The sequence below is a fragment of the Callospermophilus lateralis genome, chromosome 4 (genome assembly GCF_048772815.1).
Source record: "Callospermophilus lateralis isolate mCalLat2 chromosome 4, mCalLat2.hap1, whole genome shotgun sequence".
NCBI lineage: Eukaryota > Metazoa > Chordata > Mammalia > Rodentia > Sciuridae > Callospermophilus > Callospermophilus lateralis.
In genome coordinates this window covers 88715634-88787722 of record NC_135308.1, presented here as the reverse complement: position 1 = coordinate 88787722, position 72089 = coordinate 88715634, and the positions used below count along the sequence as shown (strand labels likewise).

The 72089-nt window shown below is 35.7% G+C and overlaps 2 protein-coding genes across 3 annotated transcripts in view; both read left to right on the top strand.

Annotated features, from left to right (window-relative positions):
* Positions 1–5471, top strand: part of Ldhb (lactate dehydrogenase B) — an 18952-nt gene extending 13481 nt beyond the window's left edge. For both annotated transcript variants that reach the window (XM_076854171.1, XM_076854172.1), the window contains 4 exons: positions 851–1024; positions 2464–2581; positions 3610–3733; positions 5121–5471. In XM_076854171.1, coding sequence (XP_076710286.1) covers positions 851–1024; positions 2464–2581; positions 3610–3733; positions 5121–5288 — 584 coding nt within the window. In that variant the 3' untranslated portion in view covers positions 5289–5471. The remainder of the gene's footprint in view (positions 1–850; positions 1025–2463; positions 2582–3609; positions 3734–5120) is intronic.
* Positions 5472–17344: 11873 nt separating this feature from the next.
* On the top strand, positions 17345–70025 carry Gys2 (glycogen synthase 2). Its single transcript, XM_076852723.1, has 16 exons — positions 17345–17465; positions 27362–27543; positions 31394–31585; positions 33986–34168; positions 39884–40028; positions 45634–45751; positions 46068–46188; positions 48547–48653; positions 49307–49366; positions 50072–50150; positions 50887–51000; positions 61346–61472; positions 64644–64739; positions 65705–65868; positions 66913–66993; positions 69804–70025. Exons 1-16 carry the CDS (start codon positions 17345–17347, stop codon positions 70023–70025), a joined length of 2112 nt encoding a protein of 703 aa, XP_076708838.1.
* Positions 70026–72089: the final 2064 nt, after the last annotated feature.

Sequence of the window (72089 nt, the reverse complement as noted above, 5' to 3'; positions counted from 1 at the left end):
GGCAGATATAAAACAGGAATGACAACTAGCCCTATTGAGTTGCTGTACCCTGTGCCTCAGGCAGGTGTCACTAACTGATTATATATCTTATAGCCTAGCCAGCATGTACAGTCGAGGGTCTGCAGAGTTGACTTGGAGCTTCTTGTGTGCATATTTTTCTGCTCTTTCCAGCTTTTCCTCTATCTAAGTGCTGTGATCCTATCTGAGCCAACAGAAGTTTTACCTCTGTGGAGTTGTAAGGCTGTGCCACACTGAAACAAAGGTTATGTCATGGATGTCCTTTCATTAAATAGTAGAAAAATTTAATATCACCTGCTGTCAGCAAGAGGCTGAGGCAGCAGGATCCCAAGTTCTAGGGACTTCAATTCAAGTTCATGGCAACTTCGTGAGATCCTTTCTCAAAACAAAATTTTTAAAAAAGTTTACTGAATAATATATGATAACATGCCTGGGTAATTTAGTAATAAATGGTTTTTGGTTTGTGATGGCAATTGTTATCATCATAGAATGTTAGAATTGGTGAAAATCTATATGAGGATCTGATTCAACCCTTTTCTTTCAACTTAATCCATCTGCAAGGTTCCTAAGTATTCTTATGTCAGCTAATGATATAAATAGAAAGTCATAATTCATTGTGTATTTCATATTTTACAGTCTCTCTCTAATAATGCTTCAAGGTTTGTTCTTGTTTCTCTCTCACCCATTATCTCTAATTATGAAAATTGAAAAGTATTACATCTTTCTGGCCACATCTCCTTAGAGAAATGAGGAAGTTGGGGAGGAAGAATCCGGGGATAGCAGTTGAAGTCAGTTTTGATTTACTTACCTGTATTTTTTCTAAAATACTCAGTGGACATTCTTACATATGTTACCTGGAAACTCAGTGGATTACCCAAGCACCGTGTGATTGGAAGTGGGTGTAATCTGGATTCTGCTAGATTTCGCTATCTTATGGCTGAGAAACTTGGCATTCATCCCAGCAGCTGCCACGGATGGATTCTGGGAGAACATGGCGACTCAAGTGGTAAAAAAAAAAAAAAAATAGAAAATGTTTACTGTATTCTTATGGTCTTAGTCTTGCCATTATTTACACTGATTTGTTAAGTATAAATCATAGTCTTCTGGCTCTTTCTCCAAAAGTCCCTTAGTGTGTACTTACTAAAAACAAGGGTTTTCTTTTTTCTGACCATAGTACTCTTACCAGAATTAATAAAATGTGTTATTAATTAATTATTATTATCTAATCTGCAGTTCATTGCGGATGTCTCTGTCTGTCACTAATATTACCTAAGGCCTTTTTCTCAGTTCAGGAGCCATCCTAACATTACATATTACATCTAGCTCTATCTCCTTACTCTCTTTAATCTGGAATACTTTCTCAACCTTTATTTTTTTTATAATCTTGACATTTTTGAAAAATTAGATGAGTTATTTTGTAGAATGTCCATCAATTAGGTTTGTCTTATGGTTTCCTCATGGTTAGGTTTAATTTTTGTACTTTTGGATAAACACCACAAAAGTGATATTGTCATACCCTGGAGCATCATAACAGGAAGCCCATGACTGTTGTCCACTGCTCTGTTCTCTCATTACTCTTTGATTTTTCCACAATTATTATTATTATTATTATTTCCATATTGATATTGATCTCTATTGTCTACATGAAATGAAAGAGGATTAAACTGATCTCACATGGACACCATTATGCAGATTTCACCAAAGACCCTGAAAACGCCAAACTGGCTCGATGTGGCAAACTTTGAATTAATGGGGTCTTACTTGACTGTGAGCAGCTTTGCCTTCATAGCTGTTAGCTACCCAAGACTTCACCCTGCCTCCACTCGTACTTCCTGAGTCTGGGTGTTCTCCAGAGGTTCCCGAGGAGCACATAACTTAAGTTTGCAGGTCCAGTTCACATCCCAGTCTTTGTAACACTTTCTGACATTCTTCTCCCCTAAATTAAGCATCCCTTACATATTTCATTGTATTTGTGTGTAATTATTCTGTTTGGGGGCCTTACCCTAGATGAATTGATTAATTAATTAATTTTTTACTTAGAAGAAATGGGTTCTATTAGAAAAAAGTAAGCAGTAGGCAAGTTTGAAAACTACTCAAATCAAAACTTCAGGATGGTCCCAAACTAGAATACATTGTGATTTGACAAACCTAGAGAGAGGCAAAGAATTTCCATATTCTTTGTAACTATGACATGGTGATTGTTTTGCACCAAACTTGTTGAAAATTAAAAGTTCAGAAATGTTGCTATTTGAAGGCAAGTGTCAGATCAAATGTCTTGGGGGGGACTGTTCTAGAGGCATTTGTCATTGGAGTGGTATCAGCCAGTATTCAGTGACTTGCATTAGAAGCAGAATCTGGATTAAGAGATTTTAAAGACAGAAATATTTAGAATGCCTGTCTTTTTTTTTTTTTTTTTTTTTTTTTTTTTTTTTTTTTTTTTAATAGTGGCTGTGTGGAGTGGAGTGAACGTGGCTGGTGTTTCTCTCCAGGAACTAAATCCAGAAATGGGAACAGACAACGATAGTGAAAACTGGAAGGAAGTGCATAAGATGGTGGTTGAAAGGCAAGTGGAAGGGAGCTTGGTTTAAGATAAGCTTGGTTTAAGATAATTTCTTTTCCTGTTTACCTAGGTAAAATTGCAAATAGTTTTCATGGCTGCTTAAACTGATTAAATGTAGTCAGTATGTAGTTATCACCTTAGACTGGTCAAGCTTGCTATTTCAGTCCCCCTAGGGAAAGCAAATATTTTCTCTCTAGAGAGAGATCTATTACAGAGGTAACCCTAGCCCAACATGGAATTAACAAGGGAGGAGGGCCTTCATGTTGCCTCCTGTCAACAAATAAGTTTAGTTTACTTAGGAAGGTAAACCTAGACACATGTCATCTCATAATTGCCTTTGAAAAGTATCAAAGGCAGATTGCTGAAAGTATTTAAACTGTCCTGTGCTGATCTTTTACATTCAACTAAAGATTACCTCCATCCTTTTTCTGTGGCCTTTGCCCATCATAAAATAAAGTGTATTTCAAAATAGTCAATAATATGGGTCCAGGTTTACATCACGACACTGACATTGTGTAATCTTGGGAGCCTTTCAGCCTTTAAGGTGAATCTCCTCTGTAGAGTTGTATAGTCATAGACTTACTGCTAAAATCAAGTAAAAGCATACTCACATGGGACACACTTATCATTGATAAGCATTCAACAGGGTATACATTATTCGCAGACAATTTTTACAGTAAGACTAACTGACATCTCATATAGAAAATTTTGTCAAATTTAATTTTACTGTTTTTTTGTGGAACTTGACATGTAGAAAAAATAATATCCAATTTGAAAAACTCTTTATAAATTATCAATACATTAATAGATTGCCTATCATACACTATTTGCACTTTGTGCATTTTGCTTGTATATGAATTAATTTAACACTATTTAGTTTATGAAATAGATAACATTACGTCCATTTTAAAGAAGAGGGAACAGGCAAGAAACATAAATTAATTTATACAAGATTACAGTTAGTAAGAAATAAAGCAGAAGTCAAACCCAGGGCTCTGGTTTTAGTGATCTTTATGATTTATTTTCCTTAGTGCCTATGAAGTTATCAAGCTAAAAGGATACACCAACTGGGCTATTGGGTTAAGTGTGGCTGACCTCATTGAATCCATGTTTAAAAATCTATCCAGAATTCACCCAGTATCAACCATGGTAAAGGTAAGTCATACAGTGAAAAATATATAAATGTGAGCATTATATTCTAAAACAAATTTAAAGGATAAGGTAAAATTAACAGTTCACAATTTTTTTCTGTATTTCAAAGTTTTGTATAAACTTTCCTTATTCCAACAGAAGTCTAGAACAAGAGCATAAAACTTGAGGAAGTTGTGACATCTGACAATTTTTTATAATTTTTCTTCTGTTATGTGGCAAATTAAACATTATGGATGAATCTTATTCAGCATACCCTTACAATATATGATTATTTGCATGTGTATGACAGTTTCATTTTAAGTTGGTGTGATGAACTGTTAGACCCACCTGTCATGTGTACTCGATACCTTAATAAATTTACCATCATTCAAAAGCTGTGGAGCAAAACCACAAAATAGTTCAGATTATATTGAAGCATTGTGTAAAAGACAGCTGACTCATTTTCCACAAGTCAATGTCAAGGGTGAAAAAAATCAGTGGGGAGTGCAGTAAGCAAAAACAAACACGCAGAAGGGAGACACAGAAATCTTTAGGGATAAAACATGGTATCAGATGTTTGTTTTAAAATAGTAACTTTAAAAAGCAAGTATGGCAAAAATTGAGTAATGGCAGTGTCTTCGGATATGTACTCCACTTTTATATATGTACAAAAAATTTTGAAATTAAAAGTTTAAAAGATTGTATTGAAGTAACCTTAATATAATTAAGTAATCTGACTAGTTTTAGAGTTAAATTACCTAATATGACTAGTAAAGTGCTTTTGGAAATGGTAACTTTTTGTCAGCAACTCTTGGGTGCAACAAGAATCTCGGCTGTTAGTGGCCTCCAGCCACTAAAGGGCCATCAGGTTGGCCACTCTCATTGTTCCTTCCACCTATTAAATATTACCACCTGTTTAATTCCTTCCTTAACTAAAAATCTTTAAGAAACCTGGGGTTTTGTGAAAGTAATCCATTAACAACTGAAATTGGGCTGGGGATATGGCTCAAGCGGTAGCACGCTTGCCTGGCATGCTCAGGGTGCTGGATTTGATCCTCAGCACCACATTAAAATAAAATAAAGATGTTGTGTCCACCGAAAACTAAAAAATAAATATTAAAAAATTCTCTCAATCTCTCTCTCTCTGAAGATTCATTTATAAAATTTTATTCAAGTGCATCTAAATAGAGAGCAATGTTCAATAAAACACATTCAGTAAAGCTCAGTCAAGGGCTTATTATTTTCTTATAGGTATCTAGTTTTATCATAGTTCATGTTTGCCTTCTTCATATAGAAACACTACTTCAAAACATGAGTCTAGAATGAGTTTGTGCTTATCCAGTTTTCCACAACTCTCTGTTCAAACACAGTTCCTTTGATCATTTCTAATCAAATGCATTTTTTCTTGCAGGGGATGTATGGCATTGAGAATGAAGTCTTCCTGAGCCTTCCATGTGTCCTCAATGCTCGGGGATTAACCAGTGTCATCAACCAGAAGCTGAAGGATGATGAGGTTGCTCAGCTCAAGAAAAGTGCAGATACCCTGTGGGACATCCAGAAGGACCTAAAAGACCTGTGACTACCGAGCTCCAGGCTATAGAAATTGGAAAACCTGAGCCTTTAGTCTGCATCCATGTACGTGGGTCAGTTTGCTGCTTCTTTAATATGAAATATGGGCTACAGGATCAAAGCCCAGGCTCGTTTTAGTGCTTGCAATAAGAGCTCTTGAACAAATAAAATTAACTGTTCTAGTGTGCTTCCATTTCTGGAATGATTTCTGAACGATTTTAGTCAGTCTTTCAAATTATTTTTCCCATGCCCCTAAATCCCAGTACTAGTTACATTGTATCTTCTGTTCTCCTCCCTCCAGACAGCACAAAAGCTCTGTTTCACAATATATTCCATAATTTCATGGTGGTTGTCCTAAGAGTATGGTTACTGCTTCAAGGTTACAACCAAAGTTGTAATGGATTTCAACAGGTATGAACTCTTCTCTGAAAGGAAAAGCCTCTAAAATAGAGCTCTGTAAACTTGGAGTTAACTGTATGTGAGAATTAGTTTTCTTTGATAGTGAAAGAAAATGGAAGTTTGGATTAAATCATCCAGATCCAAGCTACTGGAAGACAGAATAATATGGAGATTTAGAAGGAACATAAAGCAGATTTTCTTTAACAGAACTTCTAATTTACATGTAATCTCTAGTGTTTATTTTAGGAAGTGTTTTTTGTTTTTGTTTTTTTTTTTGAGCATGGGCTTTGGCTTCATGTAAACTTAGGTTTGAGTGCTGGCACTGTCATTCATTAACTGTGATCTTGGGCAGTTCGGCTGCTCTTCTTAAGCACTCTTAATCCTCAAATTCTTTACCTATGAAACCATGATGATAGTATTCCCTTTTGATGTGATTGCATTAATTAAAGAAAATTACATAAAAGTTTTAGCACAAAGTTTGGTCATAATGATAGCTAATACTTAAGTAGTTTTTACTATTCCAACCATTTTATAGATATTAAAGATAAAGGACATGAAGAAAAAATTAGCACATTTTCTATGGAAGAATAAACATTTTAATGTCCAGAGAACAGGGAGATCATATCTGTCATAGACTGAGCAGAAAGCAAAGCACTTTGGATGCAGAGCCGAGAGCTGAGTCCTTAGTATTCAAGGAGCTGCTCTACCAGCTACAGCCTGCTTCCAAACTGCCTTTACATGAAGATGAAATAAACTCCTGTCACTATTATTGGAAATATCTCCCTCAGCTAACCAGACCTAATTATAAATGACACATGCCAAGATTTTATTGGTAATAACCAATCCTAAGGCAAAGTAGCTGAAAGCAGGTAACTTCAACGAGATAGGCATAATGACAAATAGCAAAAGAAAGTGCCATAAAATCAAGAAAAGTCTGAGTACCCACATATTTAGTTGGAGCACATTATTTTCTTGGGAAAATATGGAAAATGGAACTGTTCACATTCCTTAGGAATAAAGTGGAGGTTCAGTAACACCCAACTAGTTAATACATGGGTTCAGGTATTTTGTAAGTTATTCAAAATGTGAAAACTACATATCGATTCAGATCATGATGTTAGAATTTAAAGTGATCTTTGCCCAACCTATTTCACAGAAGAGAAACATACCCCCAAGTACTTTGGTGAATCAATGGTTTAGTACAAACAAACAAAACAGGGTGGAATTTACTGGTGCACCTACCTGAAAAATCAAGGAATAGTACTGACATTAAGCAAGATTATTTTGAAGGACAAAGCAATGTCATCAAAATTATGAAGTTTTTCCTGACCTAACTCTTCTTTGTGTGTATATTTATTTAACTCTTGGGTTCTGCTGATGGTAAATTGTTTATAGCAGCTCCGGGGTCATATCCTCACTGGTTTAGAACTAATTTCTATTGCCTGCTTTGGAATTCCAGAAAATATCTTACTGCATCTTATTGGCTGTCATGGAATAAAAGGCATGTCTCTGAGCTCCTGTGTCTTGGAAGATATAGTGATCTCATTGATAAGTAACTTGTTTTTTTCTCAAGGCAAAGTGAACTGAGTGGTGGAAGGGATGGGTCCCAGAAGAATTTTAAGATATCCTCTTCAGACATAAGGAAAATAAAAAAAATTGGGGGTGACAAAACAACAAAACCAACAAATGTCTTCTATCTTGGCTGAACTGGAACCAAAATTCTCAAATCCTGACACCCAATTTGCATCTCCTTTCTTCCTTCCTTTCTTCCTGGGGACTGAACCAAGGCACATTCTACCACTAATCTGTAATCCGGGCTTTTAAAAATTTTTTTTGTAAGAGACTTTTTGCTGAGACTGACTTTGAGTTTGCAATCCTCTTGCCTCAGTCTCGCAAGTCACTAGGATTACAGGCTATGCCACCACACCAGGTCTTTCTATTAAGACACTTTACTATTACTGTATTACTGTTCCCCAACAGCTACCTGCTAAATTCTTTCTGTTATATCTGGATTCTGTCTTGGTGAAAATTTTCAGGTAGAATGAAGATCTTTTGGAGGAAAAAGACTTTTATTCTGGTGTTGGCTCAATCTGATTCTTATTATTCGAGATCCCACATAGAAATATTAGTCTGCATTAACAAACTGAGCCCAGTGGGAAGCAAGAATGCCTTACCTGGTTTTGGAACACTGGTTTCTGCGGGAACAAAGTTAAAGAAGTATCTATCACAGGAAGCCATAACACATGCCAAGTACAAATGTTTATTGAGTACCTGGTATAAGTAATTCTTCTAGCTGCTATGATAGTTTCTATCTTCAGGGAAACAAAACATAAACACGCACAATCAGAAAAATGAGAAATTATACCCAATTATGTGTGATACATGAAAGTACACGAATACATGCTACTGTCGCATGTAACTAATTCAAAGAAATTTAAAAATTTATAAAGAAAGAAAATTTCAATTCATATCGCAAGCAATGGGTGAGCTGCCTTTTTGTGTAAAGTCTTCTTAGAAATTGATATTGGAAATATGGAGAAAAAATTAAAGAGATGTGAATAGATAACGTCATTAAGAACCAAATTGATGCCCAGGGCTGAGGTGCATGCCTGTATTCCCAGTGGCTTGGGAGACTGAGGCAGGAGGATTGCAAGTTCAAAGCCAGCCTCAGCAAGGGCTAGACACTAAGCAACTCAGTGAGACCCTGCCTCTAAATAAAATACAAAATAGGCCTGGGGATATTGGCTCAGTGGTGGAGTGTCCTGAGTTAAATCCCTGGTACCCCCTGCCCCAAATAAAATAGAACCAAAAGAATTGCTGTTAAATATGTGAAAAAATAAATTCATTTACAAGTGTATATTAAAAGTATATGTAAGTAATTTACCAGTGTAAATTAAAGTTTCTCTCACCTAAAAGGAAAAATCCAAATATTGGTAACACATTCTATTATTCATGGGGAAATGGAACTCATAGATTGCTGGAAGGAGTATGGGTTGGCATAATCCTGTGGAGGGCAATTTAGCAATATCTACCGAAATGAAAAGTGTATGCTCTTTTACTCAGTTTCATTTTGGGGGATTAACCTGCATTCTAGCAAAAGAACAACATGATGTAGTTAGTATGTGCTGTTTTATAATGGCAAAAGATAAAAACTGAAATGTTCACATAAGGTTTTTCTATTCATTCAGTAGAATAGGGTTCCATTACATAAAAGAATGAGCATGCTCTCTGCATATCAATACAGAAAGATGTAGAAATAGTTTCAGGGAGAAAAAGTATTTTTTTTTAGTTGTAGATAGACACAATACCTTTATTTTGTTTATTAATTTTTATGTGGTGCCGAGGATCGAACCCAGTGCCTCAGACACGCTAGGTGAGTGCTCTGCCACTGAGCCACAACCCCAGCTCAGAAAAAGTATATTTTTATCTGATTGTGTATATATTAAGAAATTAAAAAGCTACAGCTGGGCATGATGGCACATTCCTGCAATCCCAGCTATTTGGGGAGACTGATGCAGGAGGATTGTACATTCAAGGTCAGCCTATGTGCCAGAAAGAACGAAATTTAAAAACACAAAAAATAAAAGGAAAGACAAAGCAAAAAGGCAAGCTAGATTGAGTATAAGGCTACAAAAATGTCTATGAATCTTTAAAGTTCAGGGGGTGGTGTTTGGGAAAAGGGAAAGTGCTAAGCCTTGGACAGATAAAAGAGAGAATTTAAAAGTGTTTTTTTGTGTAGTTTATGGTTTTTGAACTAGGTGAACATATTGTTTTAATGAAACAAGAAATGTTAGAAATTCCTTTCCAAGTCATTAAGTATGATATGAGGATAGTAGGTCAGATGGTGGAATGAGATAAACATCATGACCCTAGGTTCAGGTATGACTACATATACGGTACAACTCTGTGTTGTGTACAATCAGAGAAAGGAAAAGTTGTGCTCCATTTGTGTACAATGAATCAAAATGCATTCTGCTGTCATGTATAGCTAATTAGAACACATTTTTTAAAAGTCAATAATAATAGCAAGGACATTAAAATCTTCAGAAGTTCTGAGAAATTAATATTTTCTTCTTGTTTCTTTTTTTCAGCCTTCTACCTTAGAAAAACAACAACTTTTTTCTTTTATAATGTGCTTTTTACAAACATTCTTAAAGTTCTAGTGATGATTGATTCCTCCATTCTTGTCCAGATGATGAAATAAAGCTACTTATGACAATTCAGTCATGAGATTTTTAAGAGCTGTTTGTTAGAGTTTATAGCAATCAGAACTCACAAAAATTTTCAAGGTTAAGTGAGTAATTTTCTCTTTGGGAAATTTTGAAATTCCACTAAATGTTACACTTTATAAAGTGTTTTCATTATATAACACATAATAAACATTAATTAATAGCAAATAATTCTGTTCCCCTTTTCAAGCCCACAGAACAGGCTCTATCTGAATAGACACAAGGTAAACTGAATGTAGCATTGAGGTGGACATTTCCTTATTTCTAGATTACTAGCTTGAAACCCATAGAAGCTGATGATGGAAGAACGATCATTTCCTTTAAATGCCCTACATTTAAATATCCTGTGCCCATATCATTAAGGACAGGTTTACAATGTCAAAACCAATACATTTAACTTGCATCCCTAAAAGACAGATTTAATTAAATTTATTTTAATACAACCAAGAAATTTTATTACTAGGGATAGGAGAAGAACAGACACACAGTTGGTGAGATTATTCTGAATCTGTGTTCAGGTAAAAACAACTTTCCAGGAAATGTCGAAAGCTTAGAGGTTTCAAAGGGTTAAATAACACAGTACATTTTTCTCCCAAAGGGGAAAAATCAATCAAAAGGTGATGACATCTTGCTTCCCAAGTTCTCTCTTGTTTGCTCTGTTGACATGGAACTAGGCACCCACATTACAAAACACTGATGGTTGCCAGGCACGTCCTCTGAGCTGTGAGGAACTAGATGGCTAGCCTGGACATCATGCCTCACACCTGACACCAGGCAGCTGGCGCTTTCAATTCATGCTGAAGGCACAGTCATTTCTAATCAGTGACACAATTCAAAGGAAACAATGCATAAGATATTTTTAACGGTAGATAAAAATAACATAATATGTACTAGTCAAGGTCTTTGCAAAGGAGACTACCTGAGCTGCTTATTTAATATTTAAAAATGTAAATGTAATTTGTCTACCCCTAATACTAGTAAGCAGTCAGTAGGGAGGGAAGGTTGCACAATGCAGTCTTTGTAACAAATATTAGTTTGATTGCATATTTACAGAACATAGACTGATGTTAAAAGCCGATGTTAAACCTAAATATTATATTTAGTTAATATCCATATAGATAAGAAAATATATTTTTGTCTTTATGTTAATTTTGAATACTTTTTAAGCCCAATAATGCATTTGCATATTACCTTAAAAGTAAATGACTTTTAAATACTTTCTTAACTGCCTTGACTCATAAATATTAAGGCCATTTAAATTTCAAAAATAAAAATGTGTTAGGGCATCCAAAACTCATTTAAAGATAAAAACAGGATCTACTAAAAAACTGATTTCTTTTATTTGTTCCAATTAGTTATACATGACAGTAGAATGTATTGTCATATATCATACATAAATGGAGTATAATTTCTCATTCTTCTGGTTGTACATGATGTAGAATCACACCAGTTGTGTAGTCATACATGTACATAGGGTAATAATGTCTGATTCATTCTAGTATCCTTCCTATCCCCAAACTCCCTCTCCTATCTTCACTCACCTCCCTGCACTCCCCTCTGCCTAATTCAAAGTACCTCTATTTTTTCCTAGCCCCCTTCCCTCTTATTGTGAATTAGTATCCACATATCAGAGAAAATATTTGGCCTTTAATTTTTTGGAATTAGCTTATTTCTCTTAGCATTATATTCTCCAGCTCCATCCATTTACCTCAAATGCCATAATTTCATTCTTCTTTAAGGCTGAGTAATATTTCATTGTGTGTATATACCACATTTTTTGAATCCATTCATCTGTTGAAGGGCATCTAGGTCGGTTCCGTATTTTGGCTACTATTAATTGAGCTGCTATAAACATTGATGTGGCTGTGTCACTGTATATGCTAATTTTCAGTCTTTTGGGTATAAACCAAGGAGTGGGATAACTGGGTCAAATGGAGTCTTGTTAAAGCAGTCAGTTCCTAAGCCAACATGGTGAAGATTTGGGCGTACTGTTTCTTCTATTAGGTGCAGGGTCTCTGTTCTAGTGCCTAAGTCTTTGATCCACTTTGAGTTTTGTGCATGGTGAGAGATAGGAGTTTAATTTCATTTTGTTACATATGGATTTCCAGTTTTCCCAGCACCATTTGTTAAGAGGTATCTTTTCTCCAATGAATGTTTTTGATGATTTTTTTTTCTAGTATGAAATAACTATTTACATGGGTTTGTCTTTGTGTCGTCTATTCTGTACCATTGGTCTACATGTCTATTTGGTATCAATATCATGCTGGAGAAACTGATTTTTTAAAACATGATCATTGAAAATAGAATAAGACACATTATATCCTGTCTCATGTAGACTGATAGGAAACATATTTTGCAGCATATTTTGAAGTCAATTCAGGGTGTAAAGAGTTTTAAGTGACAATATTCAGTTTTAATCTTATTCTTGGATATGCTTCATCTCTGCTGTTGTTTTCTTTTTTAACCCTACATTCTCGCTATCCTATGAATCATTGATGTCAGTGTTGAGAATCATGGCTCAAATCCTGTACTCCCAGCACTAAAGATTGAATACCCAATAACTGACAAGGAAGCACAAAAGGTTTTATTTAAAGGAAGGAGTGGGGAGGAGATCCTCTGCAGAGGATGGAGTCCAAGTTGGTGCCCAGGGGAGTAGGAGTGTCCTGCCCCTTTTATAGATATTAGATTTCCTTTTGTTCTTGTGCCCTCTCTTCCCATCCAGCCTATTTGACCCAAAAGATGGAGTGATCCAAGGGCAGGAACAAAGCCACCCAGGGGTAGGTGCAAGAAGGGAGCTACCCCGGGGCTACTCATTAACAACTCCTTGCCGAGAGAAACAATTCCCTGGAGGCAGGTAACCTTGGCAACAGGTTAGAGGAGGGGAAAGTGCTCTGGAGGTATTAGCATTTTATTTCCTTTGAATTAGTCCCTATCTTCCTGACCCAGTCATTTACTACCTACACTGACTGTCCTTCTGTCCCCCATCATTGAAATATTGTCTCATAAATGTAGACAATATCATATAAAACTACCCATGAAACAGCAACAGCCTATACCTTCAGACTTTTATGGAGTGCTGTGCTATGCCTTGTGCTGGAAGCTACAGTTTGAAGATAGAAACAACAGAGTTTCAGCTTCTTTGGACTTGGTGTAGAGGAGAAACAAATGCAAACACTGAACTTCATTATAAAATGTGCTATGACAGGTGTACTTATAAATATGCCCATGGCAATCAAGGAGCATTAGGAGGATTACATAACAGAATCTATGGGGATGAAACTCAGAAAAGCCTTGTTCTAGGTGAAAGAGTCAGAGAATGAAAGAGCTGGCTAGGTATAGGATGATGGCAGACAGGCTATTCCTGGCAGCTGGAACAATATCAGCACTGGAAGAGAAGCAGGCCACAGCATGGTGCGGGGGCTTTGCTGTCACTGGGGAACACTGGATTTGTGGTTCTGAGTGTTAGATGATAAAGTTGGATGGAGCAAGTGGCAGGTGCCCACTTCCACAGAGATCAGTCACTTTACAACATTGTGATGATAAAAAGATGAACAGGGACATCTCAAAATCTAGTGAATACTGACAACATTAGAATACTTCAACATTATTATTTTACAAGCTTATTGGATTTCTGAAAAATATACTCATAGGAAACTCTGAAAGAAAAATATTCATTGACATACATATTTTATTATAAAACATAAATAATCTCTTCCTTAGTTCCTTAATCTGGGAATCAACTGCTCGACCCACAGTGGGTACGTCATTAATACACTAACGAAGCCATTCTGAATATGCAGGTCCAGGCTAATCAAATCTTGGAAGTCCTTTAAAGACTTTCAAAAAGATTCCAAAATGTCAAAGCAAATGTGTTCTTCTAAATGTATCTAGTGACCTCTGCTGGAATATTTATTTATCAAGGAAACCAAATACAAGTTGTCTTCTTTTCTTTTCTTTCTTTTTTTCCCCCTAATTTGCCCTCTTGCCTCTTCCCTTTGAAAGATAAGATTTTAGTGGGAGTGAAATTAGGGATCAGGGTCTTTTGAACATCTTTTTCCTACCTTAGAGAAGTCCTGTCTCCCTTTCTGCCTCAACAGCTCTTATCTTTCTGCTGCCAACTCATTTATTTGTGCTTTTAGCATAAACCTTATAGGACAGTATTCAGGGATTTGGGAAGCAGAGAACTTTGCCTGATTCTCCTCCAAATCTGCAGAAATGACTGCCTTTCTCTGCACATACATAGGAAAGAAGGCACTTCATCCAGAGAGCAAGGATAGATGAAAACATGGACATATTTCTTTTAGTTCTATTTACTTCACTTCTCTTGACTCCAGGAGCAACTTTGAAAGTAGCATTTGCCACTAAAAAGCAAAGAATTGGTGAAGAGTGACCTCATGTTGAGAATAACAAGATTAAAAAAAAGTGCAGAAGCCTGATGAGGTGTCATTAGGAGATGATATGTTGCTGAAAATACTGGTACTTGATATTAAAAATAAGTCAAATGGGAACTAAGGACAAGGAATTTCAAAACATCATAATAACAAGAGTAGAATTGTGCAAAACCTTATGATATGATTAAATTTGAAAACCATTTTTATTTATCCCGTGCATGGTGTGCATATTTGTAATTCATAATTATTACAGAAAATTTATAAAACACAAATAAACCAAAAAGACCACATAAATATTGGTCATAACCACTATCACTTACAATAACTCTAAGAGTTTTGACAGGTATCCTCCCAATTTTTTTGTTCGTGTCTATTTTAGTCTTCTCTTCATATATACTTCATGACTACACACACACACACACACACACACACACACACAAACACACACGTTATTACAACATTGATTGAGACATACTACTTATGTCATCTTGTATCTTAGTTATTTTCATTTACCACATTATAAAATATATTTATTAATCTAAGGTCATTTTCTTCCAAAGTGTTTAATATAATAAAGTACCAAACAGGTAACAAACATGTAGAGTACAATATTAAAAAATTAAGAAAATTAGCCTCCCATTCCTCTCCATTAGTAATCAATGCCCTTTGGGGAAGGTTTTAATAGGCCACCATATGTTTTATAAATAAGGCTGAGCATTACTAAAGTGTTTGGCATAGTGCCAGGCACTACATTAATTCTCTTATGTAAATTATCTCATCCTCATTATAATAAGTAAACTAAAGCTTATATAAACATCTGCTTAAGGTTACATATCTGATAAGTGGCTGAATGGACGGTTCCAGACCAAGCACTTGACACCTGGAACATACTGTAAATGAATAAATCACTCTTTTGGTGTATGTTGAATAATGTGAATCAGCTCTCCTGTGGCTTGTTCAATCCTGGAAAAACCAATCTCAAGGTTGTTGAGAGGAAGCACTGCAAACGCAAAGCTCTATCATGTCCCTGTCATCCCATCTCACTCCTCATCAACATGTCCTTCTGTTGGGCTTTATTGGAATTTGTGTTTGCAGAACACTTAGAAGTTAAGTCAACACGAACAAATAAATCATTATGTAAAAAAGTCTTTTCAACAACATAGCCTCATATCTCTATTATTTTAGTACTTGATTTTTTGATTAGCCATGTAGCCTTTTTTTTCCACAATTCAAACAAATGGATAATAAACTGTGTATGTATATTTACATTTGTAGACAAAGATAATCAAATATGTTGCTGAATCATGGAAGACATGTTTATTTTTCTTGATTTACATAAATTATTAATATCACATAATAAAATATGATTTCACCTATCTTGAGTCATTAAAACAGGCTTAAGTCAATTAGGCCAACTACATGGAGTGAGACTACAGACCTAATAAATGTTTCTAAGATAGTATTATAATAAGGAACAAATTATGCTTTGACAATGTACTTATAATTCTAACCTGAACATTACTTTGTATGAGTTTCAATTCTGCTGCTACATGGTATAATGTAAAAATACAGACTGCCAGGTAAATCTGTAAAGCAAGATGGTTCGAATTAAAGCATGCTGTGAATGTCCTTACTTTAGAAACAAAATTGTGTGTGTGTGTGTGTGTGTGTGTGTGTGAATATATTGATACAAATACACATACAAACACATGAGAAAGCAAATATATGGCATTTATTGGCAATGTTATCCTAATGATATTTCTACTGTAACTTTTTTCCTGTATTTGAACATATTCCCATCCACATCCATTAAATTATTATTATTATTAATATTTTTTTTGGCACTGGGGATGGAACTCAGGTGTGCTCAGCCATTGAGCTACATCTCTAGCCCTTTTTTATTTTAATTTTGAGACAGGGTCTTGCTAAGTTGCAGAGATTGTCTTCAAACTTGTGATCTTCCTGCCTCAACCTCCCAAGGTACTAAGATCATAGGTGTGTAAAACCACACTGGAATCATTGAATCATTCTTCATCAATTTGATCATATTTGTAAATATACAGTGTGACTAAAATTAATTTCTACTAGCTCATTTAACTGTGGACTGATAATCATTGACCAGTCAAAAATACATTTATTATATGCTATACCCAAAGACACACTAAGATTTATACTTTTGATATGGGGGGGAGAATTTAAGTTATTAAGAAAGAGATAAACAAGAGCTATGCTTATCATCAAAATTAAATTTGTAAGTGTAGAAGGAAATAACCAGAAATAAAATTTTTAAAGCTCTAGAAAAAAGTGTTAAAAAAGAAAGAATAGAGCCAGGTGCTGTGATGCACACCTGTAATCCCAGCGGCTTGGGAGGCTAAGGCAGGAGGATCTGAAGTTTAAAGCCAGCCTCAGCAAAGTTGAGTTGCTAAGCAACTCAGTGAGACCCTCTCTCTAAACGAAATAGGGCTGGAGATGTGCCTCTGTGGTTGAGTGCTCTTGAGTTCAATCCCTGGTACCCACTCCCCCTCAAAAAACAAGAAAGAAACAAAGAATAGAAAGCTAAAAGAATTTAAAACTGGAAACATATCTCAACCAGTTCTACATGTAGTCTGCAAACTTTATGAGGGAAATTGCTTTGCTAATATTGGATTGCTCTGGAAATGATGAAACAAGCCCTGGAGACAGTGTGAGTCTAGCTTGGTCAAAAGGACAAGGGCTAAAGGGCTGGATTTGTATCACGCTCAACCTGTCCCAGGAGGAGCCTGCTCAATCCCTGAACAGCAGGATTTTACTCGAGATTGCTCTGGGTCATTTAGGTAGATAGTAGTAAGGGATAGTGTCCTCATTGGACAAAAAGATAAGCCCTCCTTCAATTGGGAGTTCTCTGGGAAGCACTGGAGATTTTGTTCTACTCATTTACTCTTCGAGTATCTACTAGAGCTTGATACCTACCAGGCTCTAAACTTCTGTGTTTCTAAGTGCTCCTATCCAGGAATTGCAATTAATTGAAACAGGGAATCAATCAAGGGTTTTAGAAGACTGGAAGAAGAATGCTTCGAGGCCGATCATTATCTGTGACATCCCTAAGTGGGCTTCCTCAGTGGGAAGCTGAAAAACTTCCTGTGGAGGATTTACTGCTCTTTGAAGTTTCTTGGGAGGTGACCAATAAAGGTTTGTGCTGCTCCTGATGGTAACTATTTCTCAGGTTGCTGAAGAATATAGATTTGGATTTCATAGGTGATGCTTCAGTGATAATGCATGAGCAAGGGTGACATTTGATCTAATCTATTTCAACAGACAGTGGAAACTTAAGACTTGTGTATGTGTTGAAGAGGGAGTAAGTGAAAAAATTAGTCATTGCCAGAAAATGTGAATTCAAATAATAATTTTAAATCCATGTTACAATAAAATAAGAATGAAAAGTTTATTTTTTGTTGTTTTATGATTTTTTTCATCAATAAAATCTTCATAAGTACTTTAAGTACTTTTAAGTCCTTTATTTTGGGAAGTACCATATGAAGAAACTTAAACTCCACATGCTATTAGCAATTGTATGAAACATTTCATAGCATTTCTAATAATTTAAGATTATTTTTGAATTAAAGTTTTAATGTAAAATCTGATCAGAAGACAAAATGCTGAAAAGACTGAAGGTATTTTTCTTCAATGCTATGCATACATAGAAATTATAAAATAAGAAAATCAAATTGATCAAATAAAATAATTTCCTAATAAGATATAACCTGATTATGCTGAGTTGGAGAAGGCAATCCAGATTGGTTTTAATACTACAGGTACCTGTACAATTATCAAAGAACAATTCTTATAGATTGATAGATTCTAGTTAAAAATTGTTAAGACTATGAAGGAAAAAACGTTATCTAACAAAGAAAAGATAATGGTTTTGAAGGCTGAATTCTTTAACATCATGAAGAAACAGGTCCAGATATTGATGGGTAAATAACAGTGACAAGCTGTATAATTTGAAGAAGCTGAAATGAAAACATAAATATGATACATGGCTTCTTCCTTTTGACTAGTTAGACCCAGAATAATCCCAAATTACGATTATACTTGGCTTCTGTTCTGATTTTTATCTTATGCCAACTGTTCAAAAATTGCATTTGTAAAATTCCTTATATCAAAATTATCAATTAATTCTATCTATGCAAAAGGGCATAGAATTCAGGTGAAAGAACTAGGTCCAGTCTTCCTGGTGCATTGAGAAGGAGCAAGGAGAAAAGGGACTTTACTGTACAGTAGAGAAGTATCTTACAAGTAGATCTTTCCAATGTTCTTTTTCCTGTCACAGTTTTTTTCTGCCCAGTCTTTATTTTATTTTATTTTTATTGTGAGCAAACAAGTTTTATTTTGCAAAATATTATGTAATATGAACTCCACTGCAAAAGAAAGGAATAAATTAATTTTAATTATGTAATCCAGAGGAAAAGGAACAGGTCGAATGAAGGTCCTGGATCTAATGGATCTCTCTATAGGGACAACAAGTGACAAAATATATCACCCAATATCAGCTAAAAGCAAACAGAAACCACATGAAAAACTGTTCCTTTTTGCCCAGTTTTTAAAAATGGCCAAGGTTTCTGGCATAGAGCCACCACTACAATACATGAATCCCAGGGCGTACCTTGAAATGAAGATTTCCTCAATGGAGTAAGCAAGAGCTCAAGGACATAGCTCCTTGGTGGAAAAAATTGGGGTGAGTGGTTCTTAGCAAACAGAGTCAGCCCAGACGACCTCAGCCCAGTGCCCACACTTTAGCAAGCCTCCTTTCTTTCCGTGTTTGCTCTCCATTTATCAAACATTAATGGAACTAATGAAAACTTATCCCAGGGGTCTTAAATCCCAATCATGTGCATGCTGATTTCAGTCTTGATATTTTTAATATCTCTCTGAGACTGATTTTGTCAAAAATTTTAATAGAGACATACAATGATTCCATTCATCCCTGACAATATAAATTTGCTTTGAACTTGACTTTCCTGAAGTTTATAGCCACAGCTTGAGGCATCTTAGGGATTATAAATCCAACCCTTCTATTTAATACACAAAATAGATATATAGAGGCACTAAATGAACAAGCAAATGGAAGACAGAGGACTAAGATGTAGGTTTCTTCCCAGTCTGATTCCCCTTTTTTACTGCCACATAAGAATTAAATTTTGAGACCTCTACTATCTAAGGATATGTCCTATAGCTGAAAAAGCTCTGATTTGTAGTCAAATGTTAGAGACCTCTGAATAATAAAAAAACCCTCTTGAACTATCTCAGTATCAGATTATTCATGAATAAAATGAAAATAATATGTTTGAGTCATCTTACAATGTTCTGTGGCAAACAAGGAAGTTTTTTCATAACAAAGAAAAAAAGGGTTTTTTAGAGAGGAACAAAATTTCTCACTACCAGTTCTTTGCCAGTGAGTTATGGAAATGTTTAAAGTATAACTAACAAAGGAGTCACAATTAAACTATTGGTTGTTAATAATAATATCCAAATAACCTTTCAGTGGTTCATATTCACCTTAAATTTATTGCTTTTATTAATTATCCATTTTTTGTTATCCATCTATTATTCAAAAAAGATTTATCAAGTATCTGTTAGGTGTCAAGCAATAAAAGACTAGAGAGACAGAATTTAACAAAATAGAATTGAGCTGGGCAGGGTAGCACACTCCCATAATCCCAGCGGCTTGGGAGGCTGAGGCAAGAGGATCTCGAGTTCTAAGCCATCCTCAGCAAAAGCAAGGTGCTAAGCAATTCAGTGAGACCCTGTCTCTAAATAAAATACAAAATAGGACTGGGAATGTGGCTCCATGGTTGAATGCCCTTGAGTTCAATCTCTGGTACCCTAAACAAACAAACAAATAGAATTGATTTCCAATCTTTCAACATTTATAGACTTGCAGGAAGATTGACATTGAACATGCAGCTATAGACACATGCAGTAGTGTCAGGGTTAGAGAGAAAGGTGCTTGAAGATTATGTGTGGTGCTATTGGTAGTGGTTGTGGTGGGATTCTTAATTGAGTTTTGGGGTTTGTGGAGAACCTTTCTAATGAAGAGACATTTGAGTTTATATTTAAGTTTGAACTGATGTGGGGCAAATATGACAGAGGAGGCAATAAAGATAGAGAGTTCTGTGTGAGAGACCTACACAGGCTGAGATGCATTGGTACACATGCCAAGATGCAGAAATGCGCCCTGTTCAGAGATCTCAGTGCAGTTCAGAAAGGGAAGAGGAAGGAATATGAAGGAAGACAGGAGAAACCTTCTGGGGCTAGATTGTGAAGCTCCTGATGAATTATTATCTTCAAGGATAATAATTTTATCTCCAATCCATGAAAAGTAAACAGAGCCATTAACTTCTAAATAATGGGAAGTGCTAAATATCTGATGTGTTTTTGAAAAAGTACTGTTAAAAATTGGGAGAAAAGAAAAGCAGAAAAGCTGTACTGCCTAAGATGGGAAGTTTTCTCCAAATGTTGGGGGGGAGTTTACTTTCTCCCTCTTTGCTCAGACCTTACTATAATTTCTTCTGCACAGACTTTCCCCAAACCTTGCCAACTATAGCTAGATCATCATGTTGAAGATTTTGTATCATAAAGAATTTAATGGACTCTGTCACAAATAAAATGAAACTAAGAGGTATAAAGACTTCTGAAATTTAATCCTAAAATAAAAGCTTTCTTCTCAAAACAGACCAGACACAAATTGATTTAGTCCCAAGTCAGCATGTTACTGGACATAATATTTTCACCTGCTGCCTCCTCAAACTGGAAATCACAGCTCTAGGTCATATGGCACAAAGGGCACATGGACAAACTCAAAACTTGTAGTCAAATGGCCTGGTAGAAATCTAGTATAACCACAAGTTTACTCTTCAGAGGGAGGCATTCTGTAGGAGAGAACCTTGATATACATGGGCCTCAAGCCTCAAGGAGTCTGTGAACCTTTAGAAATTGTATCTGAAAAGATATGTGCATATATTTTTTAAGAGGTTTTTTTTTTTTTGAGAAGAAGACTACATACTTTTGTAAGTAGAGCTCTACAGAGATTTCTGATTGATGTAGGAACCATGATTCATATGAAATATGTCTATATAGATTCTATATTGCCCATTTTTAAATTGGATTTTTCTTTTTTGCTAGTGTGTTATTTGTGTTCCTTACATATTTTTATCTTAATCCCTTACTAAGTTGTATAGTTTGCAGATATTTTCTCCCATTCTGTGGGTTGTCTTGTTATTCTGTTCTTTTTCTTTGCTTTGTAGAAGATTTGCACAAATGTAATAAAATCACATTTGTCTAATTTCACTATGTTGTATCCACAAATCCTTGCCTGTTCCAATGTCCTGAAATGTTTCTCTTGTTTTCTACTAGTGGTTTCATAGTTTCAGATCTCACATCTAAGTGTCTAATATATTTTGACTTGATTTTTGTAACTGGTGCAAGGTTGAGGTTTAGTTTCATTCTTCCGCTTGTGGATATACAATTTTCACAGCATCATTTATTAAAGAAACTGTCCTTTCCCCAGTATATATTCTTACACTGTTGTCAAAAATATCTTAGCTATAGATGAATGGTTTGTTCCTAGAATTTCTTTTTTGTTCCACTACTCTGTTTTTGTGACAGTAAAATGCTGTTTTGATCACTTTAACTTTGTTGTATATTTTGAAGTCTGTTAGTGTGATGCCTCCTGCTTTTTTGTTTCTCCCCACTCCAGATTTCTTTGGTTATTTGGGTTCTTTTACGCTTTGATATGAATTTTAAGACGGCTTTTTCAGTTTCTGATATAAATGCCCTTGGTATTTCAATAGGAATTTCATTGAATATTATGGCCATTTTAACAATATTAATTATTACAATCCATGAACATTGTATGGCTTTTCTTTTTTAGTGTCTTCTTCAATTTTGCCATCAATGTTTTATTTAAAAAATATTTTTTTTAGTAGTGAATAGACAGAATGCCTTTATTTTATTTGTTTATTTTTATGTGGTGCTGAGGATTGAACCCAGTGCCTCATGCATGCTTGACAAGTTCTCTGCTGCTGAGCTTACAGCCCCAGCCCTGTCATCAATGTTTTATAGTTTTCACTGTAGAGATCTTTTACCTCTTTGGGTAGATTATTTCTTAGATATTTAATTTTGTGTGTAGTTATTGTAAATAGGAATGCTTTCTTGATTTCTTTTTTCAGATAAGTTGCTATTGGCATATAGAAATGTATGTTGATTTTTGCAAATAGAAAACTATTTGAAACTTTGCTGAAGTCATTTATAAGTTCTAATAATTTTTTTTTGTGAAGTCTTTGGAAGTTTCTACATCTGCAAGGAATGACAATTTGACTTCTTTTTTTTCCAATTTGGATGCCACTTATTGCTTTCTCTTGTCTGATGCTCTGGTACTTTATAATAAATAAGAGTTAAAAGTTTGCGTACTTGTTCTGTTCTAGATCTTAAATAGAAAGCTTTTGGCTTTTACCTATCTGGTATGATCTTAGCTGTGGGTATGCTTACCCTGATTTGAACATTATGCAATCTATACATATACTGAAACATCATATAGTACCCCATAAATATGTATAATATTTATATGTCAGTTACAAAAAAAGAAAGAAAGAAAAAGAAAAAAGAAAGAAAATTTGTGGCTCCAAAATACTCTAAGCCCCTAAATTCCTTTTTGTCAATCCAGAAGATTCTGGAGCAAAAACAAAGTAAAATATAAGAATCCTGTTTCCTTCCTTCCCCACACCATTTTTGAGAAATCCATCAATTCGTTGCTCCATTCATTTAAATTATGTTCTTGCTGACTTTAGCCTGAGGATTCTGATGTCAGACTATCTAAGTGGGAATCCCAACTCGTCCATTACCTATGTGATGTTGTATCCATTTCAAACCTCTTTTTGTCTCAGTGTCACCATTTAAAAAATAATGATTGCATCTACCTGTAGTGCTGTTGTGAAAGTTTTTAAAAATATCAATCATAAGTTATTTGCAACAGTACCTGCATTTAATAAATGCTCTGTAGGCATTATCTTATTGCTATTAATTTTTCATAAAATTTATTTATAAGAAGAGAAAATTAAATCATCAATTATCATACTGGCTTTCACTTTGAATGATTCCATGATTTTATTTTAAACACAAGATTAGAAAGAATAAAAAAAAGACGCAGGTCAAGGTTAATTAAATCATGGATGACATAGTAATTCAGGGTTGCAATTTCTTTGCCTGGCAGAGATAAGTCAATGGCATCCTAAGCCATAATACGTGAGCCACACAATTCAAGCAAAATCTGCATAGCACACACAGAGTCAAGACAAATACCAGTCTCCCCACTTCCTTTACATCTAGAATACCATGTTATCTAGAATATCAAGCTTATCCTATATAGAACATTTGAAAATATTATTGTAGATGTATCAGGGTGAGTGTGCTTTGCCCAAAGTTGAATATCGCCTCTCACTGTGGAGACTGCAGCTACTTTGATTTAAACCACAGAATTAATAAAGTGCTGGGAACACAAATATTTAGGGAAGGACTGCCTCAGAGAATGATGTCCTACCTAATGACTATCTTTGCTCCTGCAAATGTGTCTTGGTACAGGAGTGTCCGATTAGCAATTACATATCCTGAAGTAAACAAATGACTTCCAAATTCTGTAACTTGAGCATTTTAAAATAGTCAAGATTTAATCAGTTTTATTATGGAAGTACATAATAATAAATACCAATGCGTGCGTGTGCACACATACACACACACATGGAGACAGTGAGGTCATTATTATGGCTAGTGTCCATTCTATTCTGCTTTGGAATAGTGATTTTTAGTAAAATTAGCAGTGTTCTTAGGTGAAAAGTTAGGGTTTTAGCTCCTCTTTGCTATATGTGCCATGGTAGCTCATCTTTTCTTGCTTATGAAAGGCTTGATACTTTGTCCTCACACTAAAGATAACTCCCATGTTGTTTCAGGAAAACACAAATCAATAAGATACAAAGTACTTGTTTGAAAGTGAAGGTGAAGTCCAGATTCAATGATCTAAACTGTGGAAAAGCAATAATTCACTAATAATATTAAATGTGTCTTTTAAAACATAAAATGGCATTTATTTGCTGATTTAAAAAAAGAAGTATGTGTTGGTGAACCTCTGATTTATACCTTAAATTTAAAGATGAGAGACTCTATCTCTATGCCCTGCACTTAGTAATACTCCAGCATGCTAAGAAAGAAGGCTGGGGCAAAGTGTGGTAACAGTAAAAGCTGAGGGAAACTAGTTGACAAATAATTACGCAGGGGACAAGGAGAGGCAACAGGTGCTGAATATACAAAATAGCAAGAAGAGGATGTCCCCACAGGATTGTGGAGTGGAACCTGTATTTATAATCAGGTCTCATTCCAACCTAGGTTGTAATTTTTTTAAGTTTCATATTTTCATTCTAGAAACTCTAAAAGAGCACAGCCATTCTATTTATAAACACACTGGCTATTTTGGAAATATCTATCTAAAGGAAATGAAGTAGCAAATGAATTCACTGATTATCTTTGTAGTTTGATTCTGAAATCTTATCATTTGTTTTTTCAAATAAAGAATTTCAGAAACTGGGGGTATAGCTGAGTGGTAGTGTGCTTGTATAATATGCACAAGTCCCTGGGTTTACCCCCAGCACCATTAAAATAGTTTTTTTCTTTCTCCTTACCTTCTTTAGCAAATAAAAATATATTTTAATTCACTCAAATCAATTTGAATTTGAAACACATAACATAATGAACGAGGATGCTCTAAAATCTATGGGTGAGACACAGTTACAAATAAGGATTTTCAAGAATAAAAGTGAAGGTATGGCATTTAATAAATATGTACCACCAAAACTCTGTAGCTTATTCCCCTGATAGAGTGAGAATATATAAGAGGAGAAATTAATTGAAATTTTTGCATTTTTGTAGGTAGTGGTTTTGAATAAAACATACATGTATTTAAATGTGTTGTCAAGATGTGACTCTCACACTTCAGAGTTCCTTTTACTTGCTCTTGCAAATTGCTTCTCTAAAGTAATTTTCCTTAGCAAATAATGTCAACAGTTCACAAAAATTTCCAGAATTTAGGGAAATGTTTACATATAGTTGACCTGGACATAAATTTACATAGATGTAGATCCATTGTTGAATGGGGTAAGTAATGATCCAAGCAAGAAGCTCTTACCAGTGCATTTTGCACAGCCTCTTCAGGTGTTCCCTGCTCCCTCCTTACAGGCTGTGTGTGATTGATTATGTTCAAATGACAGTTCAACTTTCTTTTGTGTAAAGACAAAATGTCTTTCTTTACAGATGAAGAGGACATTGTGTAAGTGCATGAAAATTGTTTGCATTACATTTTTGGAGTCACATTAGCTCTTTGATATATTAATGAATCTGGTTAGCATCACATAATAGTACCAACATTTGCCTTTTGTGTCTCACTCCCTCAAAAGGGAATTTTCCAAAAAGTGTATTTTGAGTGCCTCAGGTTTAAAGAAAATTTCACAGCAATGATGACCATTGGTTGAAACTATTGAGAAAACTAATGATTTAAAGTCTACTGAAATAAGAAATTTAAGAAATACAGTAGTTATCAAAATCCATATTCCAATTAATCAGAAAACTTTTTGTAAAACAGCAGTAGAAAATGAGAAGAAACTTTCTTTTCATTGTACAAGGAGTAAAATCTATCTATCTATCTATCTATCTATCTATCTATCTATCTATCTATCTATCTGGCGGGGGGTACCAGGGATTGAATCCTGGAGCACTCGGCCACTGAGCCACATCCCCAGCCTTATTTTGTGTGTTATTTAGAGACAGGGTCTCACTTAGCGCCTTGCTGTTGCTGGAGGCTGGCTTTGAACATGTGATCCTCCTGTGTCAGCCTCACGAGCTGCTGGGATTACAGGCGTGCTTTTAATTGAGTTGAAAATTGGTGCCCAATTCTTATTAGCTCCAGAATTTCACACTGAATTTCTTGAGTCAATCCCTTGCTTATAGCTCATTCCTAATTTTTTCATCCTTTTAAGTGACATTTTACTTGTTTTGTGTTTGCGGTGTTGGGGATCAAACACCAGAGTCTTAGACATGCTAGGCAGGTACTTACCATTGAGCTACATCCCAGCCAATGAGACCTGGTTTTTAACACTGCCACTACAATCACTCTTTCTGCCTAAGCTAACTACTACTTAACCCTCATTTAACAGATGAGATAATTGAGCCTTAGGCTAGTTAAGAGAGTTAACTAATTCAATCTAAGTCGGTGTTAATTTTTTGCCATTATATCGCTTCAATAGATACCCTGCACATATATCTTTGGTCACTCTTCTTATTTTCCCCCAGGATAATTTTATAGATTTGGAAGTGCTGAATCCAGGAGTACACACAGTTTTTTGGTTTTATGTTTTAATACTGGTAGCAGCAATGCCCAAGGGGGGAAATAAAGCAATGACATGAGCCTGAAAATTTGTGTCACTGATTGCCATCAGATTTGGCCCAAGCATTTCCCATCAAAATCTATCATGTCTTTCCCCTTGTCAAAAGGAACCTTGCTTAGGCCTTAGAAAGGGAATGCACCTTAGCCTGGGAGATTTTTCTCCCAATTGCAAGCAACAATGGCCATGACTTGAACACACCTGAGCCCTTTCTTGGAGAAGGGAGAAGAAGTGAAAGGTGACTACTGCAAAGGACATGTGACAATGGCTGTTTGTCCTTACTTTGAGGCTTCACTGTGAATGGAACTTTAAACCAAGTGCTGTTTTACTCCAAGCCTCTCTTCAGATTCCTTGGAAATGTCCCTATCTGCTTCTGCCCAGAAGGGGCTTTAAAATTGACCCAGAATTGAACCAATCAGTAGCATTTTGTTAGCATCCCTCAACAACATGTCAAACCCTGTTCTTTGAGAAAGTTAAATAAACTTTTGTGTTGAGAAGATCCCAAATGTTAAATTTAAAATGAGAGTGCATTTCCATCCCTTCCTCACTTGAAATGAATTACTAACCCCAATGATAATAGGGCCTTTTTTTTTTTTTTAACAGTTGGAGGTATCTATACTGTGATTCAGACAAAGGCCAAAACAACAGCAGATGAATGGGGAGAAAATTATTTTCTGATAGGTCCATATTTTGAGCATAACGTGAAGACTCAGGTGGAACAATGTGAACCCATGAATGATGCTGTCAGAAAAGCTGTGGATGCAATGAACCAACATGGCTGCCAGGTAAAGGACTGACATTGAACCTCACAACTCTCAGTAAACCGTTATGGGAAACAGGCTGCAAATTACAGCAACTCCTAGGAGAAGACCCTCCACCTACTTAGGGAAAAAGAGAGGGTTTGTGAGAAGGATGATGAACTTGGTCTTGAATAGATTGCACTTGAGATACCTCATGAAGACCAAGGTGAACTGTCTAACAGGGCAATGGATTTGGAGTTCTGAAGAAGGTAAAGGGTAGAGATGGTTTTGAGGAAGTTATTTGTATTTAAATTGTGAAGTCAGTGATATTAAACAAAGTGTTCAGTGGAAGTTTATAGACGAAGAGCAAAAGTTTTGAGCCAAATCTCAGGAAATGTCAATATGTTAGAACATTCTTTAAAAATGAGCCAGAGATTGTAAGCATAGAAACAACGTTACAAGGATCTCCTAATCCTCAGAACCTCTGAATATGTTACCTTACCTAGAAAAAGGGACTTTGTAGATATGGCTGAGTTAAGGAAGTTGAAATGGGCAATAATCCGAATGATCGGAGTGAGTTTAGTGTAAGTATAGGAGACCTCAGAAGAGGGAGGCAGGAGAATTAGAATTGCAGAAGTGTTGACTATGGAAGGAGAGGGTGGAGTCATGTACTTTGAAGAAAGAGGAAGGGCCCACAATGAACATAGGTGGCCTTTAGAATCAGGAAAAGGCAAGATAACATATTCTCTCCTAGAGACTCCAGATTGAATGCAGCGTCTGCCAACTTTGTCCTGTAATGTTGACTTTGTCCTGTAATACCTGTTTTGGATGACTGACCTCCATACCTGTAAGATAATAAATTTGTGCTGTTTTAAGTCACTAGGTTTGTGGTTCTTTATTACAACGGCAATAGGAATAATGATGTTAAGACAAGGGAGGAGAAAGTTTCAAGTATGAAAAAATGATTAAGGCAACAAATGATTGAGCAAGGGTCAACTGAGTTGGGAGATATTCGGGTTATTGGTAGCATTGCTAAATACAGTTTGTTTGTTTTTTTTGTTTTGTTTTTAGGAGAAGGAGAAGTTAAATCAGATAGCAGTGGGTTAAGAAATGAATGAGTGGTGAGAAAAAAGGGTATAGAAGTTATAGCTGTGAGATTTTTCTTTGAAAGGGGAAAGATAATAGTTTCAGATAACATGGTTTTAAGAATTGGTGTCTTATTAAATATGGGTGAAACCTGAGCATATTTATATGCCAAAACGAAATGTACTAAGATAGGGAGAAGTTGCAAGGTCAGAATAGATACATGATTGAAGAGAGTAAGGTTAATGAGAATGGTAGGAAAAAACATGATCCAAAGCAATATTGAAAGAACTGTTCTTCACCCTTTTCACTTAAACCGGAAATAAAATATGAATGTAAATAGTTGACTCAGGCTAATCTCACTCAATGTTTTCAATGATCTTACTAAAGTAGGAGTTAAAGGTCATCTTGTAAGAACTGGAGGCAAGCATTGAAATAAGAGAACTTGAAGGAACAAGTACTGAAAAAATATGTAAGGAATATATAAGAATTTCTAGATATCTTTGAAGTGTAGTCAGAACTTTTTACTAAAACAAATGTATTTGACAGTGATTATTTGTAGCAGAAACCAGCATCCTGAGTGAAAGAGTTGGGAGTTGAATAGATGGAGATCCAAAGTTGTTTTATTTCAGCATTTATATAAAAAGCAAAGCAGCACAGTGTTGGAGGTAATTGTGAGAGGGATTGGATTGATGTGCCTTGGTATCTAAATGGACAGGAAAGGAGGTGATAATGTAGGAACATACGGAAGATTCCAGGAACTTAACGTTTTAAAGAAAAAAGAATACATACACCAGGAGACACACTGAGAGAAGTAGAATTGTAGAAGTTGTGTGGTAATAGGGTGCTGGAGAGGAATGTTTCAGAGCAGCAACAGTTCAGGTTGACAAGGGTAAGACCATAGCCATGAACTTGGGTGGCTGGAACCAGATGTACATGAAGTTCTTTGATTTCTACAAGATCAAGCAACTATGGGGTAAATGTGTAGGTTAAGAAACTTGAGATATTGCCTAGGATAAGATAAAAAAAGAAACTAGAAAAAGTAAAAGTAATTATGTTTGAATAGCATATGCAAATAAAGAAGAAGGCTTTAAATGTTTCAGAGCAGTTAAAAAAAAATAACTTTCCCTCTTACTTACTTATTTCCCAAGAAATACAGTTTCTGGAGATGAAAAAAAAAAGAGAGAGAAGTCCTCACTTGAGGGGTCTGTGCATAGTGGTGTCTAGGAGGTACATGCAGTTTAAGAAGCACAATATGTAATTAACGAAGGAACTGGAGGTCCCAGAAACACTAGGAGAGAAAATAGCACAGAGAATGTGAGGGAAGTGACAGAAGGGTGCATGTTGTACTATTGGGATAAAAGTAAGGGTTTTTCCAAGGCAGAGGGAGATGAGAAGAACTTTGGACTGATTGGTCTCATGATTCGAAATCCAGGCCATATTCTCCTCAAACAGCTGGGTCAGAGATTCCAGCAGCCTCAAAACTCTATGTGCTTATCTAACCTGCTTCTTTGTTTGTAATAGCCCCTAGGAAATTAGAAAGCATCAAGTCCCAGTCTTTATTGCCTGGAGAGAGGTGGAACAGAAGCCAGTTCCTTAGCATGCAGCTAAAGGGGTTGGGATATTAGAAGTGCATTTCAGTTCCTTTTGACAAAGGTATTGAAAATTTAATCCTGAAAGGAAAGAGTGGCATGATGAATACTAAATTACAATGGAAGCAACTTAAATGAGGTCTTTCAAGGTTGGTCAAAGTTTGGATAGGGTAGAGACATCACCACATATGCCTGAGTCCCATAAGAGGAAGTGAGAATTAAATTGAGCTTTCAGGCTCTGCAAAATTTAGCTTTAGTTGAGTGCCAAGGGTAAAGGTGTAAACAATGTGGACACATTCAAATTTCCAGAGAGGTTTGGCTATGCAATGAAAGAGACTAATCTTAATCTCTGAGTTCTAGAAAGGAGTTGAAGTAAGTGGCTTATAATGTTGCATATTATCTACTAGGATAATATACATAAAATAAAAATCAAGGCAAAAGAACAAGCAAATTACTATAGAAATATAGAGACCAAAAGGAAAGTTGCAGCTTCGATACACAAGTGACTAACATCAATACAATTGGAAAAATAACTGAGATAATTAATGCATTAAAATTTGCTTGAGATAAAATAGGAATCAAAAAAGTCAACTTGAAGACTAACAGGATTAGACTTTCAGCTGCTAGAAAAAAGATATAATGTATCTTTGGCAAAATATTTAGTTAAGATGTCTGGCAGCAACATAATTAGGAAACATTTTGGGTCATATCTTTTTAAATAGGAGTAGTAAGATAGATCATACACATTTGTCTACAGAAGCAGCTTCTTTTGTAGTTGGAAGTATTGTAAATCCTGTTTCATACAGGGAATTACACAATACAATGACTGTTACATTCAGCTCCAGATTGTTAAACATACAGAGCATTTCATCTGTGACTGTATCACAAAAGCATAGACTATAATGCTAAATCCTCTTTGTATAAGCTCAAGGAACCAGGAGGGTAAGGAGTGACACATGAACAAAAGTTATGCTATCTAGATACATTGTTCTTAAATGACCAAATTTAACAAAGATCAGAAAGTGGATATTGTACAGGAATGGATGTGAGTCCACTTTAGCTAGGTACAAACCTCAGATGTCATCAAAACTCTTCTCTATGTAGCATGCCTAATCTGCTATTGAGCTTCAAATAAAGTTTGCATTCTCTATGCTAATATACATCTTCTTCTCTTGCATTATTTAACGTTATTATGTGGCTATATGTTCTCTACACAACAGGTGCATTTTGGAAGATGGCTGATAGAAGGGAGTCCTTATGTGGTGCTCTTTGACATAGGCTACTCAGCTTGGAATCTGGACAGGTGGAAGGGTGACTTTTGGGAAGCATGCAGTGTCGGCATCCCTTATAATGATCGAGAAGCCAATGATATGCTCATATTTGGATCTTTAACTGCCTGGTTCTTAAAAGAGGTACAGTTTACCATATAATGATAAGACAGTGGAGTGGCACAACTGCAGTCAGTGCCTAGAAATGATCCCAGGAATTTAGATTAAGCAGATTTTGAGATAATGTCATTCTTGATTGTCCTAATACATTTTAAAGGAATTATAATACATTCCAAGAAATTGTCCAGCATTCCTCAACTGAATTCCAACCTTTGGAACAGAGTAATAATAAAGTAATAATCATGCTTATTAATATGTATTCACTTAATATGTATTCACTTAAGATTTAAATGGAATTGTATGTATAAAATATGCAATTATGTAAGCTGAGTAGATGAAACACAATAGATATGCAAGAAAAAAGAGGTGATTTTCATCATCCATTATATACATGAATTGTGAAATTTGGGGAGCAGCAGAGAATTTGAAATGTTCTGTTTGGCTTACACATGAGTGCTTGGGCAACAGGAGTGACTTGTAGATATTCTTATTATTTCCAAAGGGCAAAAGTATTCTCATAAGCTATTTATGAGTCCTTTGAAGTAGAATAATCCATATATGTAAAAAAGAAAGAGATTAAAAGACAACTTTTGTTAAACAAGTCAAGCTGGAACTCTCTTGACTCCTCAAAGCATGGCAATAGGATATCTTTGCATCCCTTTCATTACACCTAGCCAAAAAATCAGATGGTGAGGGAAGAGCATCCCTAGCAGTGGGAATAAAGTCTAAGGACAAAAACATCATAGAACTGAGTGTTGAGAAAGTGTTTCCCATAATCATTCCTTCTGATGAAGTCATGCCCCAATAGCTGTAGAAGGCTGCCTTCAATTGAAGGGGACTATGGACAGGTATTCTTTCTGCTTTATGCTGGGGACAGCATAGGAGAAGAAGGGGGAGGGTATTGGCAGAATCTGTCCTAATACAGACACTTGGTTCTGTTTTAGATCAGTTAGTGAACACAACTCTCTTTAGACTGCCTATCTGAGGACACAGCCCCAAGGCTGAGGCCAGCCACAAAATTGTGTGTGTGTGTATGTGTGTGTGCGCTTACCATCATTCTTTCTGATAAGGGAACTGGAAGAGAGAGAGAGAGAGAGAGAGAGAGAGAGAGAGAGAGAGAGAGAGAGAGAGAAAACACCAGAGAGTCTCAGTTTTCTCTTAAAAGAAAAAAAGAAAGAAGGAGAAAAAGAAAAAATTCCAAAAATAGAGATTTTCTTTGGTCCAAAGGGTCAATATGTAGAGACATTGAGGCACAGGCAAAACTACCAGGCAAGCCCTATCTGTACAACTGTTAATAACTGATTTTTCTTAAAGAGCAGGTAAAATTCAGAGGGCTTAGCCTTGTCAGTGGTTCTCAAAAGAGTATTTCCTTAGACCACCAGCAGGATAGTGAATATTAATTTTTGTAGGAGTGAAACAAGCTAACTTTAAGGCAAAGAGACTAATGCCCAACCTGGTTCGGTGTAATGGATTTAGACCTGGATCCTGGGTCCTTACTAAGCTGCTGTTTAATTCTAAACAAGTTATTAGAATTTCTCTTTCTCCTTAATTCCTTTTTCTTAAAATAGTAATTTATCAATTAAAATTCTTTTGGCTTTAAGGAAGAGAGAACCCAAATAAGACAGACGTAAAACATGAATCACTTGTTATTTATTTTAATTTTTTTTAAAAAAGTAAACTGTAAATGCATTGAAGAGGGACTGATGCAGTGAAGGGAGGGGGAGCATGCTGGGAGAAGTGCTGGGGACTGAATTGGAGCAGGCTGTGTTCCATGCTTTCATGATTATGTCAGAGTCTATCCTGGGGTTGTATATAACTAAACACAAAAAATACATAATAAAAAATGAAACTTGTTGGACTGGGTATGTGGTTCAGTGGTAAAGTACTGACCTGGCATGCATGATGTCCTGAGTTTGATCCACAGCACTGAAACATAAATAATAGGTAAAAAAAAATAAATAAATTTTAAAATACAAAAGCTTATTAAGTGGGTAGTTCAAACTTAGTGACATATTCAAGAATATGTGACATATTCAAGGCACTCAGTGACATATTCAAGAATATTATTGTTATCATTAATTCATCCACTCAACAAATATTTCTTAGCTAGTAAACATCTATTCAATTTTTAAATATTATTACTAACATTCATTATTTAGTATTGCTGTTAATATTTTTTCTTCTGTGCATATAAAAATAAGTCAGATATATCACTGAAAGGGAGATTAAGACATAAAAATATATGAACTTTATAAATACGCCACTGAATTCTATAAAACATTTACCCTTGCTGAATCTGTATGGCTCATATTTAGACCTCTTTAAATTGCAATAAATTTAGATACCTTGACTCTCCATTGCTGTGGATGATGCTCAAGATTATGTTTCACCAATAACTTTTCTCAATGCCTTTTTCTGGTGTAGGTGACAGATCATGCAGATGGTAAACATGTCATTGTCCAATTTCATGAATGGCAGGCCGGAACTGGATTGATTCTTTCCCGAGCCAGGAAACTCCCTATTGCCACAATATTTACAACCCATGCCACACTACTTGGGAGGTATCTCTGTGCTGCAAATATTGATTTTTACAACCATCTTGATAAGGTAAATAGTCCTTCCACTTCTCCCCATCCACATTTCTTCAGATCACTGAAGACGAGGGATGAAAAGCATTGACCTTTATATTTCATCTGCCAACCAGATGGCAGAAATGCCCTTTTAGTTAATCAATATTCATGAGAAGGTCTCCCCTGGGGTGACAGGGAGCTGATGTAGCTTAACTTTGCTCAGAGTGCAATGGAGTGTGGAGGTGTGAGACCTGATTTCTGTCTCACTTGGGAGCAGCAGATCCACAGAGGCATGGTAAGAGTGACACACTGTGTGAACCCAAGACCGGCCTCTTGTTCCTTCCTGTAGCTTGGAAAATGCTGTGAAGATAGATGCTGGATTCACATACAGCTCTGAGTGCAGGTAGAGAAAGCGATTCTAGGTGCACTACAAGCCTTATTTCCTCTAGCTTCTCACAGAACAATTTATTGGAAACACATTACAAGTTGATAGGTGAGATTTTTTTCTGTAACTCTGAAATGCATAGGATAGGTGGGATTCTTGGGATTCAAGTAGGACAGAAGTTACAGGAAAAGGAATGTGGGTTGTTACATGATCAAATAATTATGTTTGCTCATTTTAAGAAATGACCCAATTTCATGACACAAAGTCCTTCAGTTTTGATTTCTTTCTTTTATTTTCCATCAATTAAATTAGAATAATAAAAACACATATTTTATATTATTAGGTTAGCAATATTAATAAGGCATTTGTGTACCATAAATTAAGAGATTTTGCAGATTTGCAGTCTATATTACCAATCAAATGGATTTAGAGTTTTAAGGCTCAGTTTCAGAATCAGGAAAATTAGCTATTTGGAAAGTTAATATCCAAAGTCTTTTTTCAGTTTAAAAATTCTAGAATTCTATGAAACAGTATGTGTGGGGGTGGAGAGTGGGTGTATACATATGTGTGCATGCACATGGGTGCATATTCCATGAATAACATTCAGATAATGGTACTAGAAAGTTATACCAGTAGCCCAAACACACTTTGAGAGCAAGCAAGTTCTTTCTGAAAAAATTTAACATTTGCAAAGCAGTGAGAGGCCCTAATGAGATTCGCCCTATAAAAAGATAAGCCTAACCTAAAGGTCAGATTACAAGAATCAGGTGTACATTTGAGATAGTTACTGAGGAATTCAGACAACCAGGAGCTCAGGGAAACATCCTAATGGTGTATGAGAAGTGTGGACTGATAAGGGCAAACCAGTGATCTGTGATGAGCTCATCAGCCATGCTTCCCACAGAAGAGCAGCCTTTGCTCTTTCTAAAAGAGAAAATAATAGATTGGCATATTGAATATTTCACTCCAGAGGACTTAAGAATATTATATAGTAGCAAGTAACTGATAAAAAACTAGTAACATACATTGGATGGTCTATTTTTAAGGAGCAAATATATTGTAGTAATTAACTTTATCTTTTTGATAATGTTATCCTTAGTATTTATTTTATATTATCTTCAAATATGATATCTCACTATGCATATGTACATATATGCATAAAATATCAATTTCAAGCTCCTCTCTATTAGGTATATAAGCTTAGTCACACCCCAGTCCAGCTTTCTAGAAGATTCTTCTGCCAAGACAAGAAGATAACAAGTAGACAAAATTTAGATTTTGAGTTAAATTCTTAATCATTTTTCACAACAGAACCCCCTCCCTCTCATATTCACATTAGGTTTAGAATTTGGGTGGGTGATATAAATAAAACTCTAGTTATATACATGAAATTTTTTAAAAGTTCAAAATAAGAAATGAGTCATAATTCAGTCTTAGTGCAAATTACATATCAACTCAGGATCACTTTTAGTAAGTTTTAACTCAGATAAATAAATCTGAGGACAATATTGGGATAAGAATAAAATATGGGGCTGAGATTGTGGCTCAGTGGTAGAGTGTCCACCTAGCACGGGCGGGACCCGGGTTCAATTCTCAGCACCACATAAAAATAAAGGCATTGTGTTGTGTCCATCTACAAAAAAAAAAAAAAAAAAGATATTCTCTCTCTCCCTCTCTCTCTTTAAAAAAAAAGAATAAAATAATTTAATTTTTGTAAAAGCAGAAAGATTATAACTTTTTGCTCAAATTTAATTGCAACTGTAAACATTTTTTTGTAATAGTCCACAAGACTTTGATGTTGTCTTCCAATTTTAAGTAAAATTCATTAGCTAAAAGAGCATTGCAACTATTTTCAGTCAGCTTATACATTTTCTGAAAATTTCCAAGAAGATGTTATGTTCTCAAACTCACTATCTTAAGTTCGGCCATTAGTTACCCACCCTGCCTCTATTAAAATGTACAGATAACTAATGCTTCTTCTTCTTCTTTTTTTTTTTTAAGACCTTTAGTTTTTTTTTTTTTTTTTTCCTTTTTCTTTTTCAGTACTGCAGTTTGAGCCAGGGAAACTCTACCACTAAGCTACATTCCCATCCCTTCTTTCTTTCTTTCTTTCTTTCTTTCTTTCTTTCTCTCTCTCTCTCTCTCTCTCTCTCTCTCTCTCTCTCTCTCTCTTTCTTTTCTTTCTTTCTTTCTTTCTTTTTTTTTTTTGATATAGGGTCTTGCTAAGTTGCTAAAACTAGTCTGGAATTTATGATTCTCCTGCTTCAGCCTCACCAATAGCTGGGATTACAGATGCGTGCCACTGCTCCAAGTCTCTCTTTTCTTAAAAGCAACAGAATTTACTGGCTGGAAATCTGCAGACTGTTTAGGATTAGTAAATGAGGAAGGAAGACTTTAGACAACTAATGTATTTTAACTCTTTCTTCAAACCAAGTTTGAACTAGTCAACTTCAGGGATAGGGTTACCCTCCTATTTCACTGCATTGTTTTATTTATATACTTTACTTCAATCTTTTTTTCTTTTGTACACAATATGCAGAATTCAATAAAATGTTATGGACACACATAGTAAGACACAAGAAAGTAAGGTGCCTTTTCAAAAGAATCAGGTCTGGAAAGGCATTAGATGTTGGAACAATCAGATTGGTCTGTACAACGATAAATATGTGGGCAGTCGGGGGGAGGACATCATGCATAAACAGGATGTAAAGCCAGAGGTATGGCCATCCACACTTCGTGCTTCACGTTAAGGGAGCCCCAAGCAGGCAGGGAAAGGCAACCACTGCACACCTGCCTGACTTCACAGTTATGTCACGGGGTCTCTGGCTTCTCCTGTCCTCCCTTGCATTTTTGTAGACTCAGTTTGTTCACTTAGAAAACCTATCTTCCCATCTCTAAAAGTGGTAAGTGCTGTCTCATGTGTGAACTGTTCTCTGCAACATAAACACTGATCGCAGTAACAATAGTTCAAGTTACTGGGCACCTTGCAGGTGCCAGGCATTTTTCTAAATAGGTGCTATGTTACTTCATTTGAAATTGACAAAAAACTCCATGAGGCAGGAAACCTTTCGTATTGCTTTCCAAGTTACTTTTCTTAAAGATAGGCTGTGTCTTTACCATTTCTCTAAATAAACCCTTTAGGTGGCTTTCCACTGAATATAGGACTAAAGGCTAAATTCTCAGTTGAAACTTCAGGGATTTTGGTGATAGGCCCTATTATATCCCACCATTTTCTGTCTCTGACATTCCACACTCAATGCTGCAGTCAAATCAGACAGTCAGATATTTTCTGTACATACTCTAGAACTTTTATCCTTGTTCTTTAGGGCAGCTAATGTTTCAGTCCAAAATAACTTTCCCCAAATTAAACTTTCATGCCCCGGTCCAAATGTCATTTAAATCATCCAACCAGTTTGGAGATATAAGGATGAATAGGTCATGTTCCCTGCACTTGAAAATCTTACATTCTAGAGGTGATTCTGACAATATGAACACATATTAATGAGTAAGAAGTATTTTGCCCTATCCTCAAAGTGAATGGTCTTGCTCTGCTCTTACATCTTATTCAGGCTCACACTCATTTCTACCTAATTTTCACCTGTTCATCCACTAGTTTATAAGCTCCTTGAAGGTAACATGTACACCAAAATTACTCAAAAAATGTTGGTTGAATGAAAGATTTGGTGGAATGAATGAGAGCACCCATATACAGCATGTAAGAAAATGTCCACTGATCTGAGCATGCCATGGAGAGCCCTGATTCAAACATTGTCACAAAGATGGCTGCAAATTCCACCGTCATAAAAGAACGATCAGAAATATTTTTGCCTCAGTCACTATTCTAATGAGTCTTTTCTTTTTCAGCATTTCTCTTCTCTAGGGGGGCTGACTTGCTGGTAGAACTGGAATCACAATGATATAAACACAAATGAGGATACAAACTTTGGAATCAGATTGGCTGGGGATCAATTTAGATATTTCTCACCAGTAAATGGTTTGATTTCCCCTCTGCACAATGAAGACAAAATTCATGTGTTATGGTTTGGATAGGAAGTGCCCCCTAAGAACTCCTATGTTGAAGACTCTTTTCCCTAATGTAGCAGTGTCCAGAGGTGAAGCTCTGGGGAAGAAGAGCTCTGGAGGTGTGCACTTAAACTCTATCTTGTCCCTGCCTCCACCCTTCTGCTTCCTGGCTGCCTTGAGGTGAGAAGCTTTCCTCTGCTACATGCTTCTGCCATGATGCTCTGCCCTATCTCAGGCCCAGAGCTATGGAGCCAGCTGACCATGGACGGAACCTCTGGAATTGTGAGCTAAAATACAGCCTTCTTCCTTTCAGTTGTTTTTGTTAGGTATTTTGGTCACAGAGAAGAAAAGTTGAAAAACATAACACATTTCAGCATTTTTAGGAGATTCAGTATGTTTTTGTGCTTAGAAGAGTGTCTAACATATAGTGTTAAAAAGCTTTGCACTGATAAAATGCCAAAATTTTTTTGTGGGGGTACGGGTACCCGAGATTGAACTCAGAGGCACTCGACCACTGAGCCACATCCCCAGCCCTGTTTTGTATTTTACTTAGAAACAGGGTCTCACTGAGTTGTTTAGCGCCTTGCCCTTGCTGAGGCTGGCTTTGAACTCGTGATCCTCCTGTCTCAGACTCCCTAGCCACTGGATTACAGGCATGCTGCCACCATGCCTGGCAAAATGCCAGAAATTTTATATCCTCTTTTCTCTTAAGACACTGCTAGTTTCCTATGAAGCTATGTGACACATAACATTCAGTGAAATACCAGAGCCCACAAGAAGTGCCAATTATAAGTGATGTTTAGGGGTTTGGTTATTTTTCTTTAAGTTAAAATGCCAGAATTAGAGATGATTTCACAATCTAACACATTAGTTTAAAGTAACTATTAGCCTTTGAAATTATGAAATGTCATATCTTTTCAGGTTCCCTTCAGCGCATCATTTTCAGTGTCAATTTTAATGCCAATTTTGTTTTATAGTTTATGGATAAAATATAATAAAGTGCTTTGGGAAAAGGAACTTTCCCTATTTTTAGAAAATGTGAGATTAGTAAAATTATAATAAAATTCCCAAAATTCAAAAATTCCAAGTGATTATAGCAAAATGAAAAGATCACTCAGGGGGCTTAATAACAGATTAGAAGAAATCAAGTAAACAGTGATTTTTTTAAAAAATCAATGGTTATGTATTTTAGCAATAGTTTAATAAAAATTTATCAGTACTTTCACTGTGATCGTACAATTTTTCCACATCCTTGAGGAGAGACAATTCATAAAATGTGTGACTTTGGTTTGCTTGTGAAAGAGGATCAGTGTAAGCAAATGTATGCTTGTTTGTTTTTAACAGTTTAACATAGACAAAGAGGCTGGGGAAAGGCAGATTTACCACCGCTACTGCATGGAGCGAGCTTCTGTTCACTGCGCTCATGTGTTCACCACAGTTTCAGAAATAACAGCAATCGAGGCAGAACACATGCTGAAGAGAAAGCCTGGTAATTATTACCGCTGAGTTTGTCACCTCACTTATCTTTCAAATGCAAATGATATTAGAGTATGAAGATTTTATTTTTTTCCAGAATAAATATTAGATGAAAAATTGTACTTATTGCTACCATGTAATTCATTACATGCATTTCAATTCTTAATTTCAGTGGGTTTGTGATGAATTCAACGCTAAGCTATTATTGGAATATAGGAAGAGTTGAATCTTATTGAAAAGTCAGTTGTGCTTTTAAAGCCCTAAGTACAAACAGAGTTTTCAAGACCTATTATATGTAAGATAACTAACTTGGCATTTCTCTTTTAAGAAAATAAAAGTGAAGGAGAATTTAGAAATTTGTGGGAAATTGTCTCAGTCCTACATCTTTTTTTTTTTTTTTTTTTTTTTAAAGAGAGAGTGAGAGAGGGGGAGAGAGAGAGAGAACTTTAATATTTATTTTTCAGTCATCGGCTGACACAACATCATTGTTTTGTATGTGGGCTGAGGTTCAAACCCGGGCAGCACGCATGCCAGGCGAGCGCTCTACCACTTGAGCCACATCCCCAGCCCTCAGTCCTACATCTTATAATATTACCTCTTTGGTGCTGTTTTGTATAAGCCTGCTTTACCTCTCCCCAGACTTCCTTATAAATTTTTCTAGAAACCATTCCCAAATCCTACCAGATTTTTCAGTGCAAGCGTGTTCATAAAACATCATGAGGCCACAGCTGATTGGTGCAGAAGTAGATACCTGATATAAGCTGAGCCAATCAGAATGCTCCCATGGGTGCCAGTCTGATCAGATGAGTCTGTTTGAATGCATCCTTGTCTTGGCATTGTCTCTTTTCCTATTCGGACCCACTGGATACAAAAAGGTTAGACTACAAACTCTTGAGCATCTGGAGGAGGTATTTTAAGGTGTTAAATCACACAAACAAAAAACAAGAATTCAAGTAATGAATAGTGGTAGGATGATAGTTTATGATATGTCTTCTTTCCAAAATTCCTTTTGGATTTTGTATTCTCTGGGATTCTCATTCCCATGTTCCTTGCAGGAATTTGCACCATTGATATGTTCATTTCTCTCCTGGATCTGTTTTCTCTATCTACAGTATCCTTTTCTGAACTTAACAAACATGTTTTGTTTTTTTTTCTATTCTAAAATGAGAAATTCTCACCAGGCAGCTACTCTGTCAAATATCTATGTAATCTCCTGATACCAGGTATGTTGGAATAACAAAACTACAGTTACCGTTTTCACTTTTTAGCCCCTTGAATTCTGGCTTCTAAACCCTGGAAGTTTGAAATTGATTTTCTAAAAGAATCACCAAATTCAGGATTCTCTGATTTTTTTTATGACATTAAAAGTGATGAACACCTCTATCTTCCCCTCACTTTTCATGACACTGCATATTCTAAATTCTCTCCAATATGATTATTTTCTGGTGTCCCTAATAACTTTTCTACTTTCTTCTGCCTTTGAAAGGTAGGTCTTCCCCAAGATGATTCCACATCTTGCTTTCTTTATTGGTTATTTTCTAAAAGCTTTATTTTCTCAGGGATACAACTGCAGAGTAATGGTGAAAAGCATGGACTTGATGTCAAACTGCCTGAATTCAGTATCGAAAATGATTTGGGGCTGAGTAAATGTTACTAACTATGTGACACTGTAAAAGTTATTTAAGCTCCCTGCACCTTATCAGCATAATATAGATAGTAATCCTACCTGTAGTAGAATGGTTGCAGTGATTTAAAGAGTTAATATATGAAAAGAACTCAATATCTGGTTCACATAAATGTTGAGAAAAAGTTAGCAATTGTTATGTGGTGTGGATCACTGTCTAGATTTTCTTATGTTTTCTGTATCACTGGCTGCCTACAAGCTAGCTTCACAAGCAAATTCCAATAGAACTATAAACACTTCAGTCTGGTTCACTTTCTGGCTAGTGGTAGAAATACATGGTGGTCCTTATTGGAATTGTAAAATCTTTGAACATTTTATGGCTAAAGGAGGTCAATGCACTTTTAGTAGATCATGAAACATAAAAAAAAAGCAAAAGCATTCTAAAAAGAAAAAAAAGTATTATGTGGAAGCACCATGATTTTGTATTCTCTATTTTTTCTTTTTTTTTTTTAAAGAGGGGGAGAGAGGGGGGGAGATAGAGAATTTTTAATATTTATTTTTTAGTTTTCGGCGGACACAACATCTTTGTGTGTGGTGCTGAGGATCGAACCCGGGCCGCACACATGCCAGGCAAGCGCGCTACCGCCTGAGCCACATCCCCAGCCCCTCTATTTTTTCTTGAAGTTCTCTACAGTTAAGAGTATTTTTTTAAAAAGTATAACTACAGGGGCTGGGGCTGTGCCTCAGTGGTAGAGCGCTCGCCTAGCATGTGCAAGGCACTGGGTTTGATCCTCAGCACCACATAAAAATAAATAAATAAAACAAAGGTGTGTGTGTGTGTGTGTGTGTGTGTGTGTATACATATATATATATATATGTATATATATATAGTATAACTACAAGTACAATGCTAAGGTCAAGCTACATAGGCAAGAGGTTAGTGTTGGCTATATCAACAGCTAAAATGAGATCATATATTTTTTTAAATCACTGTGTACTAATTGGCGAAAAGACCCATTTAATACTGTATTATGATTGTTGTTGTTTTGTATTTTTATTTTTGGTACTGGGGATTGAAGCCAGGGGCACTTTATCACTGAGCCATATTCCCAGTCCTTTCTTTAAAATGTTGAGACAGGGTCTTGCTAAGTTGCTGAGGCTGGCCTCAAACTTGTGATCCTCCTGCTTCAGCCTCCCAAGTTGTTGGGATTATAGGTAGGTGCTATTATGCCCACTTGTATGGTTTTTACCATAAGTTTGATTCAATATCTAATGTTGAAAAGATGATATTTTGTTTAAAATATTGGAGAAAAGGCAATTTTATAAATTTACTAATTATAAATATATAACTTAATACAACATGTCCCTTAAAGATCATATGATGATATTTTCAACATTGTGTTTACACTTCAAGTTGTTAGTTTTGTGATTATTGATTTCTTGGTTTGTGGTAATACTTATAACTGAAATTCAAATGTCACCATTTAGTCATTTTTTTCCTGTGCATCTTCAGAGAGGTGGAAGACATCAACATTGTCTTCTACTTGGAAATAATAGCAAGTTGTTTATTCCCAGTGTTGCTTTCAGGGAGAGAAAAGAATTAGGGAGAAGGGGAAAGGATATGTTTTCAAAGCATATCTTAGAAGTTTTGATATTTCAGTGAATGTAAATGAATTGATAATATAACTAATTATACTTACATAAACTAATTAATAAAATGAAATTGAAAGAAATACCAAATGTAGAGGGGAGCTGCTCACAAATTGGACACTTTTGCTTATATTGAGATGATTTTTTTTATAATATTAAAGTTGATATTAGATTTTTTTATTCTAAAGAAAAAAAGCACAATTTAAATTGTGTCATTATGTAAGAGCACCTATATATTTCCAAACTTATCAATGAAGCATAAAAACAGTCTTAAAATCTTATTTCTTAAGCTATGTAGATAATGGTGTGCTAGAATCAATTCATTCTGACTTCCAAAGTCCATTTGTTAAAACTTCAGGATTTTTGTGAGCTGGTTGCCAAACATAGCCATTACTAAACATTTATTTATCTAAAATTACAATTTAGTAACTATGTCAACATTCAAATAACATCAAGTCCTAATTATTTTACTACATTTTAATAAATGCTCTTAGGTATGTATGTATATTTATATATATTCTATATATAATACAATTTATAATATATAAATATAGTGGAAACACTACCATGGTGTTACTAAACAACATGTTAAGTACAGTTTTCTTCAAATATTTATTAGTACTATATACAGAAGTAGTTGGCCCTAAGTATCAAAGGGTTTGCATCCATGGATTTAAGTACTCATGGATCAAAAATGTTTGAAAAAATTGTGTCTATTAATTATGTATTTTTGTCATTATTTTCTAAACAATGTGGAATAACAATTATATACATAGCATTTACATTGTATTGTAAGCTAAAGAAGTATAGTAACCTAAAGATGATTTAAAGTTCAAGGGAGGATGTCATAGATTTTATGCAATTCTACACTATGTTATTTTATTTTTGGAACCTGTAAATATGTTTAATTAGTATGTGTCCATTTAAAATAAAAAGTAATGAAGTGAAGGTATTTTTCATAATAAATTATAATCTAATCCCAATGAAAAAAGAATAAAGTTATTTGTTTTAAATAATAAATTCATGTAACAAATTTAATTTATGACATTATCCATATGAGTATTGCTAGGAAATCTTCAGAAACAGAGAGACATATACACAGAAAATGGAGAGAAGACATGAATTACTGGTGGTCTCCTGAGCTACTCCCATGAGCAGGTGTACCACCCCTTCTTAGTTTCTGATGTACATGAATATAGAGGCCACCAGGTGAGCTCAGGAGGGGCCATGCTAAGTGGTACCACAGACTGGGATAATCTGGCTATAGGTGGATGTCTGTTGGGGGATGGGACAACCTAAGGTTCTGATTCTGAAATGGGGACATCGGAAGGTGAGGGTAGTAGCCTCTGTCTTCCATCTTCAATATAATCTCATGACCTCTGAGGTTTTCCTAGGTCTCATTCCATTGCTCCCTACTCCAGTTCTGTCTGAAACCTTGTCGTTGGGGATCCAGGAATGGGAAGGGCCATCTCTTTATGTCTCCTAATGGGCAAGACCCACCTCTTCCTACACCATTTTATATGGGACTTAAGCATCCACACATTTTGCTATCCAAGAGGATCCTAGAATCAATCTTGAATATTAAGGAACAACTGTGTAGCAAATGGCAGATTACTTAGTAAAAACTCATGAAAATAAAAAAATTTTTTTCACATAAGAAATGATTAAAAAACTTGGGACCATTCCTAGAGAACAGCCTTTTATTAATAAAAGATTATTCAAAACAGTATGACATATTTCTAATTCTAGCTCAAATCTCCATTGCAAAAATTACCATTGCTGGGTATTAAACTTTTTGATATAGCTTCTTTTTTTCCCCCTTGTTTTTGTTTTTAGTGCTTCTAAATGTGATAACCCATGTAATCAGTTCAATAGGTGGTTTCTACTATGTGCTCTGAGTAATCTCTCTCTTGTTGATGACCAATATATTGAAAACCAAAAATGTCTTCTTGCCAGAACAAAATGTTCGGGGCATAATGAATCAGTTGTATTAGAAAGAAGAAATTAGCACAATGTGTCAAACTGTGTTCTACTATCATGTATGACCAATTAGAACAAATAAACAAAAAAGTCTTTAAAAAAAGAAAAAAAATAGAACTAACAAATCAGGAATAAGAAATAGAAATTTTATTTCATTGTACCAATCACTCATTATTTTTTAGATCAAGTACTCCTGATTTCCTATCTCCACCAAAAGACTGCATTCTGAAGTTTTATGCATTTTAAATTCTATGGTTACAAACTGGAAATGTTAGTCTAATATTACAGACTTAAAAATACCTTTTCTCCTCTAAAATGCTACTTACTACCTCTCAAAGGCTTCACTTTTGTTCTGCTTTTCCAGATGTAATTACTCCAAATGGCTTGAATGTTAAGAAGTTTTCAGCAGTGCACGAGTTTCAAAATCTCCATGCCATGTATAAGGCCAGGATCCAAGATTTTGTTAGAGGTCATTTTTATGGGTATGCTTTTCTGGGCTATTTGTTTATTTATTTACTTAGGCACTGGGGATTGGCCCTAGTCATTTGCTTATACTAGGCAAATTCTCTACCACTGAGTTGTATCTCTAGCCCATGCTTTTCTTTACTTAAAGAAAAAAAGAAAGAAAAAAGAAAAGAAAAAGCATGCGATTTTTCATATCTTTAGTAGAGAGAAAGCAGGATCATTTTAGTAAATGTTTCTCTATCACAGTCCCTCTGTTCTCCAATGGAATTCATGTGTACATTTTGTTGCTGTTGCCTTATTTAATATGAAACTGTTTGGCTTTTTTTTTTTTAGTCATTTGGACTTCGATCTTGAAAAGACTTTATTCTTTTTCATTGCTGGGAGGTATGAGTTTTCAAACAAAGGAGCTGACATCTTCCTAGAATCCTTATCCAGATTGAACTTCCTGCTGAGGGTAAGAAAGCTCTAGGGCAGGACACAATGTTCTTCTAGCGATGACTTTCTTCTTTAAGAGTGAAGAACTTCCTGGCTTCTTAAATAGCTTTCAAGAGGATGTATGATGCTGAACATTTACAAAGATAACCTTATCCTGAAAGTGACACTGCCCTTTCAATTTACATATTAGAATTATTGAATTGTTCACCTGCATATTTATCTATATTGTCCAGTATGTTTTTAAAAGAGAACCTCACACCATATGTGCTAATATAAGAAGTTGTTATAACATCCCTTTTTCCTTCCAGGAGCTTATAATCAGTTGAAAGATAAATATAGAGAAATTGAGTGGATAGATAACAAATTGTCACTCTTTTTTTTCTAAACCAATGAAGATGTGGCTTGGGCATATCTCAATTGCAGTGGAAGATGTGGCTGGAGTACAATAGGTATCCTAAAACTGACCCTGGGTATTGCATTTAGCCATTCAATCACAGGTATCTCTGACCATTGCCACCCTCCTCCAACTCAAGCAGACCTTCCGAGTAGCATGTGCCATGTGGCTACCTGCCAAGTACTACAGCACTAGCTCTCTGAAGAACAGGACAGACACATGTCAACTGTTTCTCCTCAACTCACTAGCCATGTTCCCTTTCCAAGTTTAAGAGTTTCAAACTCCAAGTCTAGGAGATGTCCTGCCACCTGAAAACACAAAGAAGGAAAAGTAGGTTCTTCTTCCCAGAATTACGGCATTTCCCCACCTCAGGAAGATGGGCCTTAAAGAGGTTCTCAACTAATTCAGCAATAAAATATGTACCATAGAGATAACTATTTTAAAAAGGTACCATGACATAGTAACTGATTAAAATAATTTGTTTATATTACAATCCTATTACAAATATAGAATAAGTAACAGGAAAATATCCCCAAGAACCTAATGTAAAATTTTGAACTTATTAAGATATTGAGCCAATCTAGATTTCCCTGAGTTCTGTACTCTTCTCCAGTTAATTTTTTTCAGGGACATAGATTCATCTTTGCCTTAGAGAAGATATTGTACCAAGTACTCTAAAAGATTCACTGAAACCACATTAATAAGGAAGAAATACATGAATAAAAATCCCATTTGCAAAATAGAATCCAAGATCAAACAGATTATTCTGGTATAATCTTATTTCATATATGAGTTCATTCAATAATCTTAATAAATGGACTCACAACTATATCAAACACATATCATGTTTAGGAACATTATTAATAAATCTATCAATATAATTATTATTGAGAGTCATATTATTTTTAAATGTGAAGAAAAAACCTATTGCTATTATGCTAGTCAACAAACATAATTATAGTACTTGGAGAAGTCAAAAGAAGGCATTCTTTTTTCCATATAGTGTACATTTATTCTTTGGTTGCACATTGACTACTTCTGTGGTGAGTTTCTTTCTTATCGTGTGGTTTTTGTAGATTTCCTGAACAAAATGTCAGGCCCCAGAGTGCAGAGGTCGCATACTTAATGGTCAAATGCCTCACGCACAGGAGATAGTCAAACACACATATGTTTGCAGTTGGAGTTTATACATTTACTTCCCAAACTGCTAAGCTAATAGCACTTGTGGGACATGGAAAAGAATTTTGAATTTTAGACTCAAAATCATCAGTTTAAGTCTCAGCTTTGCTCTAAGGAGCTCAGAAGAAATATTAAACCTCTCATGGCTCCCTTTTGATATTGATAAAATGAAGAAATTGATACCTATTGTACATGGTTATTATGAGCACTGGGTCAAATTATGTGTTTTAAGTGCCCTATCACAGTGCCTGCTGCACAGAAGTACTGAGCCTGTATGTATTCCCTTGATTTAGGCCTGAATACCAAAATGCAGCATAAGGACAATCAAGACATTTGACAGAAAAACATAAATGATCTATTGGTGCCAATCAATGTGAATAAACTAAAAAAGATTAAAAAGAACAAACTAGTAGTCAATCCTCATTAAATTTCTAATCTCAAATTTTAAAGAATCAATTTTAGCCTTGAAATATTAGCTCCCATTTATTATAATTTTTTAACCACAGAAAAGCACAGTGATATGGATAGCAATTGTTACCTATTTTAGGTGATAGATGCCATGAAAATATTTTATTCCTGAGTTTTCAAACTGTTCATTGACAAGTCTTGACTGAAAGCCAGATTTAAATTAACTTGCTAAAAAAGTCTTAGGAAGATAGAAGTCATTTCTCTGTGAATCATAAGTAAATCTTTCTGTCTAAACACATGTAAAAACACTATTTTATCAAAGTTTAAGGTCCACCTGTCACATGCTTTTGCAATCTTTGACAGTTGACTCTGTTGTGTTTTCTAATCCCTCATCAGATGCATAAAAGTAACGTCACAGCAGTGGTGTTTTTCATTATGCCTGCCAAGACAAATAATTTCAACGTGGAAACCCTGAAAGGACAGGCAGTGAGAAAACAGCTATGGTAATCTCACGTCTCGTGAACCTCAAAGCAATAAATGTAAAGGGGTTTGTTTTGAAGTGCATGATCTATGAGATATTTCCTTGAACGTTGTTTTTTTTTTTTTAACATTATTATAGCACAAATCGATTCTCTTCTATTGGGCTGCTTTGTTGGATTATGTAATCCCGATGACATCATGGGTATTATTGGAAAATCTTTGGAATGAGCAAACATGGAAGGAACAGTCTTCTGTAGAAATATTTAAAGATGGGTTGAATATGTGTTCTGCTTTCAATTGTGAAAATTTTTAAACATATGCCAAAGTAAAGAGATTTAGTGTAGAGACTTCTTCCACGCTCAGCCAGATTCAGCACCATCAACCAGTTCCCACACTTGCTGTCTCTTACACCTTCTGCCCTACCTGCTCTCAACCAGCTCCCATCACCATCAAGCAAAAAAGTTGAAGCTCTCGGAGTTGATCAAGATGTTCTGTTGCCTCAGCTTTGAAGTTTTTCACTCAAGCTAAATTAGCAAATAAAAAATAATAGAAAAAGTTGTGCCGAGGAGACTTGTATTTCAAAAATTACAAGTGATGAAACAGTAGCATTGTTATGACAAATGAAGATTGAAAGTTATAATGCTGTCTGAATTAGAAACCTTTCCATTTCAAACAGGGACACTGCGCATTCTGTGAAGGAAAAGTTTGGAAAGAAACTCTATGATGCATTATTGAGGTAGGTGTTCGGAAAAACACACACTTCAAACATTTAGGACTTCACTATTCAAATTTAACCATCCAGACACTACCATGTACTTACTTTGTTCTAAATACAAGGTAATTAATATAATAGCCTTTGAAGATACGTTATCATGCGAACAGTAGTTTTATGCTTTGTTTGACAAACACCAGTAAACAGCTTGAATGTTTGAGAACACATTTGCTTATGCTGGCAGATTCTATGTCCATGTAACTCTTTAAAGGTTAGTATGTCAATCTGAAACAGAGGGTGGGCTCAAGTCAAAATGCAGGTGTGTGTGTGTGTGTGTGTGTGTGTGTGTGTGTGTATACACATATATATTTAGATATATTGGTCATGATGAATATTTATATATCTAATTTGTATTTATTTACATGTTAAATCTATGTTATCATCCTTACTTAATAATTTGGATAACATAAAAAATAAATAAATAAAAATATATGTGCATATGTCTGACACTTAGAAAGCACTTAATTATTGCCAACTATTTTTACTTTTTTTAAAAAATATTTTTTAATTGTAGTTGGACACAATACCTTTGTTTTATTTATTTTTTATTTTTATGTAGTGCTGAGAATCCAACCCAGGGCCTTGCATGTGCTAGGCGAGCACTCCACTGCTTAGTCACAACCCTAGCCCCTGTTTTTATTTTTATTATTAACATGTTTTTCCTAACAGAGGAGAAATTCCTGACATGAATGATATTTTGGATCGAGATGACTTAACAATTATGAAAAGAGCCATCTTTTCAACTCAGGTAAAAAGAAAAAAAGTGCCCACCATTTCTCATAACTGTTAAAATCAATCTAAGTCAATATTTTAATTTGCTGGAATGTACTAATTTGGAAAATTTTTAGACTAGAGGGTTATAAAAGACATTCTCACATAGTTACCTGAATCATGTCCTTTTTTGAGTAGTTTTAAGGACTTCTTTTAAAACTCTCACGAAACTTGTTTTTGTATCCACTTGCAGAATTGATTTGTAATTAACTTATCCAGTTTAAAAACTATATACTAACAACACCAAGCCTTCTAAATTTTTCCAAAAGCATAGAATTTGTGTTATGGTTGAAAAAAAAAGTGAATGTTTTTTAGTAGAATGGAATTATTGCAAAAAGGATAAATCATGTTAGGCATGCACTGGAGCTCTTGTCCTAACAGGAAGGTACCAGGTGCAAGAGGGCAGTTCTGGAAAATTCCAGGACACCCTTATATTCCAAACAAGTCTCCAAAGCAGTCACAAAGTTTAGATCTTTCACGTGGTGGCTTCAGATGGAAAACAAAAGTTACATGTGCTTACCATCTGTGAAAGGAAGTTCTCAAACCCATTATCTTCCTCTGAAACACACACAAAACTTAGTCATGCTCATCAGTGTCATCTGCAAAGTCTGAGAACCATAAAGGTTGCTTGAAATGTCAGTGACCTATTGTTAAATTAGTCACCCTTATTAATTCTTTGCACAATTGACATTTTCTTCCCTCTATTGCTTCAGCGACAATCTTTGCCTCCTGTGACCACGCACAACATGATTGATGACTCCACAGATCCCATCCTCAGCACCATTAGGCGGATTGGGCTTTTCAACAACCGTGCAGACAGAGTCAAGGTAGACGTAATTGGTTTCGTAGGCCTTTTCACAGTTATAAGAATACATTTCTGGAGAATTGATGAGAAGTCTTAGTTGTTTTAACATCTACCAGGATGTTTTAAACATTTCTAAATGAAATTAATTGCTTCTTCTTTTAGGCAATTACAATATAATGAATATTTTGGTTTCATTCTTGAAAAGCAAAGCATTTTCATGGTTTTGAGTCAGAATTCTACAACTTATTGAACAATATTATCAATAATTATAAGAAAATTGACTACGATACAAATGTATTCTAAGAATTTCCTTAATGAAGGAATCTGATATTAACATGAATTATGTTTATTTTTTCCTGATAGAGTTCTATTTAAAGGGATAATATAAGAGACTACCAGTTTTAGAGAAGGTGTTTTTATGTGCTTTTCTATAGACCAATTCATCCTTTTGACACTTGAGTTTCTGTAATGGCTAGGTACAGTATTGCATGCTGAGGATATTTACATGAGTAAGATCCAGTTCTGCCAATATGTGCTTCACCTGATGTTTACCGAACCTGTTATGTTCTGGGACGGAGCTGGGCGTGGGTGGCAATGGTGAACTTGTAAATAGATGATTGCTTAACTCTGCTCAGTTTCATTCATCAATGTTCAAGACGGAATTGTCAGAAGCTGTTAGGAATCTTTTCTAAGCCCCCCACTCTTCCTTTTTTTCTGACACTTTTAACATATGACTTCCTTGAGAATCCTGTGTTATCTTCAGCATCCCTCCAGCCGATCTCAAATATAGGTTTCAACTTCTTTTTTTTTTTTTTCAGGTTCTATGAACAGTTGTGGAATCTCATTGTTTCCCATATTCTTAAGAAATTTGCCCTATCAGTTTCCTCTCTCTCTCTCTCTCTCTCTCTCTCTCTCTCTCTCTCTCCACAGTGTGTCAACACCAACTTGGCCTCATTCTTACATAGTTCATCATAGACCTATATTTGTCAATTTTTTGTGTCTTAGAAATGAAATGGTGGGGGCAAGGAAAGCCTCATGTTTTCCTGTACATTTCTGTTTTTCTCAAAACCTTTCTTGTCACACCCATATCTAACTCTGGTCTTGTCTGTGAGGGTCTGCCAGGAGCCTGGCATTTGTTATGGACAATAGAGATGGAAGGAAGGAAGACTGGAAGGTGGGAGGGAAGATGATAGGTCATGAGGCTGGCTAAGGTTGATGCTTCCCTTGCCCTTGGGAAAACTCAAGCTGGAGAGTCCTGTTATGAGCCTATGTGACTGTTGAACCCTGCCCTGGGTAGGGCAGTGATTTGGATTATAAATATAAGAAATAAGGGAAATGAAGACAAATAAACAGAAACAGATGAAACAGGACTCAGCGGATCACCAGAGCTCCTGGTAGGAGAATGCTGGCAGACTATGAGGAAGATCTGCACATTTATTATATAGGTTTAAACATCAAAGGGATTCACTGTGAAAAGGCTTCTTTTTAAAATTTATTTTTTTTTCTGATTTGTTATACGTAATACTAGAATGTATTTCAATTCATAGTACACATATAGAGCAAGATTTTGCATGTCTCTGGTTGTACACAAAGTAGAGTCACACAATTCATGTCTTCACATATGTATTTAGGGTAATGATGTCCATCTCATTCCACCATCTTTCCTACCCCTGTGCCCCCTCCCTTCCCCTCCCTCCCCTTTTCTCTATCTAAAGTCCTTCATTTCTCCCATGCTCTCTCCAACCCCCATTATGGATCAGCATCCACATATCAGAGAAAACATTAGGCCTTTGTTTTGGGGGGATTGGCTTACTTCACTTAGCATGATATTCTCCAACTCCATCCATTTATCTGCAAATGCCATGATTTTATTTTCTTTTAATGCCAAGTAATATTCCATTGTGAATATATATCCCACAGTTTCTTTATCTATTCTTCTATTGAAGAGCATCTAGGTTGCTTCCACAGTTTGCTATTGTGAATTGAGCTGCTATAAACATTGATGTGGATGCATTACTATAGTATGCTGATTTTAAGTCATTTGGGTATAGACTCCTTGGAGTCTATACCCAAATGGTGGTTCCATTCCAAGTTTTCTGAGAAATCTCCATGCTGCTTTCCAGATTGGTTGTACCAATTTGCATTCCCACCAGCAATGTATGAGTGTGCCTTTTCTCCCACATCCTTGCCAATACTTATTGTTGTTTGTCTTTATAATAGCTGCCATTCTGACTGGAGTGAGATGAAATCTTAGAGTAGTTTTGATTTGCATTTCTCTAATTACTAGAGATGTTGAACATTTTTTCATATATTTGTTGGTTGATTATATATATCATCTTCCAAGATGTGTCTGTTCAGTTCCTTGGCCCTCTCACTGATTGGGTTGTTTGTTTTCTTGGTGTTAAGTTTTTTGAGTTCTTTATACATCCTAGAGATTAGTGCTCTATCTGATGTGTGTGTGGCAAAAATTTGTTCCCATTCTGTAGGCTTTCTACTCAACTCACTTATTTTTTCTTTTGCTGAGAAGAAGCTTTTCAGTTTGAATCCATCCCACTTATTGATTCTTGACTTTATTTCTTGTGTTATAGGAGTTTAATTAAGGAAATCAGGGCCTAATCCGACATGATTAAGATTTAGGCCTACTTTTTCTTCTATTAGGTGCAGGGTCTCTGATCTAATTCCTAGGTTCTTGATTCACTTTGAGTTGAGTTTTGTGCATGGTGAGAGATAGGGGCTTACTTTCCTTTTGCTGCATATGGATTTCCAGTTTTCCCAGCACCACTTGTTGAAGAAGCTTTCTTGCCAATCTATGTTTCAATTATTTTTTCAATGCTGGGGATCAAGTCTAGGGCCTCACACAGGCCAGGCAAGCACTCTGCCACCAAGCCACACTTCCAGACCTGAAAAAAATTATTTGTGAGTTCAATGAAATAATTTCCCAGGAATGGAGAAGCCCTTTATTTTCTAAACATATGAAACACTTTGGTATCTTTGTGTCTATGCAGATGTTAGTATCTCTTTCTGAAACACCTTTATTGTAATCATTTAACAGTTTCTTTGGGAGCAAAACTGAAAGTTTTCTCTTCCTTACACCTTCTCCTAACACACATTCCTCTACACCACAGGGAACAGTTGCTTCCTTGTCTGCATCCCATGACACTTTATATCTACTGTTACTGTAGAAACCATCACGTTAACTTATGTATATATTTTAGAAATATATATGTCCTCTGCTCCAGAAACACTGTTTGAGGCAGTGATCAGTTCCCATTTGTATTGTCTCCATTTGGGTCCTCTATGAAGCTTATGCCAAGGCAGGATTAGATACGCAGAAGAATTACTGGAGGAAATGCCTGTGAAGGATAAAGGGGCTGAAATGGAGAGAAGGCCAGGAGATGCAGGTCAGACAACCATGAATGGAGACCAGAAAGAAGGAAACAGGAAGACCACAGAAGACAGCCCAGTTCTAAAATTAGCTTAGCCTTTCTTTCCTTCTCTTTCTTTCTTTTCTCTTTTCTCTCTCCCTTTCTTTCTTCTTTTCATAAAGGAAAGTTAAATGCATTTAGTGAAAAACTAGAATTAATACATTAGTTAGCAAATATGCCAAAAACTACACACAGCAGCAGCAGCACTTATGATGACTCACAAAGGGGGACAGCGTGGTAGGACCACTCGATAAGTGGTTTGTCAGTTAATGAAACTAAAACTGCACACACGTACACCTATGAACACAAAAATAAAAACAAAAGTGATTTTCAAGGACACAATCTACAACCAACACAAAATGAGAATTATTTAGAATTATTTTTTCTTAATACAAAAGATGATTAGTGTGTGTGTGTGTGTGTGTGTGTGTGTGTGTGCATGTCAAATGATATTCTGTTGAGTTATTTAAAATATGTTCTCATTAGTATGTACAACATTTCCTGACTTTAGCAACCTTTCCTTTCTGTTTCGTCTTCCCGTACACCTTCCAATTACCAAAACAGTTTCAGAATGGCAGACATTTGGGTGCCTTCTTCTATGAGCAGTTTTAATAGGGATTCCTATTAATAGCAATAGGGATTTCCCAAGCAGAAGTTGCCCATTAAAGTAATCACCCGTTTGGAATAAATGGGTTGGCAGCAGTACCGGTCTCTACCAGTTTATAGGCTAAGTGCAGCTGCTGTAATAGACCCAGAAGCTGCAGGCAGATGGGGCTGTCAGTCAAGATCCCTGGGGCCAGGATCTCTTGAAGGAAACCTGAGCTGTATTTCCAGGGCTGCTGTATTTACAAAGAAAGCCATATCCTCTCTGACTTGCAATTCCTGCCACTTTTTCAACTTACAAGTTTACTTATCTGCGTGTACCTCAGTGTTCTCATCTGTAAAATGGTAGTAAAATAATCACTTATGCCTAGAATTGTGAAGGTTAAATAAAAAGTAAGTTCTACATTTAGCACAGTACCTGGCACACAGTAAACGCATATAACTGCTAGAAAATGGATGGAACTGGAGACTGTGTTACATGAAGTTATCCAGACTCGGAAAATCAAGGGTTGAATGTTTTCTCTCATATGTGGAAGCTAGAAAGGAATAAAAAGAATAGAAAAGGATCTCACAAAAACAGGGAGAAGGAAGGGGATCAAAGGGAGGAAGTTACTGGGGAACGAAATCTACCAAATTGTGCCATGTTCACATGTGAATATACCATAATGAATCCCATTTTTATGTATGATGATGATGATGATGATGATAATACAACAATAATGGAAGGGAGATCAGTAGAGTAGGATTGTGAGAAGGATGAGAAAGGGAAGGTATTAGGAAATTAGATTAATCAAATTATGTTAATGCATGTACAAATATGGCATAATGAACCCCAGTATTATTTATAATTATAATGCACCAATAAAAATAAATACATTTTAGAAAATAAAAAGAAATAAGTACTTATCCAAGTACTTAGTAGATGATAGGTACTCAATAATTTTTATAAGAGAAATATGAACAGTTTGGTGAGTAGAAAAAAGTAGATTTGTCTTTGACTTCAGGATTTGTTAAGATATTTTATAAAAGTGATGTCACATTAGCTGCTCTTGATCAACAAGCAGTTTCTTATGCAGACAGGAAGAAGGGCAGCCCAGGCAGAGGAAAAAGCAGATGGAAAGGCACAGAGATATAAAAGCACATGGTTTATGTAGGGTGAATGGAAATGGACATTTGTCTCATACAAATTATTTTTATGCAGTTAAACTCATGAATATATCTTTTTTTATGAATATTTTGAGATGTACACTTATTATTATCATGAAGCAACCACAAACCCAAATTAAAGTATAGCAACTTCCTGACATTTAATATATATTCAAAGCACTGAGATAAACTTCTGTCCATTCAGCATTAGGTATTTAATTTTATTAAGAGAATTCTCTAAAAACTTGACAGTAACTTAGGCTTGTGTTAATATAAGTACCTGTTGGTAATCTGCACATAGAACTCTATAGACTAGATCTTAGTATTCAGAGTGGATTAAGTTTTTGATATTAAAAACAGAAAACATTGAAGATTATTTTGAATTTAAATATGTTCATCTCCTGTCCTGCCTCGGCAGTATTCTACTGTGGGAAAAGTCCAGACTTCAGGTCTCAGGGCTATGCTGCTACCCGTGAAATTAAATGAACTTCCTGAAACCTTACTTTCTTCATGGATAAATAAAGAATCAGATAAGTTTTCTTTTGCTTTTTCCTGTTAACCTAGGGCCTGCTGTGATCCAGGTACGCTGCTGGCATTGTTGGTATACAAGCTTTCATTGAATCCGATTACCTGACCTCTGAAATCCCTTCCTCAGCCCTGGGCTTCTGCAATTGAATGTTTTATGGCTCAGAGCAGCTGCTTCCTTATTTTAGTTGTGCCATCATTCTGTTTGACTAGGAGAAAAATGAATGAGAGGTGATGTTTTCATGTTCTAAGATGAGCTTCGGAGAGTAATTTTCCTGAGCTTAGAAATACTAACATAAGTACAATGTTTTTCTTGTTCTTGGCAAAAGGAGAACAAGGGGTTGTTGATTTGGTGACTACACAGATGCAGTATCTATGTCGTTTGTATTTTATTTTATTTTATTTTTTTAGTGCAGTACTTTGCACATTATAGGAAACTCAAATCATGTTTTATGAAGGAAAATGTTTTATCTTACTTTGCCATTTTGTAATACTTGTGATTGAACGAACTGCCAACTTTATTGGCTTTAGATATTTTACAGTTTATTTCTTATTAAGTTTAACTTATTCCTATGATCTACTGAGATATGACTAATGGTTGTAATGTCCTTGCGGATCAATGAGTTAAAATTCTTCATTAAAATGAATACTTCAGACTATTTTTCACTTTAATTCTTATCATATGATGAGATTGTAAGACAGTAAAATCAATTTGGTAATGATTTAATAATGCAATGGCCCTTGTTATGTCCTAGTTTCTTATAAAATTAGAATCATGAAAATGTCTATTCTACCCATCTTACAATGTTGCTAAGATTAAATGAGGTAATATATGTGGAAATCACTCATAATATGTAAAGTTATATGCAAATGTTGTTGTGATTATTGTTACTTATTCAACTTAAGGCTTTTCTTTAAAGTGATCTCTTTGGAAGAATATATATTTATTCCAGGAAGAAAAACTGAAATCTTGTTCTTTGTTCTCTGCCTTTAGATCTCTTTCCATCTCCTTCCAGGACAATTCAGTTCTAAAGCTATTGGGTAGGGTGACACAAGGCAGGTGTCTGTACTTGAGTGAGAAGCATGCCATCATGTTAGTTCAGAGAAAGGCAGGAGGCCCCAAGCAGGATGAGGAAAGTTCCACGACAGAGAGCAGCCTGGAGCAATAGCAGAAACAGATGTGAATGGGGGGGACATCTAAGCATGGAGGAAATGGCAGGAGAAATATGAATTACACAGAAGGAGTATGATCCAAGAAATGATAAATTAAGGATAATGAAAGCCAGGGATAGTGTGTGTGTGAGTGTGAGTGTGTGCATATGTGTGTGTGTGTGTGTGTGTGTGTGTGTGTGTGTGTGTGTATTCCTTATCCCAGCCTCCACTATGAGGCCAGCGCATTGGTTTCATTAATGAGGCTCTTAGCATAAAAGTTGACTAGTGAGATCGAAATAAACACACAGACTCAGTTACCTTTTTCTATGACCAGGTCCGAGATGGCTCCCCTCTCTGGTTTCCATGTCTAACTGCCCGGTAGGGCAGCAAGGATTACTCAGGGCTAGCAGGAGAGAGAGAGAGAGTGAGCACGCCAGGGAGTAGCCTTTTATTGGGGAACAAGAAATTCAGGGGAGAATTCCATCCAATGAAGGTTGAAGGAGGGCCGCACTCCAAGGTCAGGGTCAGTGATTGGCCCCCGGGGTCAGTGGTCAGTTACACCCCCACACGGACAGGTTCTCTCAACAGGAGAGGGCCGGGAAAGCTCCGACACAGCCAGAGCACCTCAGACCCAAACCGGGAGTCGCCCAGTCACATGTGAGAATGGCTTCCCACACCAGCCCACTGGGTGTGTGGCAGAGTGACAAGACAATAACAATGAGCTTACCTAGCACTTAGGTTTTGGGTTCTAAATACCATTCTTCACTGAAAGGAATTAGGGTTCCATGGAGAAATGGCTGAATTTAGGTATAGGGAAAGCTGAGAGATAATCTAATAATAGTAATTGAAGATTATATTAAATATGAGAAATAGGAGCATTCACTCATACAGATAACAAGTTAAATAGCTGTTCAAGTCACGAATTTTCAATTATAGCTGTGATTTCTTGCTGCCTTTCAGAACTTTACAGGCAGTGTTGTTCTTACCAGTTGTTATGAGCTTAGAAATTCTAACATAAGTACAATGTGCATAAAAGTCTATTGGTATACTTTCAGAAATATTGTGAGCCAGTTTGAAATATAGCTGTCATTAAATTTTATGTAAATTTATAAGTAAATAAATAAATTATACTAAAGAGAAAGGTAATGCTTACGATTCAGCAAATCTTTATTGTTTGCTACATGTTATTATTGCCTATGCTTTGAGGTTATTTATGCCTATCCTATTCATTTGACCCAAGTACTCAATAAGGATGTGCTATTTACTGTTCTCCCCACCTCCACGTTCAGAGACATCACATTGGGATTATTTGTTTTGTTTTGAAACAGAGTCTTGCTAAATTGCTCAGGTTGGCCTTGAATTTGTGATTCTCCTTTCTTAGCCTCCCGAGTCACTGGGATTACAAGCATGCATCATTGTCCCCAGCACATGGGAGTATTTGTAGAGTGAAAATAGGCAAAAACTACAAATCACAGATGGATTTATTTGTGCATTGAGGGCTGAGGATGTGATTCAGTGGTAGAGTGCCTACCTGGCATTTGTGAGAACCTGAATTTGATCCCAAGAACTGCAAAAAGAAAAAAAAAAATGTGTATTGAACTCTGGATTTAAGAAAGTGATTTAAAAATATTAATAATGCAAAAGAAACTTAGAAACATGTTTTGTTCAGTAGCCATTATGTTGTGAATGACACAAAATATTTCCTCCATATTAAAAATCTAATATTCAATATGTGTAATAAGAATTGTGATGCATTCCACTGTCATGTATTTAAAAATAAAAGCAATTAAAAATAAAAATACATAAAAATCTAATATCCAAATTAACAAAGAAGTCAACTGTCACACTGATGAGTCTATGAAGTTCTGATAAACATCTCTTTCACTTTTACTCATTAACAAAGGGAATCAACATTTAGGCCAGAACTACATTCAGTCAATTGAAGCTGATTAGCAAAGATTTTGGCATTTTGTGAGAACTAATTGACTATATAGAATTTACAATAAGGAGGGGCTAGGGTTGTGGCTCAGCGGTAGAGCGCTCACTTAGCGCATGGGAGGCTCTGGGTTCGATCCTCAGCACCCACATAAAAATAATTAAATAAACAAAGGTATTGTGTCCCACTACAATTAAAAAAATAAATATTAAAGAAAAAGAATTTGCAATAAGTATATAATACTCCTTATGTATATAATACTCCTTTAATAGACTTCATTTTTTTAGAGCTTTTTAAAATCACAGCAAAATTAAGAGGGTTTCTATTTACCACCTGCCCTCAGGTATGAACAGCCTGCCCATTATCAATATCCTTCACCCTAGAGGTACATTTGTTACCATGAACCTACATTGGCCCAACATTATCACAGGACACCAAGATTCACTCTCGGTGTTGTACATTCTTGGATTCTGACGAATGAATATAATGACATGTATTCATTATTACAGTCTGGTATAGAATAGTTTCACCGCTCTTTGCTCTGCCTGTCCATTTCTCCCTTTCCCCTAACCCCTGTCAACCACTGATCTTTTTACATTCTTTATAGTTTCGTGTGTTCCAGAAAGTCATCTAGTTGAAGCCATACACATTGTATCCTTTTCAGATTGGCTTCTTTGACTCAATAGCTTAATTCTTTTCAGTACTGAATTATAGCCCATTATTTGCATGTATTATAATTAAGTCATCCATTCATCTACTGAAGGACATTTTGGTTGCTTCTAAGTGTGGGCAATTATGTATAAAGCTGATATAAATACCTGTGTGCAGGTTTTCATATGCACATTTTTTATTATTTAAAAATTGTATGCTATATATCATCTGTATGATTAAAATTTATAATAAACATATCAAATAGACATTTATACTCTGGTTTCTCAGTTTGTAGATGCCAGCACACTACTGCAAACAGGCCACGGTAAACATGTTGCCTTTTACTCTGAGTGAAAAGAGATTTTGAGCAGGGGCATGACTGACATTTTTAAAGGGTCACTTCCATTGTTCTGTTGAGTAGAGACTTTGTGGGAAAAAAGCAAGGAGATATAGTAGGAAGTAATTGCCTCCAGGTGAGATGGCTTGGGTGAGGTCCTCTTGTATGATCTGATCCTTGTGCATGGAACATGTGAGAATGGTCTGTTACATAACTCCCCTCTTTCCTACTTGAGTTACGAACAGATTGATAAATAAGACAGGATCAGTGATTGCAGAAACAAATATAAATCAGGGCTAGATTGGAGGATATGTAGTTTAGGGTGAGAGTAAAAGTGAACATGCCAACTCCCTAGCCTGCCACCTGAGCCCTGAAACCAGAGTCTCCAGAGGAGGCATTATACCGAGTGGAGAGGGGAGGAAAAAACACCTAGGCTTTTTGCTTTTCCTTTTTTCTTATCTCTTTCTTCCCTCTTCCTCTGGACATAAAACATAAGGGTTCTATGGAAATAACCATATTGTTGGGGACATTTTGTTGTTGTTGTTGTTTCTTAATTGTCCTCTTTTTCTCACTTGAGTTTTCCTTTTTTTAGGTGATTTTACACCCAGAGTTTCTATCCTCCACCAGCCCCTTGTTACCCATGGATTATGAAGAGTTTGTCCGAGGTTGTCATCTTGGAGTTTTTCCATCATACTATGAACCCTGGGGTTATACTCCAGGTACGTGACATGTACAGATTGTAGAATATTTTGGATTTATTATTATTATTTTATGTGCATGCATATAATATTAAAGTTGAAATGTAATTTCTACTAAGGTCTTGATATGTAATTTCTACTAAGGTTTGTTTTAAAAATGATTTTAATTGGATCTATCTCAGTGGTCAATTTTATGCTTTGTAGATCCTGATTTAAGAAAAAGGACAAAGATTATGTAAGTATAGCATGATATGGTTGGTCATACTTTTGTGGCTATTTGAATTATTAGTTCATTGCAATTCAAATAAAAAGAAGGTTTTATATAGATTACTCATCCTCTTCACTAATATGAAGGAGAAATTGCAAGTAGAGTTAATATGATAAATAATATTCTAGTAATATAGTTCTCTGAACTTATTTAAGAAGAATATGTTTTGTAAAATTAAGGGATGCATTCAATCTGTATTAGGTAACAGTCACATTGTTAAAGAAAAAAGTAGTAAAGAAAAAAGTGCACAGGGAAAAATCTTCACATTCCTGCTTCTCTAAAAAACAAATAAAGGCTTAGCGGTAGAGCGCTCACCTAACACGTGCAAGGCCCTGTGTTCAATCATCAGCACCACATAAAAAATAAATAATTAAATAAAATAAAGGTATTGTGTCTGACTACAACTAAAAAATTAATATTAAAAAATGGAGAAACAAACAAGCAAAACAAAAAAGAAGAAATAAAATTCAATGGTAGAGATTGTCACCGATGGCATTATCCCATTGAGAAGCTCCTCCCACTTCTGTTTTTTGTTGTTGTTGTCTGTTTGTTTGTTTTGTTTTTTTTAACAGATGGTGGATTGTCAGATCTGCTATTTGTTTTTCCTTTCTGGTCTCTAATAACAGGATTATTGTTAGCATCAGGTTTGCAGGTCAGTGGTAGAACTTGTGATCAGCATGCACAAGGCCCTGGATTCAATCCCCAGCATCACCAAAAAAAAAAAAAAAAAAAAAAAAATTTAATAAATAATAAAAGGGAAATAAATATTTTGAAAGATACTAATTGCAAAGAATAAAATAATGACTTTCTTGTCTCCTATTGGTAATCACAGATATTCTTCCTGATAGATACAATTCTGTTAATAATTTTAGAAGATGAAGTTCAGAAAAAATATTTATAATTAAGAGAATAAATGTTGCTTTTTGCATCTCAATGCCATCACTGATGTAAAGTTCCAGTACCCGAGGGCAGCATAGGCCAAGGTAAAGGGAAGAACAGGCTGATTATGAAAGAGAAGAACTTTTCTAATATTTGCATTCTTATCCCAGAATTTAAATATAGAATTTAAAATCCTGTAGTAACACCTTGTAATCCTTATAACAGAAATGACATGAGGGTTCTGCATCTGTCAATAAGGACCTATTCTATTGCTTTAGATTCTACTATGGATAATTTCCTTACAGCTATAAAAACATTAAAAGTCTGCTCTAATGAATACAAACACTTATTTATTTTTCCACATATTTATTTTAATTTTTTAGTTATTCATGGACCTTTATTTCATTTATTTTTATGTGGTGCTGAGAATAGAACCCAGTGCCTCACACATGCAAGGCAAGCACTTTACTACTGAGCTCCAACCCCAGCCCTTTTCCACATTTTTATTGGTGCATTGTAGTTGTGCATACTGATAGGATTTGTTGTTACATATTTGTACATGCACACAATAGAACAATATAACTTGGCCAATATCACTCCCTAGCATTTTCCCCTTCCTTCCCTGCTTCCTGCCCCTTGGTCCCTTTCCTCTACTGATCTCCCTTTGATTTTTGTAAGATCCATTCCCTCCTCCATTTTCCTTTTCCTCTCTAGTTTGCCCATATGAGAGAAAACATACCACCCTTATGCTTCTGAGTTTCTTATTTCACTTAAAATCATAGTCTCTAGTTCCATCCATTTTCCTGCAAATGTCATAATTTCATTCTTTATAGCTGAATAAAACTCCATTGTATATACAGACCACAATTTCTTTATCCATTCCTCTGTTGATGAACACCTAAGCTGGTTCCATGGTTTGGTTATTGTGAATTGTGTTACTATAAACATGGATGTGCATATATCACTGTAGTAAGATGCCTATAATTGTTCAGGGTAAATACCAAGGAATGGTATAACTGGGTCATATGGTGGTTCCATCCCTAGTCTTTTGAGGAGCCTTTATACTGATTTCCATAGTGGTTGTACTAATTTACAGTCCCACCAACACTGTAAAAGAAGCACTTATTTCATTTAATTTATTCAATGAACAGATATTGAGTTTGCATGGTTACCTGACAATTTATATTAAGTGTTATAACGGTATTCAATTTAAAAAATAAGGATCTGTGAGTTTCCATGGGTGCATAAGATTTTTTTCTGGTGAGAAGTTCCAGAATTTTCATCAGGTTTTCAAAGGGACTGGTAATATCTAAACACTTTTTTCCCCTTCATCATCCCCCCAAATCAGAGAACCCCTATGCTCTTTCAAGCCAGGAGGAAATCCTTGCCCAGCAGGAGATGAAACTACTGCCTTAACTTCATGGGTAATGGGGAGATCCGTTTGTTACCAATAGTAACTCCATAATGAAATATAGATTCCTTGTTAGAAATTCAGGCATTCTGGAAGGCAGTAGATTTTTAAAGACATAGAAGATATATTCTGGAAAAAGATTTTGATCAAAAAGTGAGGGAGGACTGAAAGAGATCATGGGTTCACCAAACACTTAAAAAAGTGAAAGGAGTTTGTGCAAAGAAGACTAAATGAAAGGAGAAGCAGATTGTGTTTGAAGCACATTTATCCTATCCCATAAACTTGACAAGTAGAGTCAGGAGCTTACAATGGAGCAAACAAGCAAAACCAGGGGCACTTAGAGAGGCAGTAAAGCATAACCATTCAGAGCAAGAACTCTGGAGCTGGATGTCTGGCTTCAAGTCTCAGCTAGACCACATGTCCTGGCATTGTGGAGGGGAACAAGTTACTTAACCTTCATGGGTTGATGAGATGATTAAATGATTAATGATGCAGGTGAAGAGTTTAGTACTATGCCAGACACAAAGTAAACATTGCTTTTACTAGGCCACCTAGGGCTTTTTCCTCCTCTGCAAGCATATGGAAGGTAGGAGCCAGTTGGAAGCCAATGGATTCCTTTGTTTTCTCCTGGCAGCTGAATGCACTGTGATGGGTATCCCCAGTGTGACCACAAACCTCTCTGGCTTTGGTTGTTTCATGCAGGAGCACGTGGCTGATCCTACTGCTTATGGTGAGGTTTTTCATCCTTAATCTAATCCTGGGAGGACTAACCTCTAACCACATAGAGCACAGGGTCTTAAAGGAACCTAAGTCTAATGTTGTTTTGATAATTAAACTGATGTTTATACTTCTTTCATAATTAAAAACAGATTCAATTATGTGGTCCATAAATAAGAATGCTATTAATAGTAAATATATTTCCCAAGAGAGAAACTGCATAAGGACTGCAAAACCTGGACAAACTTTGCCCTTCACCTATTTTTTTTTTGTTTTGTTTTGTTTTGTTTTGTTTTGTTTTGTAGTGGTTGTTGCTTTGTCTTAAGTCTGGTTAGGTCCTCTACTTCTTAGAAGTGATATTACAATAACTATAGTCTTAAGAGTACCTATAATGATTGTTATATAGAAAAAATATATTATTATTTTAAAGGTCATTGCAAATTGGAAAAATTCATGTAAATTTTTTAAGATAGGAAAATTTGTATATCACCATCTATTTGTTTATGTTGCCTAGCAGAAAGAAAAGTTAGAATGGAATGGTTTCTTTGCCTACACCTATTCAATTCCCTCAGTACTTACAATGGCACTGCTCTCTTACCTCAGACTAGAGTGTGGTTCTCAGCCATGGCGGCATGGTGGGAATGCTGGGGAGTCTTAAAAGCACTGATACCCACGTTCCACTCCAAGATTCTAGTTAGTGAGCATCCCCTGGAAACATATAACTAAAGAACCAGACTTTTCTAAGTAAGATTCTCTTCATTGGACGTGTGCTGGTGATAGTTTTAAGCCATTAGAAGGAGATCATAGAAGAAAATTAAGCCTTAGAAGAGAAAAGACCAAGTGGAGGCAATAATTGAGTCAGGGAGCATATGATGCATAAGGTTTTTGGTAGAACTAAAGAGATAATGGAGAATAAGAGAAGAAATGTTTTAAGATTTGTCCTAATTTTACCTGTTCTTTGGCTTTTGTGCTCTCCAGGTATCTACATTGTTGACAGGAGATTCTGCTCTCCAGATGATTCTTGCAATCAGCTGACTCAGTTTCTCTATGGATTTTGCAAACAGTCACGGCGCCAAAGAATCATCCAAAGGAACCGGACTGAGAGGCTCTCAGATCTTCTGGATTGGAGATATCTAGGGAGAGTAAGCAATTTTTTTTGTTAACACAGAGGGCAACTTTAAAAATCCCATTAAAATGTTGATTCTGGTTATAAATCTGTGAAGTCAGTTCAGTGTCATAATTGCTAAAATCTCAGTGATATTTTCATGTGCTTTTAAACTTAATGTGAGTTTTCAAATTCCTAAGCCCAATTCTTCACATTTGGTTTGAATCTATCTTAATAGCAAGTCCATCAGGATCTAGCAGTAATCTAACTAGTTATTCTATTGCTGAAGCTTAACTGAATGCATTACAAGTATACAGAGATATTTCCTGAAGAAGAGGAAAACATCAAGAATTTCCTCACCTGCAGTAGGGGGGTGGAAGTGACATCATTTTTCAAAATGACGAGTACAGGAAAGGCTCCCATTCAGTCATGCAATAGGTTTGTAAGCTCAAATAGTCACATATCTTAGAACTGAATGGTTTAATAATAAATATATGAACTTTGCTAGGCAAGCTGAACTTTCCCAGCCAAATGACAGATGCTGCCATTTGCTAAGCATCTACAGGAAGTAATGCCAGTGCTTCATTACAACTTGGAGGGTGAATTTTGCTATCCTTATTTTTAAATGAAAACAGGAAGACAAAGCTCTTAGAAGTTGGTTCTTACCTAAAATCTGAAGCAGGATTTATACCTAGTCTCTCTGACTTACAGCCTCATCTCCTTTCTGTGCTGTGCTGTTTCTCTAGAATGAAACCAGTGTTTTCAGTCATCTTAGTGCTCAATTCAGAGCTCAATGTGGTCTGTTTCCTTCCAACTTTGTATTTCTTTGCCTATGCATTGAAAAATAATAAGACTATAACTAATCATTTCTTTCCTAATTATCAAATTGATTGGATAGTTTCTGCCACTTTAAAATATATGTTTGTGTAAACACAAACACATTTTTATATATACACACACATATATAATCTCTTATATATGTGTATATATATAAGAAAAAGGCCTTACATAATAATGTGATTATTTAGATATCTATATTTCTATCTATTGTTTAACACATAAACTGGTTTTCTATCAACAGTATTACCAGCATGCCAGGCACCTGACATTAAGCAGAGCTTTTCCAGATAAATTCCATATGGAGCCTACATCACTACCAGTGGTAAATATATAATGTATTGTTGATCTGTTTTTAAAGATAAATTTCTTATTTATTATAAGTTCTAATGTTGTAGGGACAAATGAGGCAAGGCACTGAAGATAGCAGGAAACAGTTTTATTTGGCTGCAGTCAGGTTCAGAGGGCACAGCTTTTGCTGTAATCAATTAATCCCCTGAACCCCAAGTTCAGGGAGTTTCAGAGTTTTATACCCAGCATATAAGGGGAGGGGCTCAGAAGTTCACAGTCTGCAGAAGTTCACATAAAAGTAGCTTTTTCTTTCACTGTTTTGGGCAAGTTAACTCTTCAAGGACAACACCTGAGAAGGGAGAGCTTCTTCTCCCCTTTTTTTCCTCCTCCTGCCAGCTGTTACCATGGAGCCCAATTGTAACTTATCTTAAAAATGTAGACATCTCTGTGAAGCCCAGCTCAAGGCCAGAGGCCTTGTTTGCACATTTCTTCAAAGTACTATACTGGATACGTTTGTGAAAAACTAGTGAGGGGGTGTTCAGCACCTGGAGTGCTGCTATCTTCTCAGCCAGTGGCCAAGTAAACAGGGTGACAGGAAAATAGGAAGTTTATCTACATTGAACTCTTTTGCAGAGACTCTTTTGCTGACAGTCCTAAAATCAGCCAGGATGAAGTGGGCTTTTCTGTGGAGAAAGGGGGTGCCACTTCACTAACAACACTCTTTAATTAGGAAGTAGCTAAGTAATAAGCTGTACACTTTTTATGGTGTCAAATCAAAGCAATAAATAGACAATTTCACAAATCAAACTACTTCAAAGTCCTCGATTCAGAGTCAGTGCTGTATAGGATGAGTAGATAGCTGATTCCTGTCATTGGAGAAACACCCCCATTTGGTAACTCTCTCCAATTTAATGCTTGAAGTGGATCTGTTAGGCATCTATTCTTTTAGAAGTTGTTCAAAAATAAATTGGTTTGCTGTAACAGGATTTGTTATCCGAGGGATGTTTAAATATAGGGTGACCACTTGGCAAGAATAAAATAGAATAAATTCAAGCATCACGGGAGGAATTGGACCAGATAAGCACTTATGTTCCATTCAATAGTGCCCACCAGGGAGTCTTCTTCTAAAGTCCAACTCGATGTTTATATTTATGAAACTAACACGGGCCACATTTGCCATCAGATTCACTTAGAAAGGTAGAAGACTGGAAACACAATTTAAAGCAGGGGGGCATCAGGTATTTTTCTTTAATGAGATTAGTCCTTGCAAAAGTCTAAACAGTGGTCAAGAAGTAGATATCTTTGGATCTCTATGTGCAAGAAGATAGAACCAAACCACTGAGTATAAGATCCACCTCAGTGGAACCTAGTGGCCTATCTCTGTAGTCCCAGGTACTCAGGAGGCTGATGTGGAAGGATCTCTTGAGCCCACAAGTTTGAACAAATCCAGGCAACATAGGAAGATCCCATCTTAGAAACCAAACAAACAAAGATTCAATTTAACTTTGTAGTTCTATGCCCATCTGGGGCTAATATCTTGTGCAAATTTTCACAAACACAGTTCTACCATCCCCACAAGGAATATGCTCAATAACAAGAGTCATCACATTCAGGGACTCCACAAATCTGTGGATTCTCATCAAGTATTTACCAGTCCTTCAGAGTGGATGGAATCTGATCAGTCTGGGGTCAATTCTACCATAAACAGTTTTGCCCAGTATCACAACTTATAGTCTACCTACATAGGTTTCCAGAGGTACAGATCTAGAAAGATTAGCCTATACAGAAGGTGAGTTTTCTTAATTTTTGTATCTGTAAATTCCCACTCCTGTGTTTATGATTCTAGCAGAGAGTTGATTGCTTAGCTTATTTAGAGGCAGTCACTCCACTTGATTACTTAGATATATTCATCCACTTGTCTAGTTATTCAACTAATTAAGTATTTAGCACTTACTCTATGATGGTCCTTCATGCAAGATTCAGCTCTTTTTTATATTGCTTTCAGGTAAAGTATCTTAATGTTGAAATGATCATACATGTATGACATAATAATGTGCAAAAATGATTGAAACACACTGCAACATGTGTATACATTTGGTCTTCAGTTCGAGCCTTTGCAATCTTAAAGGGTGGTGATCATGCTTTCCAGCTTGTTCCTCGTGTAGCATTGTGGTGCCTGATGCATAGTTGGTGCTCAGTGTGTGTTTATTTTGTGTTTTCTTAGTGAATCTTAGGTAGCAGGACCATTCGATAAAAGTGATATTTACTTATTAACTTAAATGACAGAATGTGATGGAGTTTCATGGTCAAGTAACTGCCCTGGCCTCCAGGATTCTTTCTAGAGGTGACCATTCATGGCATGCTAAGTTGCCCATGTCCTGCAACTTTGCTATGCAAATCTATAGATGACATAAAGACTGCCAGTATCGGCAATGTGCATGGCCATTGAGATTAAATACTCTGGGTTCATCACAAACTTGGTACAGATATCTGCTTACCCCTTATGTGTTTTAGGACCTAGGACAAGGCATTTGGTTTTTCTTCACCCTCGATTTTCTTTTGTAAATGAGAACAAATCTATCAGAGTGTTACCTAAAAGTTAAATGAGATAACCTGTAGACAGCATCTGCCACATGTCAGTGCTTAATGAAGGATAGCTGTATATCTAATACATTTCTCTTGAACCTGGTGGTACTAAAATCAAAATGAATTAAAGTTTAATAGCACCTGAACAGATCACAAAAGATATCTAAACTCATTGTTTTCACAAAATGTGCATACATAGTGTTCACATCACTGCAAGAAGTCATTATACTGTTTCTGTCTTCCTTTTGTCTTTGGCAGACAGAAGGGTTTAAATATCCCAGGCCTTCCTCAGTACCACCTTCCCCAGCAGGGTCTCAGGCCTCCAGTCCTCAGAGCAGTGATGTGGAAGATGAAAATGAGGATGAGAGGTACGATGAGGAAGAGGAGGCGGAGAGGGATCGCTTAAATATCAAGTCACCATTCTCTTTGAGCCATGCTCCTCGCGGGAAGAAAAAGCTGCATGGGGAATACAAGAACTGAATTCCACACTTGCTGAGCAGAGCTAATGTAGTAAGAATATGGTAAGAATGATTATTTAAAAGAATTAAAATGCTGCATTTCTTCAAAGTATTACAACGGAATTTATTCACTGCCTTAAAAGTTTAGGAGATTAAGTGAACAGCAATTTTGTAATTTAGAATGAAATCCAAGTCATTGCTCCCAACTCTTGTTTCTCCTGTAAATTTAGGCATGAGGAAGAGTATTAAAGGGGCAAGACTGGAGGTATTTTTAAAATGGATGATTTAAGCAATAAGAATTTTATTTAGCAGTGTTTATTTTTAAATTATCATTATCTAATCCTTTGCTGTATAGTGTCTATACAGTTTCTACACCCTACCAAAAAAGTCTTCCATTTCCCTCCCAAAGGATCCCCATCTTAGCTACAAATGTGTACTACCTACATACTTTAAATAACCAAGTCTTTACTGATTATTTAAAATTTTTTACATGAATCAGAACCATGAATTTAAATTTAGTTTTCCAGAAAATCATCAAAATCCATAAGAAAATAGCTATCCTAGATCAAGATCTTTATGCATATTAATGCATATTTTAACAACTCTTCTGAATTATAGAATTCATTTTCAAATTAATGACCAAAAGATGTTACCACCTGTAGTGTATCATCTTACTGTAACATTTTTTTCTATTGTTAAATGGAAAGCCCTTTTGAAAATTTGGTTAATTTTTCACAGATGACAAATTGTTAAATCCAGATGAATAAATCCAGAAGTATTTAAAGATTTAACATTAATTCACAATATCTTGTTTTAAAATTTTTTAAAATGTCATGTGGAAAACGGTTATGAATAGTGTCTAATAATAACATTTGAAACTATATTTTTAAAAAGAATTAGCAAAAGATAGATTACTTAATCAAGGACAGTGTTTCTAACATATTCTGTGGTGTACTTAGAGATATTATTGGATAATAATAATTAAGCAGATTTATGTTTTAAATGTAGTTGAATCTAAATTGACAAAAAACAAAACAAAGCACATTCACTCTTGGATTCCTTTCTTATAACTGAGTAGCCATTCACTGTGTGTTCCATATAGTGCTCAGTGAATATCTTGATTGACAAATCAGTTCGCCTTGGTCTGTAGAAGTTCTAAAAAAAAAAAAATTGTTGGTCTTCCACTGGGAAGACCATTACTGTATTGGTAATGATAACAGTGGAAGAGTCATAAAGACAGTGTGTCTGATAGTTCAAGACTAATGAAAAACTGTAATACAACTATTTTCTAGCTGGGCAAAAGTAGAAGAATAAATGGACATATCAACATAAGCAAGCCAAAATGGAGGATGGTTGCAAAACCCATCATTTTTAAAAAAGATTTGTGAAGAAAGAAAAAAAAAATATCTAAAGCCTTATCCTTGAAAAATGCCCTGTGAATGTCAGTTAACCTAGGGCCTGAAGAGTGATCTAAAAAATTCTGCACTGGACAGCAGGAAAAAAAATGATATGGATTTCTACTATATCCTTATTTGCTGAATTATCAAAAAGATCTTATGCTAAAAGGAGGGAGGGTTCACTGTTATGACAACCATAAAAATGTATCCCTAGTGAAGTCACACATTGTATATTCAAATGATATTCTTGATTGGTAATTGGATGGTCTACTATTATTTGAGCATGAATATACAGTAAAATACATCAAAAGAAAACTTTAAAATACAAGTCTTTTTAATTCTATGATTAGAAATGCATACAATATAATACACACAGTAATTAACAAATGCCAACACCTGTTTTTGAATGGTATGTGTGGGAATCAGAATTTCTACCTGCACTTAGCCCTCTACTCAAAATCAGCCCCATCCTTCTGTAGTCATTTATTTATACTTTTCCCAAGATTGACAAAGTCTGTGAGGAGAAACAAATGGGATTGATGGTTAGTAAATGACTGTGTCTAGTATAGTGCCTTGTGCACGGGAGTTGTATCAATAAATGGTTTTACTGAGAGAAACTGAGTTACAAAAATTTATGCTTTTTAAAATTAGAGGACTATAGTTATTCATAATAGTTGGGGTCATACATT

Excerpts from the sequence above, each read along its gene's own strand:
- Gys2 (XM_076852723.1), top strand. The coding sequence starts at position 17,345 with ATGCTTCGAGGCCGATCATTATCTGTGACATCCCTAAGTGGGCTTCCT. Across the intron at positions 31,586-33,985 it reads CTGCCTGGTTCTTAAAAGAG|GTGACAGATCATGCAGATGG; the intron begins GTACAGTTTACC and ends TTTCTGGTGTAG. Across the intron at positions 51,001-61,345 it reads ACCGTGCAGACAGAGTCAAG|GTGATTTTACACCCAGAGTT; the intron begins GTAGACGTAATT and ends TCCTTTTTTTAG.